Source organism: Osmerus mordax, chromosome 13, assembly GCF_038355195.1.
Source record: "Osmerus mordax isolate fOsmMor3 chromosome 13, fOsmMor3.pri, whole genome shotgun sequence".
Classification (NCBI taxonomy): Eukaryota; Metazoa; Chordata; class Actinopteri; order Osmeriformes; family Osmeridae; genus Osmerus; species Osmerus mordax.
In genome coordinates this window covers 16,374,843-16,444,781 of record NC_090062.1, presented here as the reverse complement: position 1 = coordinate 16,444,781, position 69,939 = coordinate 16,374,843, and the positions used below count along the sequence as shown (strand labels likewise).

At 46.6% G+C, this 69,939-nt stretch overlaps 4 protein-coding genes and 1 non-coding gene across 7 annotated transcripts; 1 reads left to right on the top strand and 4 right to left on the bottom strand.

Moving 5' to 3' along the window:
• Positions 1–7,997: 7,997 nt before the first annotated feature.
• slc7a10a (solute carrier family 7 member 10a) lies at positions 7,998–23,359 on the top strand. Of its 2 annotated transcripts, none has more exons than XM_067248615.1 (11): positions 7,998–8,130; positions 10,807–11,011; positions 11,409–11,560; positions 15,980–16,105; positions 18,511–18,664; positions 19,120–19,243; positions 19,346–19,449; positions 19,587–19,683; positions 20,281–20,430; positions 20,952–21,129; positions 21,233–23,359. In XM_067248615.1, the coding sequence occupies exons 1-11, from the start codon at positions 7,998–8,000 to the stop codon at positions 21,328–21,330; spliced, it is 1,521 nt and encodes a 506-aa protein (XP_067104716.1). In that variant the 3' UTR covers positions 21,331–23,359. The 2 variants fall into 2 exon arrangements, with proteins under 2 accessions (XP_067104716.1, XP_067104717.1); XM_067248616.1 differs by having other exon boundaries at positions 8,010–8,130; positions 20,952–21,125.
• Positions 23,360–25,304: 1,945 nt separating this feature from the next.
• lrp3 (low density lipoprotein receptor-related protein 3) lies at positions 25,305–45,790 on the bottom strand. The gene is made up of 7 exons (XM_067248614.1): positions 45,676–45,790; positions 37,935–38,073; positions 35,197–35,402; positions 33,527–34,146; positions 32,748–33,220; positions 31,131–31,263; positions 25,305–28,641 (listed from the first exon to the last, which is right to left on the bottom strand). The coding sequence occupies exons 1-7, from the start codon at positions 45,749–45,751 to the stop codon at positions 27,832–27,834; spliced, it is 2,457 nt and encodes an 818-aa protein (XP_067104715.1). The 5' UTR covers positions 45,752–45,790; the 3' UTR covers positions 25,305–27,831.
• Positions 45,791–46,751: 961 nt separating this feature from the next.
• Positions 46,752–46,825, bottom strand: trnat-agu (transfer RNA threonine (anticodon AGU)). The gene has a single exon. It is a non-coding gene; the product is annotated as a tRNA-Thr (tRNA).
• Positions 46,826–46,854: 29 nt separating this feature from the next.
• Positions 46,855–52,384, bottom strand: LOC136955820 (WD repeat-containing protein 88-like). Its single transcript, XM_067249563.1, has 11 exons — positions 52,002–52,384; positions 51,483–51,593; positions 51,009–51,097; positions 50,284–50,347; positions 49,727–49,865; positions 49,477–49,606; positions 48,399–48,583; positions 47,981–48,063; positions 47,561–47,629; positions 47,197–47,295; positions 46,855–47,054 (listed from the first exon to the last, which is right to left on the bottom strand). Exons 1-11 carry the CDS (start codon positions 52,116–52,118, stop codon positions 46,920–46,922), a joined length of 1,221 nt encoding a protein of 406 aa, XP_067105664.1. The 5' UTR covers positions 52,119–52,384; the 3' UTR covers positions 46,855–46,919.
• A 61-nt stretch (positions 52,385–52,445) lies between these two features.
• Positions 52,446–60,253, bottom strand: gpatch1 (G patch domain containing 1). Of its 2 annotated transcripts, none has more exons than XM_067249561.1 (20): positions 60,184–60,253; positions 59,663–59,797; positions 59,490–59,575; positions 59,196–59,356; positions 58,961–59,058; positions 58,783–58,841; positions 58,388–58,633; positions 57,956–58,103; positions 57,726–57,805; positions 57,393–57,600; positions 56,882–57,247; positions 56,359–56,537; positions 55,829–55,956; positions 55,358–55,464; positions 55,021–55,217; positions 54,407–54,668; positions 53,840–53,974; positions 53,473–53,585; positions 52,809–52,957; positions 52,446–52,699 (listed from the first exon to the last, which is right to left on the bottom strand). In XM_067249561.1, the coding sequence occupies exons 1-20, from the start codon at positions 60,251–60,253 to the stop codon at positions 52,672–52,674; spliced, it is 2,955 nt and encodes a 984-aa protein (XP_067105662.1). In that variant the 3' UTR covers positions 52,446–52,671. The 2 variants fall into 2 exon arrangements, with proteins under 2 accessions (XP_067105662.1, XP_067105663.1); XM_067249562.1 differs by having other exon boundaries at positions 52,809–52,954.
• Between the last annotated feature and the right edge of the window lie 9,686 nt (positions 60,254–69,939).

The window sequence follows — 69,939 nt, the reverse complement described above, 5'->3', positions numbered from 1 at the left end:
TAGCAGACGCTCTTATCCAGAGCGACTTACAGTAAGTACAGGGACATTCCCCCGAGGCAAGTAGGGTGAAGTGCCTTGCCCAAGGACCCAACGTCATTTCGCGAGGCCGGGAATCGAACCGGCAACCTTCTGATTACTAGCCTGACTCCCTAACCACTCAGCCATCTGACTACCTAGAAGCAGAGGTCTTGCTCAGTGGCACGGCTGCTCTGTTGTCCCACTTCAAAGTTTCTGTAGGGGCTGTTTTGATTGCTAGGTGTGATTGGAGCTAGATAAGGGGGAGTGTTATGATCAGTGACCTATGCACTTTTGTAAAACTCTCTATTTGAAGTCGCTTTGGATAAAAGCGTCCGCTAAATGCATAAATGTAAATGTACCGTCTCTCAAGATTTACACCTGGTTAAGTGGTTTCAATTCCAGCAGGACTGGTGTTTTCTAGAATGTGTTTGTCTTTGCCTTCCATTCACTTGCATGTTTTTACTTTCGTCTCTAATCTTCTTACTGCATGATTGTATTCAGGTTATGGTCTGCACCTGTCTGCATCATCGACCGTCTCTGGATGAGGGGATCCCTCACTGAATCGCTCCTAACAAGGGTTTCTTACATTTTCTCTTTGTTTTTCTGGGAGTTTTTTCTTGTCTTCCTAGAGATGGTTTAAGTGCAGTTCTATTGGCATGTGTGACGGCCTCTGTGACATTGCTTGAAGAAAATCTTTGCAAATACAATTAGATTTGACTCTAATGCTCTCCTGTCTGGACTGGTGATTCAACATGTGTGTTTCTCCTACGCAGGTCTGCTCAGCTCTGAATGTAGGAATATACAGGCTATTTTGGGGCTTTGTTTGACCAACTGAAACCAGGATGATTTCCTGTCTCTGGAGGAGGTGGTTATTAATGTCACAAGAGGCTTACGGATTGGCCACAAATCAAGGCTCTACCACAGAGGACTCTGAGAAGTAAACAGTGCATTTGGTACTTTATGAAACAAAAATTCTTTGCCAGTTAGATTATTTTCATGCTGCCACGGCTTGGAAACTGGGTCAGGACTTTCATGTGTCTGGTTAATTACCAGACAGAATGGCCCTACACATATGGATTATGTGTAATCACTGCCCTGGTCAAGACACACAACAAATTATATAAAACGGTGACTAGGACATAGAACAACATCATTACCTAAAGGACTTGGTTCGATTTGACAGGATTGTATTCGAACTCAACCTATTTCTATCCTATAAATTTGTTGGTTTGTCTAATATTTATTTGTGGTCAAGTGTCACACGTCATACAAGGTCATGTCATGAATTCATTACAATGAAATTGAGGATCAGGGTAGGTCTGGCTGAGGATGGTTATGGTCACCTTCCATTCCTCTGAGTGTGGCTTCTTCTCAGTTGCCACTGAATGATATCTGAGTCAGGTTACTCAGGGTGGTTCAGACCTGAGCCTTCATAACCAGGGGGAAACAAAGCTCGATTTGAATTTATTTCAATGTAAAAAAAAATCGGATCCAGAAATTCAGGGTTCTGAAATTCAGAGGGGATATACATTATATCAGGCCGTTTTTTCACCTGATATAATGTGCACCCCCTCCCCTAACATGCAAAGGGTCTGTCCTGCCATCATGTGTGTTATTTTCTGTGTTGTTTTGGTCACAATGAACAACCTGAGATAATATGGAGATGTCTGCTCTTCTCTAGCAAAAGTTACAGAGGGGAAACACATTATATACGGGAGTCAGGTGGCTGAGCGGTGAGGGAATCGGGCTAGTAATCCGAAGGTTGCATGTTCGATTCCCGGTCATGCCAACTGACGCTGTGTCCTTGGGCAAGACACTTCACCCTACTTGCCTCGGGGGAATGTCCCTGTACTTACTGTAAGTCGCTCTGGATAAGAGCGTCTGCTAAATGACTAAATGTAAATGTATATCAGGCCGGTTTTTCACCGTCCGTTTGGGAAATTTCCCGACTCTCCCAACGGCCTGTCCAGAAGTTGAAGTTACAATAAATTACTTTCAAAAATACTTTTTGTTGTTGTTTCAAAGCATAATTTTTTTTTCTCATAATTATTGTGGTCTATACTAGAACACATGGAAGGCTTCAATAACAGTCCTTTTGAAGACTGTACAGGATTGTGGGCGTTTGGAAAGATTGCAAACAACGGCCCTCTTTCGCCCCCCTCTGTTCAACCTCTGCATTACAGTGTTCAGAGTAGTTTCCAGGCCACTCATTGTCAACTACACACGTCACCCCAAGAGGGCGCTAGAGGTTAGTTTTCAACTTTCACCCGCTTTCCCTCCCAACTGAATGTTAACGTTTTTTGTAAAAAAAACAAAAAAACAATAACATATATTTAAATGTACGGGTCTCTAATTTATTCATTCCATTTTAGTATCCAGATTTATCCACAATTATATTGTTGATTATTTTAAGATGAGTGGAACAGGTGTACCTCAGTGGTACAACATTTTCCTGCAGGCCAAGAAGTCCCAGGTTTCAATCTCCGCTCTGCCCTGCCCTTCCCTCCCCCCACTAACTCCCACACCTTGAAAAAAATTTCAGCTATTCAAATGCATTAAAAAATATGTGCAGACAAACCAGTTCAATGCTGCAGTCTATTGAGGTTAGGTCAGGTTAGGTTGGTCCAGTACATTTCGTCTCACAGAGCACTTATCCCCACCACCCCACCCCTCCACCACCCCACCCCACCTACCACCCCACCCCTCCACCCCTCCACCACCCCATCCCTCCACCCCCCCACCCCACCTACCACCCCATCCCTCCACCCCTCCACCACCCCACCCCTCCACCATCCCACCCCTCCACCACCCCACCCCTCCACCATCCCACCCCTCCACCCCTCCACCACCCCACCCCTCCACCATCCCACCCCTCCACCACCCCACCCCCCCACCCCACCTACCACCCCATCCCTCCACCCCTCCACCACCCCATCCCTCCACCCCCCCACCCCACCTACCACCCCATCCCTCCACCCCTCCACCACCCCACCCCTCCACCATCCCACCCCTCCACCACCCCACCCCTCCACCATCCCACCCCACCCCTCCACCACAAGACCTCTCCATTCATTTCTCCTTTCTTTCACAAAGCTGATTGTAACAGCCTGTTTCCCCCCCCTTCTTAGAAAAGAGTGAGTGAGACGGGTTGAGAAATGGCCCCGATGGGCGACCCCGAGCTGAAGAGGAAGTACATAAGCCTCATTGCCCCTCCAATGTTCAGTTGCTATGCAGCCATATCCCCTCGCCGAAAGAACTTAAGCTTTTCTGTTAACAAATTATTTTTCGTGTGCGGGAGCACGGCAATCTGTTACAGGAAGTGAAGGGGTCCGGACGGGAGACACTCGGGGAACCCTCCATTTGGGGGTGGAGGGGCATGGGCAGTAGGTGAGACACGAGTGAGTAATGGGGACAAATGTGAAGGGTTAAGAGGGAGAGAGAGAGAGAGAGAGTAAGAGAGAGGGAGAGGGAAACAGAGAGGCTAAGACAGAAAAGGAAAGAGGCAGAGAAGGATGAAAGCGAGAAGATAGAGAGAAGGGGGGGAAGAGAGAGAGGGAGAGACAGTGGCAGAGAAGGGGGAAAGAGAGAGAGAGAGATACAGGGTGGCTTCTGCATTCTCCGCCTTTAGACTGACAGGAGCAGTTTTCCGGTTGGCGACAAAGCCTCAGAGGAAGACCTGACTTTCAATGGGAGGTCTTTAGTGAAGATGCTTTTTAGAATTGGATTAGGCTTAATCTGGATACCAGGAACTGGCCCCCAGAGTAAACTCTTTCTTCGCTTCCTCCTCGTGACACGCAGTGATTAATTGGGTACTTTTGGCGGCAAATAATTTGTGTCTTTTGTTCAAGGATTGCCTTTTAAATTAGTGAGCACTGTGCCTTTCAGTGGCTTCCCACCTATGCACGCGCAAACGCACACACACACACACACACACACACATACTCACACAGACATACACACACACACACACACACACACAGATGCATACTAAAAACACATCTAAAGGAACACACAAACTTTTCATCTTGCATTTGCACATCAAACAGTAATCAATGCAAGTGGTACTTGCCGGAATTGAGGGAAATTTAATAATACAGTTCAAAACTAGAGGAAGCTGTCACCATGGTTCCCTTCTTAACAATCTCATAGATTACCATGAGATTTACAACAAAACTAAGTAACTCCATTCCACTAATGACCAAGTTAGTGGGGCATTTGAATAAAACTAACACATATCACACACACATCTATGACTTTGTACATGTGACAACATAAACATAGCGGGAACCCGCCAAGCCTCTGAAGAAAAATCTGGAAGGCCTTGTACTGCAATACCCACTCACAATCACATCGGTCAATTCCATGAACTATAAATCATTGATCCAAATCAATGATTGTCCTTCACTCACAGTGGAACACTGTTACCCAGCATGCAGTGCTTCTGCTCCTGCCCTGAAAAGGCTGTTAGAGAAGAGGAAATCCCGTGCTCACTCTCTCTCTCATATCTCTCTCTCATCTCTCACTGATCTCATCACTTCCTCTCTCTCTCATCTCCTCCATCTCTCACTCATCTCATCTCTCTCTCACTCTCTCCCCATCTCCTCCTCCATCTCTCACTCATTTCTTTCTCTCTCTCTCTCATCATATCTCCTCTCTCTTTCATGTCTCTCTCTCTCTCCCCCCCTCCCTCCAGTGGGACTCCTGTGATATATTTGTTTGCTGCTGCGCTCGTCCCTGCTCCTCCTCTACAGCCTCTGTACACTGTAGCTAGTGTGTTTGGCCTTCCTGTCCTGTCCCTGTAAACAAAGCCTCTCCTCTTTTTGTTGGCCCCTTCAGAGGGGATCAACTCCAAGTCCGGGGCCCTGTTTAATTGTGCATTCGGCTGCATTAGCGCGAGAGAGAAAAACTCTTGACAGCCCCTACTTGATGACTTGACTCGTTGAACTGCAGAAGCCCTGCTCAATCAGAAGGGGAAGTTAGGCATATGTGTGTGTGTGTGCGTGTATATGTGTGTGCGTGTGTGTGCGCAGAGATAGTAGTCACAGTATCTTTCTATATCCTCTAAAACCTGAAACAAACTCACCACTAGAATGTCCACTCTCATTAGGTGTGTTCTTTCTTTAGAAAACGAAATCATCTTCAAATGATCTGCAGGAGCTGAGGGTCAGGGAGGGGCTGGGTGTGAGTGTTGGTCTGTGTGCAATTGGCTTCCGGCTCTAGGCCCAACCCTGATCTGGTTACAGGCCCAGTGGAGTCAGGTCTTGCTTCACCTGAGGCGAGGTTGGTGTCAAATTACCCTCCTTAGCCCTGTGTGGTGTCTTGTTAGCCCCTCAGCCAGAGGAGAAGAGATTGTTCCCCAGTTAGCCCAAGGGAATTCAGCTTCGTATATATGTCAGAGGGGGATTAGTGTTTTTCTCCTGGAACAGGAGGAGAAGGAGGAGGGTGATTACTCAAATTAGGGGAAGATACAGAGATGTAAGAAGAGTGAGAAGGAGAAAACATATGAAATTTAACTTATAAAAAAGTGGGAGGTTGTCCGTTAGGGTGTGGTATGGAGTTGAGAGTGGTTCACCTTGTGCTGAACCAACCAGGGAAATACAGACCATGGTGAACTTAAAACCCACATTATTGGGTGTGCTTTGCCTTCAGCAAGGGCACAACCTTTGTTCTCTCTCATATATATTTAATAGGCCTATTTATTATGTATTTTCCCACCCCTAAGGATCTATTTGGATTACATAAACAACGTCGGTGTCAAAACGTTCGTCTTGGTCACGATTGCGTTGCTTGTATTGGGATATAAGTTCCGTAGCTACTATATCCCTGTGTTTACATTTACATTTAGCAGACACTCTTATCCAGAGCGACAATCCCCCGAGGCAAGTAGGGTGAAGTGCCTTGCCCAAGGGCACAACGTCATTTCATATCGCATGGCCAGGAATCAAACCGGCAACCTTCTGATTAATAGCCCATTTCCCTAACCGCTCAGCCATCTGACTCCCCTGTTTGAGCTATGGCTAGGCAAGTATCGTGCCATGGTGTAGGAGGACTGATCGACACATCATACATTTAAGCAAATAAAGACTTGCATGTACAGTAAGTAATGTGACATTAAATAATGTATTTAAACTCAATCTTGTGTGATGCGTCGCTGTATCGTTGCACGGTTTAGGATTATATTATAGTAAGTAAAATAATGCAAGTCTGGTTCAGTACATAAGTGAAGTGAACACCATTATGCTACCTGCATAAACCTACAGCTGACAAAAAAGAAACCCCAGGCTGGTGTTATCGCAGGAAACGTGGTTGAAATGCAAAACGAGTAAGCTGTGGTAGCTCTACTTAGCCTGACCTATTTTCCCACCCTTAAAACTCCCAATTTGCACTACATATACACATTGTTGGTGCCAAACATGTCAGATGGCTGAGCGGTTAGGGAATCGGGCTACCAATCAGAAGGTTGCCGGTTCGATTCCCCGCTGTGAAAAATAACGTTGTGTCCTTGGGCAAGGCACTTCACCCTTCTTGCCTTGGGGAGAATGTCCCTGTACTTACTGTACTTACAGTAAGTCGCTCTGGATAAGAGCGTCTGCTAAATGCCTAAATGTAAATGTAAACATGTAGTCAAGGAGTTCTGTGGGTTCAACTGCACAAAACAGTCCCAGTATCCTCACGCCACCTCCATTCCAGTGAACAGAAAATATTTAATTTCCCAAATTACTGTCTTCAGCTTCAACTGACAATCGAGGGACAATGTCGCCTTTTAAAGTGGCCTCACGCACGCAATTCGGAAAACCCGACAGTCCAACCAGGCTTACTGCCGAATGGCAGTGCCAAGGCGTAAACAAATGGTCTGCTCAAGTAGACTACAGTCTAATTTGGGACTGCCCTCTCCCTCTCCTGTCACTTGTAATAGGGGCTTCTGATTGACCCGAGCTCATTTAAATAATCACCTTATCGTATTCAACGGAAGCAAACGCGGGGAAATACAGCACCGGTTGCACGGGTTAGTCACGGAGAACGCCCGCGTGAATGTGAAACACAAACATTGTGACATTAAACTTCAGATGGCTGCGGGGTCTAATGATAGCTCGCCATGCATGAGGACAAAAACCAGGGATCGGGGTGTCAGCGTGGAATAGAAACACGCGACGGGAGCTGTTATTAGGAAATGCCTCCCTTTCTCCCCTTCACTCACTCTCTCTCACTCGCTCTCTCGGTCTCTCGCTCGCTCTCTCACTCACTCACTCACTCACTCACTCACTCACTCACTCACTCACTCACTCACTCACTCACTCACTCACTCACTCACTCACTCTATCACTCTCTCACTCACTCACTCACTCACTCACTCTCTTTTCCCTTCGCTTCTTCTAACCAGAACTGGCCACATTTGTAAGATTGAAGACAACAAGACTTGTCGAAAGAATTCAAATAATGGGGAATATTTGGGTGGAACAACCTTAGGACACAACCGTTGACAGAGGCCAGTAAAGGATGACAGGTGGGGCCACATCTGTTTCAGCAGAAGAGTAGGTGTCGAGGTTTGCAAAATGAAAGGCTACAGTCCATCGGTTGTTATGGGCCAAAGTCAGTGTCAGCCTACATTACCACTAGGCCTGTACGACACACTATTCAGTTGGAAAATAATTGTTTGTTATATTGGCCCACGGAAAGGTGTCCTATAACATTGTGTCTTAACACCTTCTAGAAAGTTGCTCATGTTACAAACCAAAACTAATGTTCGGAAAAAGCTCGGTTTAATGTTCTAACAAACCGTTATGTCCAACGCAAGGAAAGTGGCAAAATATTTGAAGCTTTCTGCTTGCCTGCAGATGGGCCGTGGGATTAGAATTGACATGCTAAATGCAAACCAAGGTTCGGATTGTGCTGCGCATGCGTGCGGTCTCCGTGCATCAATGTTGTATGTGAGCGTGAGGGGATAGGAGACCGAGGCTGTTTTTTCTACAGCCTCAGAAATGGATGGAACTGAGATGAATCGGAGGAACTGCGCAAAGCAGGAACCTAACGTTCAGAAGATGGATAAAAGTTCGGAAAGAGTCACACTCAAGAAGGAAATTGGACTTCTAAGTGCTTGCGCTATTATAATTGGTGAGATGATATCTTAGTCTTTTTTTATGTACAGTGAGAACTGAGCTGACCACCATTATTAAAAGGCATAGTTTTTGAAAAGTTGGACGATTAACATTGGATAGCCCAGGTAATGAAGCCGAGGGTGTGGTGAGGAAACAATAGGTGTTCGGCGATTGGAATGATATAGCCTAGGCAGTGTTTAAGTTAAATTCATAATTGTATAACCTAGCCAGTATGATTGTGAAGGAGAACCTTAACTGGATCAGGATGTCACATAACTACATTGTATTATTAATCGCAGTTGATGTAGTCTATGAATAGTAGCCTAAACTACAGCACTTATCGCGAGTTTCCTTCATGCCCACCTGTGCCTCCAGAACGCGCGTGATAGTGAAATATATTCCAGATGTTGCATAGTTCTTTGGAGCACGCGGTTCTGGCTACTGCATGCACATGTATACGTGGCTAGATATCTTGCCTTTTATTTGTGAGCGCACGGTAGGCTATCTCGTAGATTATTCAAATCAATAGTCTAGTTTTTCACTTAGGGGTACTCATAGCCCAATAGATAGGCTAATTACAGAATATTAATGCTAAGTGTAACATTTCGAGATGATGCAATGCACATCTTTTAAACTAAAACGCGATTCAGAATTTGTAAAAGGTTTTCACTTTCGGAGATTCTCATCCACTAATATCTAGAGTAGGCTTATTTTCTTGCGATTGCTGACCTATAACAGCACTTCAACCTACACAGGAAGAATGTACATGTTGGCATTTTGCCCAGTTCTGTGTAATTCATCTTGAAAGCTTCTAGATATGACTACTCAATGCTGCCACTAACTTTAAACGTCATGGCAAAAGACAACGAGGTAGCGTGAACTACTTACATTGTGGTCCAAGTGCTTTTACAATTTATATTACACAATGGGAGATTGATTATGTAATCGAAAACTCAGAAAGGTTTACAGCAGGACGGGTGCTTCCCGGCTTTATAATGAATTTCAGTGTGTAGGCGGATGCAAGACACGAATTGCAATACAAACTATATGAACATATTTAGTTTATCTCGTTGTGAATGACATGCCGTAGAACTACAGCGCAATAGTTCTATTCCTCTAAACGCAGTCAGTTACCCGCTTACAGGTTTCAACATGTGAAACTAGTGACCTATGAGGTTTTGATAACCATTTAATTGGTTTAGCCTGGTATTCTGCTGTTTTATGTCAGGAGTACATTGTTGGTGATTTTACTGACTTCTAAATGCTTATTCCTATGATGTTATACAGTTCTGTATATCAAATATCCTTAATGGAATGTTGAGGATTACAAAGTAGGCTAATAACAATCTAAGATACTGTACTGGACTAGACCGTACTCTTATTTTCAGTAATCCCTGTAAACTCGCGAGCCATTTTTGTGTTGCCTTTATTGTGTTGCTCTATCGCGTTATCTCAGTGTTGGCCAGCATTTATGTCAGACAAGGTCAAGTGAATACATTATTGTAGACCAATGATATTAATACACTCAGAGATAACACAGTGAACTTTTTGGGTGATGCAACACATTTGTTTTTCTGCTGACTTGTGCAGATGTGTCAACATGAGACTTGGAAGTATTATAGGTCAAGTCTGATTAAATCAAATCGGGTCCATTCTTTATAATTTCACGAAGAACATAGCTGAGTTAAATTGTGCTCAAGTCCAGATTCCCTCCTCTGTATTAGGGACATAAGATATAGTGTATATTCCCTTGCTACTGGGCTTATGGGCCAGTGTATGTCATACTCCACAATGCAGAAGCTGAGAGCTAGCTAGATACTGTATGACCACTGTACTCAGCAGCCTCTGACTAAATCATGTTTCGAGCTCATTTGCCATCTGTAACAAGTGCAAAGACTAATCTATTCTTTCTCTGCAGCAGGCATGGGAGACTTCCTACAGACGGCTGATACGAAATTACTTCTATGTGTATCTTTATTAACTTTTCCAGGAACAAATATTTAAAATAATATAATTTATTCAAGGTAAATCACGTTTGAATCAGGGACTTGATGAATGGAAGACATTGATTCAACCAGGGCCATGCCGAGATTCACAATAGCACAAACACAAAAACACACAACAGACATTATGCAATCAGCCCGCCTATCACCGCCGCCCGCGCGATCAGACCTGACAGCGTGAAATCTGCTGTCCGCGGCTGTCCATCCACTCGTTAGATCATTAGGATACATCTTTGCAGAGCTGCTCTCCAAAAGGCACTGTAATGACGTGCGTGGCCGGGTTCACATCAACCAAAATATTTACAGTAGACTAACCGTGAATAAGGCTCGCATGGGTCCATGTCTCCCTCACATGCTGGGGTTTCCATCCTTCTCTGCTCTCCCAAACTTGGAACGGGGAAGAAGGAGGGATGGCTCCCTCAGCGCGTCCTGCTTGGACAGGTGCTGTTCGGCAGAAATGTTGTGAAAAACACGACTTGAGGTCAAAGGTCATCGAGATGTAAACTCTCTCACACTCACACACACACACACACACACACACACACACACACACACACACACACACACACCTAGCTTCCGAAACCTTAAATCAGATGTCCCTCACAGTCCCATGACCGGATGGATGAACTCTAACGACGATCGGAATGTAGACGCTCCGCTACAAACGTTCTGCCTCTCCCGTTTCCCAGGCAACATCATCGGCTCCGGAATCTTCATCTCTCCCAAGGGGGTGCTGGAGCACGCTGGCTCCGTGGGCCTGTCCCTCGTGGTGTGGGTGTTGGGGGGCGGGATCTGCGCCCTGGGGTCCCTGTGCTACGCCGAACTGGGGGTCACGATCCCCAAGTCAGGGGGGGACTACTCCTACGTGACTGAGATCTTCGGAGGCCTGGTTGGGTAGGTGTCAGCAGGCAGTTCCCACTTAACATTGTTCGTCTGTTGAGATGCACTACTGTGTATTTATATACAGTATTGTGTAAAAGTCTTAGGCACCCGATATTTTTTGATGAATATTGTCATCAGTAGAACTTTTTTTTGTCTTCTGTATTTGTGCGGCAATTTAAGAACTGCATTTTCTTACTGTCTTTTCATTGAATGATTTCTATTAACTTTTTTTAGTTTTGAATTTGTGCCTAAGACTTTTGCACAATACTGTTTATATATTAATTTCGTAGATGCTTTTATCCAAAGTATACAGTAGGTATACAATATGCAGTAATATAAATATAGTACAGTATATGTGTGAAGTATATATATATATAGAAGATGTATAATCCTCTGATTCTCCCCCCAGCTTCCTACTGCTCTGGAGTGCGGTTCTCATCATGTACCCCACCACCCTGGCTGTCATCGCCCTCACGTTCTCCAACTACGTTCTCCAACCCGTCTTCCAGAATTGTATACCTCCCTTCCTTGCTACCAGGTTGTTATCGACCATATGCATATGTAAGTACTAGCCTGAGCTAGCTCGACAGACAAGTATTCTCTGTCTGTGTCCGGCAACTGTCACTTAAACAGATAATCTTTCTTGGCTACAGCAAACAAGTTTTCACTCATGTCTTGAGGCGTACTGGTCTTGTCTGACGTAGGGACAGCATACTCTTGTTACAGAAGAGTGAGTTCCCACCACGTCTTGAATTAGGTCTGGGATCAGCCTTTAAACACTGTGACCAATCCGTTTCCTTCATCAGATGATCAGCCCTTGAGGAAGTGTGCTGAAGAGAGTGCTGGCATATTTTTAGTGTGTCTGATTTTCATCTGGGGGGGCTTAGTCAATGTGTGTGTGTGCACCCTTATATAAAGAGTGTGTGTGTGTGTGCACCCTTATATAGAGTGTGTGTGTGTGTGCACCCTTATATAGAGTGTGTGTGTGTGTGCACCCTTATATAGTGAGTGTGTGTGCACCCTTATATAGAGTGTGTGTGTGCACCCTTATATAGAGTGTGTGTGTGTGTGCACCCTTATATAGAGTGTGTGTGTGCACCCTTATATAGTGAGTGTGTGTGCACCCTTATATAGAGTGTGTGTACACCCTTATATAGAGTGTGTGTGTGCGCACCCTTATATAGAAAGAGTGTGTGGGGGTGTGTGTGGGGATTGAAGCCCTCTCATACCTGGAGCCTCGTGATTGATGCAGTTCTGAGGGCTGGATGCTGAGGCATCTGGAAAGTGCCCCAGGGCAACCGGTTCAGGCTTGTCTAAACTGGACCAAGTGGGGTGGAGGAAGGTGTGTGTGTGCACGTGTGTGTGTGTGTGTGTGTGTGTGAGAGAGAGAGTGGTCCACTGGAGGAGGGGGTTGCCATGACACGACCATGGCCTTGGCACACAGAGCAGACACGCCAGCCCTATTTTCGGCAACAGAATGTCCAGATCCCAGCTTCCCACCAGCCGCCGGTAGCACACGTTGTATTCCACAGATGATTCGCTGAAAGAGGGGTGGGGGCTGGGGGGGTTGAGACGAGCCCCTGTATCAACTGGGGCATATCAACTGACCTGTCAAGGGGTGCGTGTGTGTGTGTGTGTGCGCGCGTGTCAGACTACATAATGGTACCAGCCTTTGACAACGCCGATAATGAGAGGGCGTGTCTGTGCCATTGTGCATTGTTATCACGGTTGCCGTGACTCCCTTGTCGGGGGGCGGGACAACCTACGACTGAATAGTGGAAGGAGGCCGTCCTATTGGCTGGTCGGCCATCCACCTGTCTCTGCATCATTCCAGAAACTGTTGGGGTCTCTTCACAATATGGTCACTCTTTACCTGTGTTCTCTAGAGGAAGGAAATAATCAATGTCTCGGATTAATTTATATTTCATTTCAGTTCAGAAGATCTATGTGTAACGATGGATACTATTTTATGCAGTTATCTCAGTATGGTGGACTTTGTTCTTCAGAGTTTTCGAATGCTCGGGCCATAAACAGAAGACCTGTTTGTTTGGATTCGTGGACTGGTGTTGTTTACATTTGCAGACAAATACAAACACAAACGCACACACACACACACATACAGGCACACAAATGCAAATACAGACATATATACAAACAGGTCTACCCCCCTTCCCCCCTCCCTGCCAAATGTACTTTTGAGAATGTACTCTATGAGAGTCACAAGCACAGATGACCCCAGTCAGATTTCAAGACACTGCGTGTTCCCCACAGCTATGAGATCACCACCCTCCTGTCCCTAAGTCATGCTACAGCTCCAAGCCAGTCAGAGGGGGAGCAGACCAGCGTAGACCAGTTTCAACCCCACAATACAAGAATTCATAAAGGGTGTTTATGGCAATATAAATACTCCCTTAGTTCAGTGACAGGAACCAGATCTATACAGCCTTTCTGCACACGTGCAGTTTGTAACTTGAGACTGTAACAGGCAGAAGGAATGTGTTCCAGATAAACCCATCTGATGTACTATTGTAGCTGTGGTGATGTCACTGTCTGACTGTTCCTAGAGGTTAACCATTGATATAGAGTCAGGCACTTCTGGTCCTAGATCTCCTACATTTTGCAAAACATCTGCTAAATGAATAACATGTAAATGTAAACTGCTCAATATATCGTTCAGCTGATCTTTGGCAACCTTGATTGGCTGGGATATGTCAGGCATGCATGATTAGAATCACGCGAGTGTGGTGCAGGAAAACGAATCCATGTTGACTTTCTCATGTTACGGATTACCTTACGTTACAGTAAAAGTACCCTGTAATGACAGGGTAAACCATCAGCTCAGCTTGTGGCTTACAGTTTATGTTTGATTGTTTATACCGAAGCAGAGTTTAAACTCCAGATCTTTTGATCACTTCCGTACCCTGCTACAGGACCTTCTGCATAGGCAGAGGAGAATCGGTATCCAGTTCACCTCAGCACCGTGCTGAAAATTAATCTGTATAACAGCCCGTTCTGATTTGGTTGTAAATACATCTGACTTTACCAGGCCTTTTCCTCACTTCCAATCCCCTTTGAAAACACACAAGTTGTTTTCAAAAAAGAAAACTGGTCTTAGAGGTAAACCTATGGGTGGTCTCCCAACTGGTTTGACTTCTATCTGCGGGAAATAATGCTAGTTGGGGCGAATCGTTTCTTTGCTGTTTTCGTGCTTTTCAGAATAAGGGTTTCTTCACCTTTAGCTACTGGTGAGTTGATTGGACTCTGACTGTTTTGACCCGACAGCACATTGTGGAGGTTAGGCACGGCCTAAAAGGTAGATTAAAGCAACTTCATTGACTTTAGGACTGGAGCCAGAGTTCACAGCCAGAAGGAAAGGTTTCACATTCAAACTGCTTAGATAAATCCCTTGTGAATCGGGACCAGAATCCATTAAAAGGCCAAGGGGAGCAATTTGCTTAGTATTCAAGTGCTTATTGCAGGGTCGGCCACACCGAGACACATTATTGGCCCAGGATGACGAACAGTAGATGTACCTGCTTCGCCTGCTTTGAGAACAGAGTGATACCTCCTTCCTGTCTGGACCAGGTCAGGACGGAAGAATGGTGGGGTGGTGGGAGGCTTGGCAATGGGGGGGGGGTCAGAAATCACAGAAGACCGAAATTAACACCAACCAGCCTCTTAGGGACACAGCGCTGCAGTATGGGGGTGGGGGGCGAGGTTGGGGGAGAGGGAGGGAGGGAGGGGGGGTCTCACTGCTTGGTACTACCACAGGCACTTGCCAAAAATCCGTTTGCTGTTTCCCGTCCTCTCCAAAGGGGCGTCCTGTCAGCCGAGAGGGTTTTGTTCCTCTCCATCGGAAGCAGTTTGTTTGGGGCGGTGTGACAGCTCTGTTTCTGTGGTAGGAGGCCACCTCTGCAGAGTGATGGATGAGGGTGTCGTCTCTGTCCCTCCCCGCCTCCACATACCCACCCACTACCCTCCCTCCCGCCCCTGCCCCTACAACCACCATGACCCCCCCACCCCCCCTGCTTTTAGTGCCTGCTCCCGGGTGTACGTGCGTGCGTTGCCTGGTGGCCCCAGGCCACCAAGTCCTGGAGACAGGCAGTCCCTGCCCCTGTGTGCTCTTGTTGTTTACACTGAACAGGAAGTAGGAGGTTAGGCACAGGAAGTAGAGAGAGAGAGAGAGAGCGAGCGAGCGAGAGACAAAGATAGACATTCTGCGAATGCCATAGATGAATAAAATCAAATCCAAATCAAATAGAAAAAGACAGAAAAACATAAACACAAACAAAGTCAGTCACAAAGTGGATGACTACATCAGCATTGGATATAAACCTGAAAACCCAGGGCACAATTACAGGGTGTCTTACCCTGACGTCATAATTACACATCTGACTTGGATTTCCAGGAAAAAATAGAGGCCATGTCACTCCAGTTGGCTACCCTTTCGGCCAGAACATGCAGCTCTGATTAGGAAATCAGGGTTGTGACGTGCTCCCATCCAGAAACATGTGATTCCACTCCTGGTGTTCCAGTCCAGTATGCCTGTCATAACAGTTGAGTAAGGAGAGCAATAAAAAAAGAGAAAAGTTGACTTTGGAACACTAATTATAATAATTTCTTGCTTTAAAAATAGTGGGGGGAGCGAGAGAAAGAGGGAGAGAGGCAGGAAGAGAGAGAGAGAGAGAGAAGAAAAGAAACAAAGGATATGGCTGCTTCTGTACTGAAAGATTCCTTTGAAAAACTCACTTATGAAATCATACGACAGTATGATATATTCTGTTTGCTATTGTGTGTTAAAACGATGACATTCTTGCTACGTTCAATCACAAACGACTAACACACAACATCGATCCCTTATGTCAACGTGCTAACTGATAAAAATGACTCCTGACCACAGCTGACTAACGTTGAGCAATTTTATTCCCTCCCCCCATCCATCACCCCCCCCCCCCCCCCCCCCCCCCCGCCCCACTGCAGTGTTCCTGACCTGGGTTAACTGTTCCAGCGTGCGCTGGGCCACCAGGATCCAGGATTTCTTCACCGTTGGCAAGCTGCTTGCCCTTGGCCTTATCATCGTGGTGGGCCTCGTCCAAATCTGCCGAGGTCAGCGCCCCAGACACCCTCCACCACGGCTCAGAGTCACTCACAGAGAGTCAGTGTAGAGGACGGGTCTCCAGCCTGCTCCTGGAGAGCTACTTGACTGTAGGTTCGAGCTCCAACACTAATCTAGAACAACTGATTATAACAATTAGCTGATTGATCAGGTCACTAGTATAGAATGAGTGCAGGGCTGCCAACTCTCACACATTGGCCGTGAGACACACGCTCTCACGCCACACCTTGTATTTCTCATGCTGAGAAGGCAATGCCAACCAATTAGTCCTGCTAACGTTGTAAAAAGTAATGGACGAGGCGCAGGCACACGGAGTGAAGCAACATAGACGTGCGAACACCCGTGAAAGCTCGTCGGGGGGTGGGGGGGTGGTTGGCCCCACCGAATCTCACTCCAAGGTGTTTTGAAAAGTTGGCAGCCATGTGAGTGTGTTTGGAGTCAGGTGGCTGAGTGGTTAGGGAATCAAAGGTTGCTGGTTCGATTCCCCGGCCGTGAAAAATGATGTTGTGTCCTTGGGCAAGGCACTTCAGCCTACTTGCCTCGGGGGAATGTCCCTGTACTTACTGTAAATCGCTCTGGATAAGAGCGTCTGCTAGATGACTAAATAATAATAATAAATAAATAAAATAAAAAACCAACAGGCAGGTAAGTTCTCCAGGAACAGGGCTGGAGACCTCTGGTGTAGAGGATGCAGGGCAGACAGAGTGATGTGGGACTTTTACACGCGTGTACGTGTGTTCAAAACATGTTTAGAATCTGAGAACGTTCACACAGACATGGGTAGATTATCGTCCAATTTAATGCCTCAGATTATCTCCATGGTGACTTATAACAGAAAAAAAAAAAATACAAACAAGTCTGCATCAGGCTGGCTTGCTTAACGACACATCAGTAAGCTTCTAAGAATACCATTTCAAAGTAGTTCAAAAAGTACGTAACACGCAAAGGCTTTTCAAGATCAAGCAGGAGCGACAAAGGTGAAAGTTTATGGTCCTCTCTACTCGAGAGATTCTAATCGAGCAGAAAGACGTGCAAGGTTGGAGTGCTCGGTGAAATGACCCAGAACTGACTTTCCTTCTTGCGGGGAAAACAAAGGGGATGGTAACATTTAGTCTTTTAGTCATTTAACAGACGCTCTTATCCAGAGCGACTTACAGTAAGTACAGGGACATTCTCCCCGAGGCAAGTAGGGTGAAGTGCCTTGCCCAAGGACACGACATCATTTTGCACAGCCAGGAATCAAACTGGCAACCTTCTGATTACTAGCCCGCTTCCCTCACCGCTCAGCCACCTGACTCCCTAACAACATCCCAGGGTGAAACGGAGTAAGGTAGTGTGAGAAAAACATCTTTCAACCTCATTTCCCACCCTCATCTCATGGAAACTCATTAGACCACGTGGTCTAGACTTTGTATGTGGATGTCTCTCTGGATGGTTAATGAGCCTGCAACCAGATGAGGAAACACATTGACTCACCTGCCCCCTGGTGGCCAGGTCTGCACATGACATGCCTGTGATGTCCATGAACAAGAACATACCATTGAACATGAAACATCACGTGCTAAACCACCAGAAATGGCAAAAGTACACACCACACATCCTTCACTCAAGTACAAGTACAGATGTTCATGTTTAAAAAGTACTGACTACACTTTTTCACTCAAGTTAAATTAAATAAGTATGGGCTGCCTTTGACATACACTTAAGTAAAAATTAGTCGTTACTAATGCTCAGAAGAATTGTGAAGTATTGATACCATAAAAATCTACTTAAGTACAGTAACTAAGTATTGGAAAAAATAGGAATAGTATATTTTGGGAAAAGTACACAATCTGGCCGTTTTCAGTTTAGATGTTTTTGGCAGTTGGATTTGCATGCCTGACTATCCTCCCCTGAAGGCATTTCCCCAAACTGACAACTGAAAAATTGTCTAGATGAGGGGGAGAGAGGGGAAGGGAATAGATGTGATGTGGGAGGTGTGCAAAATGAAGCGTTTGTTTTGAAGTGTCAGAAGAGAAAGAGAAGCGAGTGTTAGAAAGTGAACATCCCAAAGTCCATATCCTCAAAACGAAGGGAAACTTCTCCTTACCACGTTAGCTTGTTTCCACACATCTTTTATTCTTCTCCCCTCCAGTTTCAGTCAGCCAGGTTGATTAACAATTGAGTTTTTTTTGGTGTTGATGCATGCGAACAATCTCTTAAAACTATTGACAAGGCCAACATAATCAGGTTAAACATCTAGATTTGAATCAGCTTGCTTATATCAGCACCTCAAGCATATTTAGCTTTGTAAGCCTTTGGATAAAAACATCAGCTAAATGAATGAAAATGTACATTTGTTATTGGATGGGGGCACAACTTGACCTGCTGACCCTGCCCCCCCCCCTCCTACCAGGACACTACGACGCCCTGCGGCCCAGCGTGGCGTTTGAGTTCACACGGGAGCCGTCGGTGGGACAGATCGCCCTGGCCTTCCTCCAGGCCTCCTTCGCCTTCAGCGGCTGGAACTTCCTCAACTACGTCACCGAGGAGGTGGTGGAGCCGCGCAAGTGAGGAGGGCCGACGCACCAGTCACATAAAAAATAAAAAAAAGACTGAATCCTAGACTTACGGGGTTACCTAGCAACAGGCTAGCCGTTAGGCTAGGCTAGCTCAAATCTTACAATCATTTAGGGTGTTTTGGTAGATAGTTGTTCTCCGCCCTGCTCAAGACAGATCCGTGCCAACGTTACCATGGAGACTGATACTGTCTCAAAGCCCCACATAGTGATGAAAATCGGATTAATTTTTCCCACAAGCGCTCAGTCCCATCAGCTAGCATAGCATCAATATTTATTCAGGTATCATAACATCATTGCTATGGTATGAATCTCCCATTAGAGGGCCAAGTTTCCTGCCTCCCAACCACACACCACACACAGCCACTAGACTTGGTTTAGGAGGCTTGTGAAAGGAATTATACGTTAAGAATGACACGTAAAGTGACGCGATCCCTCCTCCACAGGAACCTTCCTCGCGCCATCTACATCTCCATCCCCCTGGTGACCCTGGTGTACACCCTCACCAACATCGCCTACTTCTCCTCCATGACCCCTGAGGAGCTCCTGGCCTCCAACGCTGTTGCCGTGGTGAGCACAAACACCCTCCGTTGGCCGGAAAGTCCCTGGGTTTGTTTTGTCTTGTTTCTCTGATTCTTCTTCTTTTCCATCGTCTCCGGTGGGAATCTTTAGACCTTCGGGGAGAAGCTTCTGGGCATGTTCTCATGGATCATGCCCATCTCTGTGGCTCTGTCCACGTTTGGAGGCATCAACGGCTACCTGTTCACCTCTTCCAGGTGAGGAAACACCTCAAATGACCACGCACCGAAACTCAACCAGATAAAATAATCGTGATCAGTTATTTTTTTTTGTAAAAGGATTAACGCGATCTTGATCTCAGCCAAACCATTCATCTCTTCTTCTCTGGTTTCAGGCTGTGTTTCTCAGGAGCCAGGGAGGGACACCTGCCCTACCTACTGGCTATGATTCACCTGAAGAACTGCACCCCTATCCCCGCCCTGCTGGTCTGTGTAAGTTACTGCACCCATATCCCCGCCCTGCTGGTCTGTGTAAGTTACTGCACCCCTATCCCCGCCCTGCTGGTCTGTGTAAGTTACTGCACCCATATCCCCCCTGCTGGTCTGTGTAATTTACTGCACCCATATCCCCCCTGCTGGTCTGTGTAAGTTACTGCACCCCTATCCCCCCCCTGCTGGTCTGTGTAAGTTACTGCACCCATATCCCCCCTGCTGGTCTGTGTAAGTTACTGCACCCATATCCCCCCCTGCTGGTCTGTGTAAGTTACTGCACCCATATCCCCCCTGCTGGTCTGTGTAAGTTACTGCACCCATATCCCCCCTGCTGGTCTGTGTAAGTTACTGCACCCATATCCCCCCTGCTGGTCTGTGTAAGTTACTGCACCCCAGCGCCTACACCGGTCCACATGTAGCAGCCTGCCAGCAGTTCAGATGGAGCCTGTGAGGTTGTCAACATGCTGGTGTGTAAGCGTGAACATGTGGTTGAGTTTCTGTACAGAGGAAATATCGGCGTCGGTGTGTGCGAGGTGTGTTTACGTTTGGTTGCGATACACCTGATGCCCCCCCCCCCCGTTGTTTTCCATCCCACAGTGCATTGCCACCATCTTGATCCTGTGCATTGGTGAGACTCACAACCTTATCAATTACGTGTCGTTTATCAACTACCTCTCCTACGGAGTCACCATCGCAGGACTCATGTACTATCGCTGGAAGAAACCCAACCTTTTCAGGCCCATCAAGGTACAACACCAACACACAACTCTCTGTCAATCATACAGAACCTCACCATAATGTTATCATTCTGTTCTTCCAGTAGATGTGAGGTTGGTTGAGATTAATTCTATTTGAACTCAATAAACCAGGTATACGAATTTGTGTATTAATTTGCTCTTTCAATCATTAATTCATAAATTAATTGGTTCATCATCCATTTACTCCCTAACTCATTTCATCAGTCATCCATCTAGTTATTACTTCAACCGTTCATCCAACAGATTCAAAACCATATTCTGCCTCTGGGCCGACCCAAGCCTTTATGGGGCCTTAAGATGAATTGATTTGGGGGCCCCTCCGAATTTGTATAATCACCATTAACATAATATATATAATTTTGAAAATTAAGCTGTAAATTCATGTGCTCTTGGGGGCCCTCTGGTGACCACGGGGGCCCTAAGCAGCCGCTTAGTTCGCTTATGCCTTGGGCGGCTCCGTTCTGCCTACCTTTCCCCACACTGTGTCTCTGTCCTCCTCCTCCTGGGCAGGTGAACATCCTGGTGCCTGTGAGCTACATGGTGTTCTGGGCCGTGCTGTTGTGTTTCAGCCTGTACTCCGAGCCGGTGGTATGCGGGCTGGGGATGGTCATCATGCTCACGGGGGTGCCCGTCTACTTCCTGGGTGTGCAGTGGCAGAACAAGCCCCAGTGGGTCTACAGAGTTGTGGGTGAGCGTCTCAATGATATGTATTACATACTCTTGTATTAATATAAACAGATGTATACGGTATGTGTGTGACCCCGTCACTTTTTACTGTTCTCCTGTTCCAGAGACTGTCACCTACGTTGGCCAGAAGTTGTGCTTTGTGGTGTTTCCTCAAGATGACCCGTCAGAGTTGGCGCCACTAACCGAACACATCGACAAATAGGACGTGTGCGTGCATCTTCTCCAGTCTACCCTCAACTAAATTTTTTGTTCGACTTTTGAATACTGAGGAGATGGATTTCCCTTGAAAACGGCTTCCAACGCTTTTGAAAGGCAGATAGGGTGGGGGAAGGAAATTGTACCCATCATGCTCTGCTCTGCTGAGGCCCCCCCATCCAAGGGACTGTGTGTGTGTGTGTGTGTCGGTGTATGTATGTTTGTGTGTGTATGGGGGAGGGGAGACATCAAGCTATTCAGGCATATTCCAGTTAGTTTTATTATTTTTGCACCCCCTCCCCCAACCCTCTCCTTTGCTCACTGGCCAACGCCTCCTTATCCTAATCTTCCGCATGAACTGATGAGCTCTGATATGCATTCACAGCTTCTCTTCTAATAGTTCTATGGTGCCTTATATAGGGGCTGAGAGTTGGGTGTTTTTTTTGTATTCCTTCGTCTTGTTTGCTAGGTCTTTAAATGGGCGTGACTTTTTCCTGTGCTCGAGTCGCCGACAACGATAGATTTCCTTATCTTAGATCTTATCTTCCTTAGATTCCAATTCCTAATACTCCAAGACTGTACTTCCACTAACATGCATGTCATGTGTAGACACGAATGAGTGTCAAACTCTCTCTCCCCCTCTCTCTCCCTCCCCCCTCTCTCTCTCTCTCCCTCTCTACCCCCTCTCTCTCTTGTTCTCTCTGGGGATAAACTTCCTCCTGAAGGAGACAGGTGCTTCGGTAAAACCGAAAAGCATTCAGTAGACAACCAAACCAAACGGACTCTTACTCACTTCTGTTAGTAGACAATATGAAACATTAACCTCACTTCTGTTCTGATAAACAATGCCAAGTACATCATATCATCAATGTCATTGACGCACAAGTGCAATGTCTACAACGACAGAAATCTGTTTGACGTCAGTCTATGCAAACAGTTGGGTTTGCCAGATTTGAGCCTTTTAACTTTTCTTTCCCTGCCAGATCATGAAGGGGAATGAATTGTTTGCACTACAGGCTTCTGCAGTTTGCTGAAGTTGAAGGCCCTGTCATAAAACAACCACAGTACTTGATATATATATATATATGAGGAATGCATAGGAGTACACTTTAAAGCAGTTTTTCCCATATAAAGAGAGTAAAGAAGAGGAACTAAAACGGTTGTTTCTAGATGTGCATATACTTACCTATGCAGTTAAAAAGAGTGGATTTCAGCCCAGCTAGCTAGTATTGCTAAACAGTAGTGTAAGACATTGTGGGACAGGGTCGCTCATGTGACTCGTCTTGAAATTGCCTCTCTTCCTTGTCTTTTCTTCTTTGAGGATTGATACAAATAAGAAATGGGTTGATTTAAATCTGATCTGTTTGACTGTGTAGTGAGCTAGTATAATTAGGATCAGATGTTATCAAGTACAAGAGACAAACGTATTTGAATCCCTATCAACACCTGTGTCAAAGGTGCTTGACCAATGAGGGACTGGTATTAGCATAGGCAATTTACTTTAACAATACTGGACTTCCACGTCACACACTTTACGAGGATATCACATTTTCACTTTATTGACCACTAAACTCATTGGAATAATAACAGTAGTAGTAGTAGTAATGTTTATGTATGCCAGTTTTATTTTTGTATTTTTTTTTAAAGGCTTGCTTGAAAAAAATGCTGGCCATTTTTTGGTCTCATAAGATTCACTCAACTCAGATGTTTACTTTGCATGTAGTGGAGATAGCCAGAGTTCTAAAGCTTTCCACTCCACACATACTAACACTGTTACAATGTCAATAACTTCTCATGTCCGTTTTCCTGCCTCTCCGCAGTGAGGTTCATTGTTAACTCAACAATGTAAATACGGCCTAAAGTTGTAAGGAAAAAAAAATGTCAGGGGTTTACCGTGAAATGGCATTGCTGAAGCATTGTAAAACGTAAACATGAAGTTCGCTGTACTCTTTTGGTGCACTTATGTTTTGTAAAATATTTTTGAAGATGTATAAGGTTAACAATAATAGCTTATTAAATATAATTCATAAAAACAAGGCTATTCTTCTTTTGGTTTGTTGGAGAGACTGTTTTGTGCGTGTTTGTTCCCATTAAGAAGTTATTTGGTATTTGGCCAATCAAGAGATCATTCGGTTGCATGAATGTAGTCTGAATCTGCAAAGTGTTTTCCGGTAGGCTAAACCACATCTGCTGTTAAGTATGGTGGTAGCAGCGTGTGTGAGTAGACAGTGGCGGTTTTATATGTAAAAAAATTGGTGGGGCACAAACCATTTCCAAATATAGGATATAGGCCTACCAGTAAAGCTACAAAACTCCCGCTTGATGTGTTTATTTAACACATCAACTAACAGCGTGGCGCCACAAAACACTTTTAACGACAGAGCGGCTTTTTTTTTTTTACCAGGTGTTGTAGTACACATACTGGAGAGAGAGCGAGACCTTCTTGTGTAATTTCTCTCCTCTCTAACACACACATGTTAAATTACCACTGTCACATTTACAAACCTAAATTAGGAAGGCAACCAAGCTCAGAACCAATTTGCCTTACAGGGCCATACGAGATCAGCAATGAGCTCAACACCACTGAAGGCCACAACGAAGCGGAAAGACAACTTTAGGGATACAGACAGATTAGAAATATATTTTGATTAAGTTATGACCATTCTAGTTATTAGTGGAAACGCGAAAAACCGGAATTCCCCTCCCCCAAAAGTAGCTCTAGCTAGCCCTATGGCTGGATACTGGTCTCCAAAGGAAAATAAAGTTCGACATTCTTCCACAATTGACCAAATTGGCCAAACAAGGTATGTAGATTTAGCTTAAAGTGTACATAATCTAGCTAGTTTGTTGTTTTTGCAAGTTTCAAAGAAATCTGCTAAAACCGAGGCTAAACAGTGCTAGCTACTACAGTACTATCATAGATGCCTGTCACGAACAGCCAAACCAGTCACGTAATTCTTCACTGAAATAACTCACGTTACAAATTCATCGTAAGTAAAAAGTTTAGACTTTTTATTGACAACATTAACAAACTTGTCTTCCCTTATAATGTCCTCTCCGATTTCAATTTGAAGCGGTAAATCTAACGGTGTAGGCAACCTCCCATGGAAGCCTCTCTGGCTAAGCCTCCGCAAATAATGGCTGTGGTTGCTGACGATACATTTATTTTTCACGACCAGTAACCCCTTAACCAATGATATGTGCTTTGAGCTTAAGTTGTCGTGAGTATCTGGCAGTTTTCAGAAATAAAATCAGTGATTGGACGGCGAAGATATTAAGGCGGAAACCATGGGAATTGTTGTTCCCATATTTTAATGGTCCGGCGGGAGATAAACACACTGACACTCGTCACCATCTATATCAATCGATCCAGCACAAACATGACCAATGCACGGACCAGTACCACAAAGGCAGGATGATAAAATATACTTTCACTCACCAAGGCTGAGGGCTCACGTGAAGAGAAAGTTGGCACGACGGTTTTTCCTCTGGGCAAACTTTTCGATGAATTCGGGAATGAAGTCACGTAGCTTGCTGAATCAGATGGCTTTCGATGGACAACATGGCCAATGCGTTGGTGCGTATGCTAACAGACAGACAATCAGGTCTGAAATACAAAATGACGCCGTGGCATCAAATTCGTGTGATCTACATTGATCACACTAACATTTTGAGCATGCGTATACATATTTTCACACGTACAATGTAGGCTACATTGCATTGTGAGAGAGGGGCTAGCTCCACATTCAAGCTTAGCCTATGTCCTACTACTGCGGACTCGAATCGGTAGAACGCAGTCTGAAGCAGCAAGGCAGGGACCAATGAACATGAAATAAAATCTTAACACAAATGATATGCAATTTAGGAAGATGCTATATTCATAGATAATAAATTATAGGAAATAATCTTCCCTAATTACCAGTCGTCACAGAAGAGAATACTAGAACACGGTGTCGCACACCAACCTTTATCAAACAACGGTTTATTAAATGCAGGCACGAGAAGACATTTTGAGACGATCAGTAGGCGGTACAGTGTTCTCGTGGCAACAAACTTGCCACTGACTGCAATCTCTGAAACTCATGGCAACTTTCAAGTTGTTTCTTTTTTTTAAGCTCAAATATACAAATAATTCTCAGAAACTGGAGAACCGTCATTTATACAAACACACGTTTTCTATGTACACTCATCACAAGGAAAGCATTGCTATGTTACAGCGGCAAAACGTATATCAATATCAAATGGCCACGTGTTTTCAGCTTATATGCACTGCTGAATTGATGATACCCGTTAAGGTGAGATAAAGCATCGGTAGTCCTGTAATGTCTACAACTATAATAAGACTGACCCTGTACAGAGAACTGAATGGACACTTACTGCATACTAACCTACAGTCAGCATAGCTAACGACTTACTGCTGTTGTGATTCTACAGTAAGGTTTCTGTGAAATGTTGCAGTAGATTACTGACAACTTGTTAAGCATTTTAAACATGATAACAGGTGTTATTTTTTGTTGGAGAAACAAAACTACGCATTTCACTTGTAGTAGTAGTGGTTCTCATTTGACAACTATCAGGAAAAACTCAACATGAATCATTTCACAGGCTTTTCCATTTAACATCCCCAGCACAGCATGACGGCAAACTGACCTGAAATCGAGCCTTTAAGACACTCAAACCATCTTAGCCCAGGGTCATCAAGATTCTTTACTCACTGCGAGGCTTTTGACACTTAACATATGGTACGGGTAATTCTTCTTGTTGTAATAAGGTCGTAAAACACTTCCATAGATGCAAACCATACTGTGAGACCCAGTGAGAGGGAAGTGTTTGCTACCAGGGTGGACGCTAATTTCCCCAGCGATTATGGAGAGGCCTGGGAGGGTCCTTATTGTGACAGATGGAAAGACAGAGAGGTGGGGATAGAGAGGGGTCTGGAGATTTCTCTAATGGCACATTATCACTTACAGGCCATTAATAACTCGACCTGTATAAAAACTATACTGGAGGATATCCTGGTGTGTTTCTCTCTCTCACAGACACACACACACACACACACACAGGGACAAACACACACACAGAGACACACACAGGATAGAATGGCACACTCACTTCGCCCCAGGGAAATATAAGGGGGATCTATTGCACTTGTATGTATGGGTTATTGGACTTCCCAAGTCTGGAGTAAAGTAAGGTGCTACTGGTGTAAGAGAGGGGAACTTTACAGAAAAAAAAATATGTGGAATACCAACATACAGTATTTGGGGCGGAAGTAGATATTTCTCTTTATGTAACTGGTAAAATAGGTTACAGACATCGACAGTAATGTGCAACTGAAGCCATACAGACAAGGAGCACATTGTTACCCTAAACGTTTTCAGAGTCCGCTTTATGGAGGTTTGGTCTTTTACCGAACAAAGAGCCGTCAAATAGGGTAGAAATATTAATGCCACGTATCACGGAACATTCTTCAAAGCGGTAATGCTCTTCTGCTAGACGTTCCCTTTACTGACAGGATATCAAATTAGAACTGGCACCTAGGACTATCCTGGTCAGCGTTTGTCAGTGTTCGATCTATGAAGCTCCCACTGAGAAGATCTTTTAACGAAATATACTTGGTCCAGGTTGAGTGTAAAGGAGTAACTGTAAAATGTCTGCATATTTTGAATACAAATGAGTGCATACGCATAGGCCTCCAGCCAAGCTGTCTTCCTACTGCGCTGTCAAACATACAAGGAACAAGAAGCTGGCTGCGGCAGAAAATATGATACCTAATTATCTTTTCCTACCGAGGCCAAGGATATGAACGATTACATCATCGTCAAGTGCTTTCCAGATTATTTCAATGACGCTGTCCAGCCTCTAGGGGGGGTATGTGGACCTGAACTAGATGTAAGGGGTCAATCTCTTTTTCCTTTCCTGAGTCTTCAGACCTCTCCACCTATAAAGGACTCTGTCGTATCAAAGCAGAGACAGACTTTGCCTCTTCCACCTGAGTAACCACAGCTACAGAAATCACTCTGTGTACATCCACAGTCCGACTGGCGAAACAATCGTTTTGAGAGGGTACAAACGTAAGCCACTGCATGAAAATAAAGTATAAAAATCAAACTGCATTCACAACTCCACATTTGTCAAAACATTTAGCATCTTCTTGAGTCCTCTCAGTTAAAACCGCGTTAGCCGCTTGGCTTTCATTAGATACGTTTATTAAAAAAGCAGCCGATAGTGAGTCAGTCGACTGACTCAGTGTCGGTCGGTAAGGAGGCTTAGCTGTAAATCTCTTGTAAGGCAGGGAGGGAGAGGGAGCGGTGATCTCTCAAGTCTCTTACAGCCTGATACCGTCTGCCTTCCTGCTGTTTGGTCGCTTCCACAGCTCGAGCCGCAAGTTCCCGTTCTCGGCAGGGTCGTGAGAAGGAGGGAAGGGTAGAGAGGCAGCTAGCTGTGCGACCCCAGTAAAGGTTTTGTTCAGAGTTTTGGCTCCGGGCCTGAGGAGGACAACGCTCCTTCAGCAAACTAACAAAGACTCGTCCCCGTCACCGAGTTCCTCCTCCTCGTTGCCACGGTGTCCCCTCCGTGCCCCCCTCCCCCCCTGGATCGGCACGCCCGGCGGAGACGCCGGTGACCCCCCGCTGCGGTCCGACATGCCCGAGGGCGAGGTGGTTCTCTGCGCCTCGAACTGAAGTGTCAGGGGGTCGGAGGGGCATGCCGCGGGCACCAGCGGTGCGGGGCCCCCCAGGGAGGAGTACCGCCGTAGCGCCACACCCCTCACGTTGGCCGCCAGATCGAGCACCAGCTTCCTGGATGCCCGGCGGTTGTAGGAGCCGCCTGCGCTGTCCTGGGAAGGGTACGGGGGCGCCGGGTCACCCTGCCCGGAGGGGCTGACGATTTCGTCCTCCTGGGCAGCGCTGCTCCGGCTCTCCGGGGACCCAGGAGACAGCTCCTCCACCTGGCTGCTGGAGGAGGAGTGCGGGGAGAGCGGGGAGGGTGGGGACTCGGAGGGTGGGTGGGATAGTGCCTCGGAGTGAGCCTGGAGGGCCAGGCCCAGGGCCGCCGTGGAGCAGGGGGAGGGGGTCTGGGGCGGGCCTCCACCGCTGCTCCTGTTGGCCCCCTCGGCAGTGTGGTAGCTGTAGAGCCCCAGGGTCACTTGGGCAGAGCCCGGGGGGGTGAGGAGGGGGATCTGGCCCCGGAGGCGAGACCCGCGGTGGAAGAGGCGGCTCCACAGGCGCCCCAGGCGGCGCCGAGACGTAGCCCGGCGGGAGGAGTGGCGCCGGATCTGCCGTCGCATGGCGGTGCGGAGGTTCTGAAGCACGGAGGCCTGAAGAGAAGGAGAAATAGGGAGAGATAGAGATATAGGGAGAAAGAGAGATGGGACAGGAGGGATGAGATTGTTCAACAATCAATGACATCACCATCAAAACCTGCCAATCTCCTCCCCCTCCCCCTGCTGGACGTGCAAAACAGTTGCCACGGCAACATTCCCATCCCATCACATTCCCATCAGAGGTGGCACTGGGCCAAGCAGGGGACCAGTCGGATTCTCTCAGACAGTTTACAGCTACAAGGGCCCTTCAAAATCACTTATGGACGACATCACAGACTGCTAGCCAGACAGCTAAAGCTTTCGTTTGGTTTGTGTCAGATTCTTATTAAAGCCAGTATGTGGTGTATGGCTGGGGGAAGGAGTGGGGAGGGAGGGAGGAGTCCGACCCTGATCTCTCATTTTACCCCCCTAAGCCTTGCCTCTCAAGGCCCCCCTACCCTGTACCCTTTCTGCTACGCAGCCTGAAGCACACTGCTGCATATCAAGTAGCCCTCTGCGCTAGCTTGCTAGGCTACTTCAGAGGAGGGGGAAGGGAGAGAGCACATTACATTAGGGTTGCGGGTGCCGCTACTACGGCTGTGTTTGTGGTTTTCGGGCATTGCCTCGAGATATGAATATGTGTGTGTGTGTCTGGTGTTTCGGCGTGCCTGTGTGTGTGTGTGTACGAGAGCTGCAATTCTCCACTCAACTTAATGAGAGGGATGCGGACTGCAGCAGGGAGCTTGCAAAGCGCGGAGCCCCAGCCTGATCATTAGCCAACAAGCTACGCTAAGAGCCGCTCCATCTGCGGAGCTATGTGATCATAGAATTAGCACCAATTAACCCACGCATCTGACAGGACCAAAACCTGACGGTAAACTTCACGGACAAGAACAGGGGTGCTTGGTGAAGATGAAATCTGAAAGCGCTAATCAAAGCTAGCGCTAACGTCCACCGTAGCTGTGTACAGTGTAATTACATTTAGTCATTTAGCAGACACTCTTATCCTGATTACTTTTAATTGGTAAAGTATTCACGCCATGCGGTGTGTTAATAGGTATTTGATAATAGCCTACATGTTTAACCTTAAAAAAAAACAACATTTGACAAGGTGGCCTGTGAGCATGGGAAGTCAAGAAATGTGCTAAACAGACTGGAACACGATGATAAAATCTTCCATGCATCCCGTCGACATTGAGATTAGGAGCTTTAACAAACTGAGTTTAAGGTTCGAAAGCTCCATATCTTAAGGCTTGGTTCTGGCCCACAAGGCAGATTTATCCTATTACTGAATCCTCACACCAACATCTAATGTAAGTCTACTCCATAATACTCTTCCATTCCTCTGAATCCACACATGATTGAAGACCAGTATTTATAAACTGTTACAAACCCTTCTCCATCCATCCTTCCTCCTCCCTCCATACTGACACAGTGATGCCTGAGGGAGTTAGCTCGGTAGCTTTCTCTCTCAGCGGGAGTCCAGACGAGAGAGGTAGACTACCTCTTTAACGCTGCCCATTTATCTCCCATAAAATGACATGGCCATTTTAGAGTTGGGGGTGGGAGGGAGTTTGGGCACTGGGAGATGGTGGGAAAGTAAGACAACATGAGAGAGAGAGAGAGAGAGAGAGAGAGAAGAAATTGAGTGAAAACAGAGATAAGATGGTGAGAACGTGTTAGGCTGGGGCAGAGACAGTGAAAATGTGTCAGAGAGAGAGCGAGCAAAAGAGAAATGAAAAGAAACAGCCGAGAGAGAGAAAAGGATTGAGAGATCAATAGTTGAGAGACACAGGATGTGAGTAGAGATACTAGAGAGAGAGATGAAGAGAAAACGGGAATAAAGAAAAGGGGGAGATAGAGGGAAAGAATAAGAAAAAATTGATATATGGAAAGGACAAACAGCGAGGGAGAGAGAGAGAGAAAAATATGAAGAGAGAGAATGGATGGATGGGAAGGAAATTGGGTCTGGAGAATGGAGGCCACTGCTGTGACTCTGTCTGGGCTATGATGATGGATGGAGGTGTTTCCAGAGTACTGGACTTCTCTGAAATGGCTGTGCTATATTTACTAGCCAGCAGCAGACAAGTAGAGACTGAGGGAGGAGGCTCTTCATTAACCCTGCATTGGGATTTATATAGGTCAGAAAAGTAGAATAAAATGTGGTACTGTAGACTTAGGGGACCTTAGGCGTGTAAATACTAATATCGACCCACAGTGCTGTGATGTACCTATACAGGGAAATTGTGTTTATACGAGTTGTGGTTGGTTCCGGAATTGTAGCTATAAACTTCAGCTAGTTAGCCGCGACATCAACAGCATGGTAGCACTGAAGCAGGTCACACTTCCCCAACAAACACCAAATATTCTACTGTTGGCTGTTGGTTCTAGAATGTTTGGAAAGATAACTGTCATTTTTACACTACAAACGTCACACCAAACCAACACAACCCAACAGCCCTTGTCTGTTGGTGTTTGTTTGGGCAGTCTGAACTGGCCTTTACCTGGGTTGGATTGTAGACGGGAAAGTCTTCCACTGGAGGGATGAGGCCCTGGGCGATCAGCTGACCATAAGAGGGCGGAGCCTCTCTCTGCACAAACTCCGCCTCCAGGCGGGTCATCTGAGTCTCGAACGCTCTGAAATGTTTTAAATGAAAAACAACAGAGAAAAAGAAATAGTATTGATGGATAATCTTTTTTTTTATTAGATTGACAACAGTGTGACAATCTTGTGAGCTATGACAATCAATCCAACAGTCAATCGATAGTTCCGTAATGAACACCCACGGGACTGTAAACATTTGTCCACTTTCCAATATTTTCCTTTTCAGGAACTCTTGAAATGGTCTCCCAAGGTGTTGTTGAAAACCTCTACACCATAGTCACACATATTACGCAACTTCAGTGGTTTTGACAGTCCTCAATAGGAAGAATAACTGGGAAAGATGTTGCAACCATGTAGAACAATGAGCTGACATTCTGTTTCTATGAGAGCACGGCTGCAAATGTGTCTAAATATAGCAGAGATCTTACCAGTCACATCACTTGGGAACTAAACTAAATTGTCTTTCCGTTTCTCACACACACACGCACACGCACACACACACACACACCTCGGCAGTTAAGATCACTTGACAGTCATGACAGTTCCACACAGCCTGAGCCAACTTTAACTGTAATTAACATGGGAGTCAGGTGGCTGAGCGTTGAGGGAGTCGGGCTAGTAATCTGAAGGTTGCCAATTCGATTCCTGGCCGTGCCAAATTACGTTGTGTCCTTGGGCAAGGCACTTCACCCTACTTGCTTCGGGGGGGAATGTCCCTGTACTTACTGTAAGTCGCTCTGGATAAGAGCGTCTGCTAAATGACTAAATGTAACTACAGCAGCTGCTAATAATACTGCTGCTGTATCCATCTTCCTCACTCTCTCACTTTATCTCTCGTCACTTTCCCGCTCTCTCGCTCTCATTTTCCATAGAGCCTTTTTACAGCAGGGTCTCAAGGCCAAGCCTACCAGCTTACACAGAGAGAGAGGGGAGTTACACTGTATGGATTAGCGGGGCATCAGCAGCGTAGCATAGCGCTAGCTGAGCGGGATGCTAACGGCGGCAGCGTGAGCCTATTAGCGGGCCCACCCTTGGGGAATGGGGGCTGAGCATAGCGTGCTAACCCGGGGCAGACAACGGCTAGCGGCAGCGCTCGTTCATCATTGGTGGGAGTCAGATTAAAGCTCTTTGTCATAGACTCTCAGTGGTGTGATCAATTAGGGCCTGGAAAGGGAATGGCGGTGCTTTGGAGTAGAAGAGAAGGTGGAGGGAGGAAAGAGCGAGGGCAAACTGGAGGTCGTATAAACACCAAATCCAGTCAGGGAATGAGACAAAAGAGCAACAAAAGAGGGGAAAAAGGAATAGAGGAGCAAAAGAAGCGTTGATTAACGAGGGGGAGGATGAGGGAGGAGAAAGACACACTAATGAGTACGGAATAGAAAGGGATGGCTAGCAGGGTCGCAGAAAATGAAGAAGGAAAGGGCAGAAAAACGGCTAAAAATAGAGTGAAAGGAGTTGAAAAGGAAGGGGTGAGGAAAGGAAAAAGACTGTTAGAAACAGCGTCTTGCTCCAGTACCTGTACTCGCGGGTCCTGAGGGAGTAGAGCTTGAAGGCGCAGCCCAGAGCGATGACCAACAGTAGGCCGCACACCAAGCTGCCAATCAGCGCCGCCGTGATCACCTTCCGGGGAACGGCCGCCAGACAGTCTCTCTCGTCGCTTCCGTCCAGACAGTCCTCCTGGCCGTCGCAGCGCCACGTCTCGAAGATGCACAGATTTGTGCCGCAGTGGAAGTTTCCGGGCTGGCAGTCGTAGCAGTTCTTCTCGTCCGAGCCGTCGGGGCATCTCTTTTGGTTGTTGCAGCGCTCCGAGGAGGGGTAGCAGGCACCGCTGCCTCCCTCGCACGGGTACTCGCCCTCCTGGCACACGGGGCACTGCTCTTCGTCGCGGCCCGTGGGGCAGTGCCAGTAGCCGTCGCAGCGCTGCCTCTCCGAGTAGCATCCCTGGTCGCCGCCGCATGGGTGCTCGCCCGGGAAACAGTAACCTTTGACCTTTTGAGGAAACGAGAGCGGATCGGAGTTCAGGAGCGCAAGACAGAGATGAATGCATTTGAATTAACTGATTTTGAAGACAGTCTCCATCCAATCTCTTATACGATAATTAATTATAATATTTGATCTTTTAGCGACCTAGTCAGAATCTGCAAGGAGGGAAAGGGACCAGACTTTGAGGAACGTGACCACTGTGTAGCAGAAGCCTTAAAAAGCTGTCCACAAACACAGGGCCCTCAACCCCCGTCAACCACATCAACACCGAACGCTTCAGACAGGCAGTCAAGAAGCCACTCAGAGACCCACCTGGTATGTGGCGTTGAACCCGTGTCCGGGGCTCCGCGGCTGAGCCAGGTACAGCACGCTCATCTGCCCCCTGCTGGACTCCAACAGGGCCGGCCTGCGGTTGTTGTGGTGCGACAGGGCCTGTAGGAGGCGCTCCGCCCTCTGCACCAGACCGTCGTACACGTGGAGGGAGTCCCCCGGGCCTAGCTGGAGGTCCAGCTGCAGCATGATGGGCTTGGGGTCCTGGGTGTCGAGCAGCCAGGAGCAGCGCAGCTCCGCTCCCTGGGCGCTCCGGTTCGGCCTGAAGAAGTCCGGCGAGGCGAAAGAGCCGTAGAAGTTCCCCAGGCGCTTGCCGCAGGCCGTGTCGGGGCAGCCCGCCTCATCGGAGCCGTCGGGGCAGTCGCGGGCGCCGTTGCAGCGCGTCGAGGGGGGCAGGCAGCGGGTGGACTGGGCATGCGTGCAGGAGAGGGAGCCAGCAGGGCACAGGCCGGGCCGGGACTCGGTGGGTGGAGGGGCGCAGTTACGTTCGTCGGTGGCGTCGCCGCACTCGTCTAGGCCGTTGCACTTCCAGGTGCGGGGGAGGCATTTGCCGTTCCCGCAGAGGTACTCGTCGCTCTGGCAACTGCTCTGACCCAGACGGCCTGCGAATGGAGAGACGGAAGGGGATTGGCGGGACTGACTAGACAGCGTCAGACAGACGTAGCAGCCAGTAGGGATGAACGGATAGTCGCTACATAGACAAGGCACATACCCACACTTGCCACAACACTATGCCTCACCATCTGTACCATGTTTGGGCGGACGAAAGTCAGAATCTCTGTTACGCTGCATGATACTGGTTATTCAGGGATGACATGATATAGCTACGTATACACTGTCCTAGTTTGTGGAATGACGGCAAACCACCAAATATTCAGCTTGGATACAGGGACATGGCAACCTAAACCAATTCTTTCCAACTGCCAACGAACATCAACTGTAAAAGATTTAATGACAGAAGCAGCTAATGGTCAGCCATTGATTTGAACACACCCTGATATAAATTGTTTTAACTGTAGTGCTTGCCTCTGTCTCCTCCCTTCTGCCGTTCATATTTAGAATGATGGTGCCTTATTTGTTCATTCATTAATTCAATCAACGATCAAATTTGTTTATTAAAATGAAACACTGGCATGCTGAGCTCCCCTCTGAGAAGTCATGTTTGATAACAACCAGTGTTTTGGCTCCATTAGCCGAAGGATGGATTTGACATGTTGACTATCAGCAGGAGAGCAGGTAGACATGTTTACAAGCTAACACACACACACACACACACAAGAACCCACAGTGCTGCATAGCTGAAATCTCAGTTTACTTCAGAATTATCAACACAGTGCATTCCATTGTGTCTGGCCTGGCCTGTGTCAACATGTCTTAGTACAGCTGTTGCTGATCCAGCAAAGTCAGTCCACACCACAACACAGTCTTGCAGCCCTGAACCCTCCCATGGCTCAACATGATAAGACTTTAGCTCGACGGGTTAATATAGTCTTGGGGTACGACAACTCATCATAAAAACCCAGTTCCCATCATAATCCTTCGCGCACTTTCCTTCAATCCGAACCATCTCCCTGTGGGGGGAGAACCTAGGCTTTAGCTCGTGGGGCTAAGGCTTCGTCCTAGCGCCCTCTCGAACTCTAAGCTCCACTCACCACGGATGTAGGAGAGACGAAAGCCCTGGGCTTGGCCGGAGCTGTTGGCCCGGGAGTGGAAGTGGAGCCACACGCGTCCTCGGGAGGAGATGAAGGGAGGGGGCAGGAGGGTGCCGCAGACCCGGTACTCCTCCCTCCAGGTGGGGCCGAGGAGCAGCCAGTCCCCCGCACACCGCCCCGAGTCCTCCAGGTCGAAGTTACGGAAACTAGAGGAGGAGGAGAAAGGAAGAAGGAGTAGGAACGTTAAGGGGGGAAAAGTTGCATTTCTTAATCTTGTGCGGATGCTGTGTGTGTCCCGGAGGGATTTCTTCCGTCGAAATGACACCATCGTTATTGTGGATGTTGCTACAACTCACACCTTCCTGAGGCTGCCCGCTCAGTCTCCCCTCCCTCCCAATACACCAGCTTTTGGATTCAGAGTAAGGATGGATAAAAGGTAATGTGCTGGGACTCGTCTAGGCGCCTGTAATTCGCTCAGGTTCCCTTGGAGACAGCCATCGGCAGCCCAAAGACCCAATTTAGCGCTCAGACGAGCAGCATCTTCACACCGGCTGTGAAGATGCTCTGACTCGGGGCTTGCGGTCACATCATGAAACGCGGCTTCCAAAAAAGCCGATTTTACTTTCTCGCATCTCAATATGATTCACACAGATGAATCGTAATCCCGTCTGGTTAGCGGTACGGGTGCATGTAAAAACGTTTCTGTGTGTGAACTGACTGTGCGAGTGCCCCCAAGTGCAACCAAGAACCGTCATATCAAGTTTTACTGTAGGCAGTGTGTATGTGAACAGCTGGTTCCAGATATGAGTGTGAGAGAGGAAGTACAGCCAAGAGAAGATGTCTAATCTCCTGACTCTTACTCTAAAGGGCAGCAATCTGGCTATTTATCCCCTGCCCCAAGCTAGCTAGCCTAGCCGACAGCTGCTTATCAAATCACTCGCTGCTGCCAATGTGCCAAAGAGGGTCTGAGAGCCCATTAATGCTACATATCAACACTGCAACACAGCAACTCTTTATGGCCAATAAAATGTCCCTTTTAAAGCTTTGCTGCGAGGGAGGCCGTCTAACTCTCTACAGCCCTGGGGCCAAATATACGAAAACAAAATAAGGTATTTAAAAGAAAAACGCCTACATTGTTTGACGTGGGAGGCCATGTTGGTTAATAACGTAATTATAAAAAGCTTACTTTGATAAGCTCTGGAGAGAAAGTATTTTTGTAAAATGTTGGCTGGTTTGTTTCAGGGAGAAAATAATTTGGTTATTCATTATTAAATAGCCAATATACTAGGGTATCTTGTCCCTTTGGTCAAACCCTGTTGAAGCAATCAACAGCTTCTTTGACTGTAATGTAATGATTCATAACTTCAAAAGGGGGTAATTTCTTACGTTTTAAACCGACACGGCTGTGTGGTCTTTTAGACACCCAATAACAGGCTGGGCTGCAGGAGGAGCTACACTAAATATGCCTTCACAAAACCTCCTTAGAAGAATTGATTACTTTCCCCCCTAACAAAGAACTCAATCAAGATGAACTGGACTAGCCCATTTGAGTTTCTGCACCAATAACACAAAAACTGAATCAGCAGTGCAGATATTGGTGTTCTATTTTTCCAAGGTCTGTCAAGTCAGGCTGCCTCAGAAAGAGTAGGCAGGCATGGCCGAGTACTATTGATTTGCTGAAATCTTTAGCACTTCTCCCCACCACTTAGTAATGATCTCTGAGCATATAGCTGGGATCATAACAGACACACACACACACACACACACACACACACACACACACACACACACAGCTAAGGCTTTAGGGATGATGTCATGGTTTGGGCACTGCAGTCGCTGTTGCCTGCTGTAAGTGAACCTTCCTGCCAAGTTAGAAAGCAACTACTCCCTCCAGTTTAAACAAGGTTGAACTGTTCTTCTGCAACGAGATTGAGAAAAACGGCAACAAGCACCGAGCGACAACAGACGTCGCCGTTCAACTAGCTGGCCTCGCAAACGGAGAGTAGACGACGCAGAGGGGATGCGATCTCCAGAGGGCAATTATCCCCGCCATCGCAACGCGGACCAGGAGAAGCGTGCCCCCCTCCGTCGCGTAAACAGAGGGGCGCTCGGAAACCAGCTGATCCAATCACTCGTCATCCCTTCACCTTCGCCTGCCCCCACCCCCCCTTTCGTTCTTCCTCTTTTCTTCCTCTCCCAGAATGCCCCATTATCTAAGCTATATGATGATCGATGAGGCTTGGCTGATGCTAATAGAAGAGACTGGATTGGACAGAGTTCAGGTACCAGGAGGGATTAGGAGTGAGAGCTGGGCCGTGGTGCTTATGAGTCCGGGGAAGGAGAGAGAGGTAGCGGGGCCGTCTCGCTAGGAAGGTACTAATAAGGATCCTGGGGAGAGATTAGAAGGAACATTCTCTGACATCAACCATCCATCTGGTGTTCTCTCTCTAGGGACGTGAGTCATCTTGTCATCTCGAGTTGACGAGTATATTTAAAGAGAGTGAGAGAGGCTGAGAAGGAGGATGAAGAGAGGGAGAGAGAGTGAAGAAGGAGGGGGAGAGAGAAGGAGAAAGAGGGGAGGAGAGAAGAGATGAGAGAGAAGGTCTTTGTGTGGCGTCTTTGAACAGTCATGTAGTTTACAGTGAAAGCTGTCACCAACCCCGCTTCATATTTCAAGAGAACTTCTCACTTCTTGTTCATCTGAGAATGTGTGTGTGTGTGTGTGTGTGTTTGATTACCTGATGGTGATGACCTCCCCCCGGTCTCCCTGGATGTTCCAGCTACAGTTCATTCCTGGGGGGTAGTTGAGGGGCCACGAGGGGCTGTAGATTACCCCCCTCCTCTCTGTGTGCAGCTCCACTTTCCCACTGCAGGCCGCTACACGCACACACACACACACACACACAATAACAAAGGGAGAAGCAAAACTCTGTTATTCCTTCATTAGGAGATTAGGTTACACCTACACCACTAATATTTCAAAAGAGATTCTCTGTGCACACTTGCACTGGCTACACACCTAACACCTCACCTGGACACACAATTTACACGTTTTTCATAGATTTACATTTACATTTAGTCATTTAGCAGACGCTCTTATCCACAGCGACTTACAGTAAGTACAGGGACATTCCCCAGAGGCAAGTAGGGTGAAGTGCCTTGCCCAAGGACACAACGTCATTTGGTTGGCATAGCCGGGAATCGAACTAGCAACCTTCTGATTACTAGCTCGATTCCCTCACCGCTCAACCACCGATAGATGTTGTTCAATCACGTGTTCCAACAAGACAACCCAGCAACATCTCTGAGCGGGGCTGGTTTCTTGTGTATGTGTTTGTGTGTGAGGGGGTGTGTATGTGTGTGTTCTCCTTATGCAGGACATGGGGGATTCAAGGGCTTGTATAGCCGTCACACATCCCTCCGACAGGCAAGGGGTCGGACTGCCTCAACAGGGATTTCACTTGCTCAGATGAACGGATGAAATATTCAACAGAGTTGCCTGACATCCCATGGAGAGTCTGTCCTCTGAGGCTGCCATGTTCAAACGTCTTCAGATTTTCCCACCAGCTTTGTTGTGCTCAACCTTACTGACCAAAAATCAGGAGCATAAGAATTCAAACTGAATAAACCAGAAAGTAAAGCCTGAAAAATATACACACTAAGTAAATCAAAAATGTGACAAAAAAAAAAAAACATCCACAAAAACAACTGAAAATGTAAATTCTCACCAGGGTAGAAAAGTCAAAGGAAGTGTTAGCACTGTGCTAACACGTTACAAACGTGTAAAAACGAGAGGGAAAACTAGACATCCTGCAATGTGTCTGTAAATGTGTTTTTAAGTAATGAATATCCCCGTCTCTTGATAATGCCACAGCCGCTACCAAACCGCAAATTGGAGGCGCTGTTTTTGTGTGTGTGTTTGTGTGTGTGTTTGTGTGCGTGTGACGTAGCAGTGGCTGATAGATGGAGTGAAAACTCAGAAGTGACGAGGATTTGACAGGCGTTGAGACTCCCTCAGGCTCCACCTGAATGACAGGTGTGAGTTGGCAGACGAGAGTTCTACATTTCTTTACCAGTCGAGGATTCAGTTACTTCAAACTGTAACTGAACTGTCGCTATGGCCATTCCTCAAGGACACTAAACCAGTTAACAGTGCTATTGCAAGCCTACAAGACTAGCTAACAGTGCTATATAGCCAGCCTACAAGACTAGCTAACCATGCTAAGCCAAGCCTACAAGACTAGCTAACCATGCTAAGCCAAGCCTACAAGACTAGCTAACAATGCTAAGCCATGCCTAGACCATCTAGACCAGCTTCAAACGTGGGCTAACATTTCAAGACAGATCAGAGGACCTCCAACTTTCATATCCTGTAATCAAGTATGAATGTGCATCATCCACGCTGTACTTAAGCTCCACAGAGGGCTCTCTCAAGCATACAAAAGAAGACATGGACGGCTGCAAGGCCCAACACTAGCCTAGCTTCTGAATCATTCTCCACCTTAATCTACTAACGCAGCCTCGCCACAAGAAAGATATATCACCCCTTTCCTTATTCATGACGAGGTGTGAATTATAGATACTCAGTACCATGTTGTAACAGCATATCGCAGAGCTAGTGCCAGGCAGAATGCTCCTCTCCCTGCCCAACTATCATAAACCTCGCATTAGCACAAGAGCCGTTGACAGGACCAAACCATATGCTGCCACAACGGGGCATTGTCTCTAGTCAGAGAGGTTCAGATCCCCCCTCTATTCTCAATGGTGGTAGCACCCACTTGTCCAGGTAAGGGAAACCTGAAGCATGGTTCAATACGGTAATGTAAGTGAGCAAAAACAAGGGTCACTTTGGAAATCATAGGTTTTGCATCAAATACATTGTTTTTCAGCCAGTACTACAAGTGTGAAGATATGCTTGTTGTGAACATAATATTTTACAAGGACACGGAACGAGAGACGACTATGTTGGCCCTTCCCGTATTGCAGTTATTTCCCGGTTTTGTTCAACTCAAGTCTACAGCTCCTAATCCTGTCCATAACAATGAGTAATCAACAACAATAGCTCCCTCACAGGGAAGGAAGGAAGCTGGTAGCTCTGCTGCTGTCTGAAGACCCGTGTGTGTGTGTGTGTGTGTGTGTGTGTGTGTGTGTGTGTATGTGCGTGTGGGTGTCTGTGCGTGCAGATGTCATTTCCGAAGTGTCTAATTAGGGGCCTGGACCACATTTCCCACAAGTCTCTGCATCAAAGCCACCATAGAGGAAGAGCATGGTGACCTCACACAACTCTGGCTTTAATGTTTTCTTCTGCTTGGTCTTCCTCTTTCTCTCTGGTTCTCCGGCACCTCTCTCTCTCGGCACCTCTCTCTTTGACTCCTCACCGTTCACCTCTTCAATCTGCAGTGCAGCAAGAGCGGAAAACATCCATCTCATTAAATGTCTTGCCATCACCCAGGGGGAGGTGATACGCACACACACACACACACACACACACAGGCGCGCACACATACACCAGGGGCAAGGGGACACAGCACTGTGTCAAGGTCCTTATGGATCACACTCAAAGAAAACACATTATTAGTGGAGCAGGCCTTTCACAGCGGCCACAGTAAAAGTGCACCAGGGAGCAAAGCTGCTCTCTGGGGGAAAACTGCTGTGACCAGCTCTAAGGTACGAAATTCCCTGAAGGTTGATTAAACATAGACCCTGCGCACCAATGCTAAACCCGAACATGGTGGTTAGGGAATAGGGGAGGAGGAGAAAGGATAGACAGCATGTGTGCTTCCTCGCTCATCCCTCAGTGAAACTACTGCACCACACAGCGAGGGAGCAGTGCGATAAAAATCGAAAGAAACTTCTCCAACAAGCAATCCCCCGGAAAACGTCTGTGGTGCAATATAAACAGCAGCCTCTCACTTCAAAGAAAGATCCATTACAGCTAAATCCAACATTGACTGCTCGCAAGCTTAACGTTAATTGGTTTGCTGCCGGTGGCGCTAAGGAAAACGTCCAAGACCAGGGGGGCGATTCCGACAAACAACTCGTCAAAGACGAACCGGTTCCTGTCGTTCTTCGTCGTCGTCCTCGAACAACCCGCCGCAGGGACGCGCCTGCACACAGACGTCACGCTCATTAGATAGTGATTGAACGATTGCTTTCTTCCAATCAGAAAATCGGATTCTGAAATCAGGTTACATTAACATTTGGTAATTTAGCAGACGCTCTTATCCAGAGCGACTTACAGTAAGTACAGGGACATTCCCCGGAGGCATGTAGGGTGAAGTGCCTTGCCCAAGGACACAACGTCATTTTTTCACAGCCAAAAATCGAACCGGCAACCTTCTGATTACTAGCCCGATTCCCAAACCGCTCAGCCACCTGACTCAGGTTGACAAGTGTTTCTCCCTCCCCCCTTCCCATCAGAGCTTCTGGATAATTCCACGGCGTGCCCTCGTCTGCCGCGCTGCTCACGACGGTAATTGATAATCATCACCGGGAGAGAAGTGACAGCGTACATAGATGCTGGAGTGGAGGAGAGCACTAGAACTAGATGATCGTTATTATCAGCCTGGCCCAAGTTAGTGAGGAGTGGGGGCTCTTGGCAACACTACAAAAGCATTTGGCCACCCTCATCTGTATTAATGCACTGCAGGCGGCTGCACAGGCCACGATAAACATGCCGTCCGTAAAACTGGACCATCTGGACCGGAGAGGGAGACGTGGAAGACCACGAGGAGAACGCAGAAGTAGATGGAACTTCACTCAGATCAGAAGTGACATGGATCCACAACGTTTGGCAGGACACCGAGCTTTCGCGGCAAAACTACACCGACAGGACCTGATGCGCTGTGTGTTTGTGTGTGTGAGCATGTCTGTGTGTGTGTGTGTGAGCATGTCTGTGTGTGTGTGTGTGTGTGTGTGTGTGTGTGAGCATGTCTGTGTGTGTGTGTGTGTGAGCATGTCTGTGTGTGTTCATCTGTTCAATTACTGCAATTAACCCAGACCCAAGGGAAAGCCAGTAGAAAAGTAAACATGCGGTAGGGTTCCTGGACCTGTGATGCATCATCTTCAGTATGAACATCTGCTGAGCCTGCCCAACGCACCAGGCCCTGGCACCAGACACAGCCTGTGCAGACCCTCCCCTTGCTTCCCTTCACAGGCACACATGCCGGCCACGGGCAGGGCTGCCTTTTTCCCTGGTTGTCCACGGTATGTTTGGGTTTCTGCTTGTGGTGTGTGTGGGTATATGTGTGGGTGTGGATGTATGGGGGGGTGGATGTGGATGTGTGTGTGGATGTGTGTGTTTTGCTTCTTCAAAAGAGTGTTTCTCTTTTCTCTCTCCTGTTCTGCTCTGGGAACCAAGCCCCCGAAGGACATGCTGCAGAACCGTGTTGGGACTTCTCGTGAGGGGACGGGAAGTGGAGAGGGAAGGGGAGGAAGATGGTGGTGGTGGTGGTGGTATTCACCACAGATCTACCGAGAAGACACAAAGAGCCTGAGTAATGCGTGACTGAGCTCACACTGGGCGCTGACGTTCTTTGTTTCCGAAAAACAAGTGGCGGCTGTGAGGTTGACTGTACAGGCCTCTGTTCCCCTCCTGTCTGTTCCCCTCCTGTCTGTTCCCCTCCTGTCTGTTCCCCTCCTGTCTGTTCCCCTCCTGTCTGTTCCCCTCCTGTCTGTTCCTCGGCAGACAGAACGACAGCAAGGCTGCCTTCAACCCTGACGGGTGAGAGGGTAAATTTACACAATCTAACTTTTCAAGGGAGGCGTTGCAGTCCGTCTCGTAAAAAAAATTGGGGGTTTGATGTTGCCAATGCTGAGAGAGGTGAAGTGTATGGCAAGACAAAGACAGGAAAAGCATCAGAATTTAACATATTAAGCTATTTTTTTACAGACCAAAACAGTGTAAAACAACCATTTAGCTGAAATGAGTCTAGTTCCAGTCAAGTCTCACACCAATTATTTGGACAAAGGACATAATGTGGAACCGCCTATGGAGTCTAAATCTTAGTTATGTCCACATTCCTCTGTGCAAACTCCCCACTTCTTACATCAGGCTGAGGCAGGCCACTGACTCATGGGAAGGTTATGAAAAGGTGCTCGTCCATTTTACACACTCATCAATACAACATGGTCAGAGTTATATTACACCCATGGAATAACATAGCCTATATACTAGTGAATAACATATTGATCTCCAGGGAAAGATTGGTAAACGAACTCTAAGAAAGGTTCACTATTTGTAATCTGTCTTTTGAAGCTATTGACGAGACACGAAACAACTTGATTTCACATCTCTAAACGACAAACTCGAACACGTCAAAAGCAGAAACGTACTTCACGGCATATCAAAGCCCTCAGAGTAAAGAGAGAAGGTTTGTTTGAACTGGAGTGTTCATCGGCGTGTCCTCTTTCTCGGTGTCTCCTTCATGACCTGACAAGCCTGTGCATGTGTTTAGCGGTGAGACTGTAAGGGTACTTTGTGTGAACATACAAGAAAAAGGAGGGGGGGACAGATCCACCCAGAGGTCTCAGGTTTCTAAGGACGCCTCCACCCTGCTCTCGGGCTCTGCAACACCACCTGTATCTCGGGTCCCTTTCCTCTGACCCTGCCTCCGCCAACCACAACACCACCTTCATCTCAGGTCCCTTTACTCTGACCCTGCCTCCACGAGGAACCACAACACCACCTGTATCTGAGGTCCCTTTACTCTGACCCTGCCTCCACGAGGAACCACAACACCACCTGTATCTGAGGTCCCTTTCCTCAGAGCCTCCCTCCACAAGGAACCACAACACCACCTGTATCTGAGGTCCCTTTACTCTGACCCTGCCTCCACGAGGAACCACAACACCACCTGTATCTGAGGTCCCTTCCCTCAGAGCCTCCCTCCACGAGGAACCACAACACCACCTGTATCTGATGTCCCTTTCCTCAGCCTCCACGAGGAACCACAACACCACCTCCATCTCAGGTCCCTTTCCTCAGCCTCCACGAGGAACCACAACACCACCTCCATCTCAGGTCCCTTTCCTCAGCCTCCACGGGGAACGACAACACCACCTCCATCTCAGGTCCCTTTCCTCAGAGCCTGCCTCCACGAGGAACCACAACACCACCTGTATCTCAGGTCCCTTTCCTCAGAGCCTGCCTCCACGAGGAACCACAACACCACCTGTATCTGAGGTCCCTTTCCTCAGCCTCCACGGGGAACCACAACACCACCTGTATCTGATGTCCCTTTACTCTGACCCTGCCTCCACGAGGAACCACAACACCACCTGTATCTGAGGTCCCTTTCCTCAGCCTCCACGAGGAACCACAACACCACCTGTATCTGAGGTCCCTTTCCTCAGCCTCCACGAGGAACCACAACACCACCTGTATCTCAGGTCCCTTTACTCAGAGCCTCCCTCCACAAGGAACCACAACACCACCTGTATCTCAGGTCCCTTCCCTCAGCCTCCACGGGGAACCACAACACCACCTGTATCTGAGGTCCCTTTCCTCAGAGCCTCCCTCCACAAGGAACCACAACACCACCTGTATCTGAGGTCCCTTTACTCTGACCCTGCCTCCACGAGGAACCACAACACCACCTGTATCTGAGGTCCCTTTCCTCAGCCTCCACGGGGAACCACAACACCACCTGTATCTGAGGTCCCTTTCCTCAGCCTCCACGAGGAACCTGTGAGGTCTGGGGAGAGGCCACTTTGAAATGTGTTCGTTCAGCAGATGCTTGTGTCTGAAGTGACGTACGGGGGAGTCAAAGTCAAATGCTGAGCTATGCTCATCCCTATCCCCTCGAGGTGGCAGGGATTCCTGATCCGTTGCAAAGGAGAACTCGGGTGTAGGCAGTTTGGAAACGCTCAACAACATCCTGAGTTTTTGTAGGGTAAACTATTGTCACTAGTGGAGGTAGATCACTTTCCATTTATGAGGTAAAGTGTTGTACATTCAAGTTGTCTCTCTGGGCACGAGTGGGTCCGTTTCTGCTTGCTGCACGAGACATTCAGGAATTGATGCTGTGAGGAAGCAATGATGTCATGCTGATAAAGCACTCACTTTATCAAATGCTGCGGAATGATGCAGACACGTTGGACAGTGCAGTCGTGTTTACAAACTAACGCTATCGTTCAGTAGGAGGAATCAATGAAAAGTCATGATGCATAATGCAAAAGGAAAACATATGAATGTCATATTAAACAGGTTATATTTATGGCAAAACGACGCATACTAACACTTGGATAGACATTTTCTTATCTTTCTAATGATTAGAATACACTGCAGTGACTGGCATCCAGGCGTTTTTGTTGAGTGGAATAATAAGTTCTTCACAACATGGCAAAATGCAGTGCATATTCTGTGTCCATCAAGTTTTACCAAAACAAAGAATGTTAATATTTATTACAAAGGACAAAGCCACAACAGCCAGATAAAGTAGAAATAACTAAAAAACAACAGAACCTCTTCATACTCACCAACACAAACCAAAGCGAACCGTATACATATCCATTTAATCAGCAGAAGCTCTGGCGCTCCTAACCGCTCCATCATACCAATGGCCCAGGTAATTCTTTTGTCATCTTGGCGATAATTTCAGAAACATCTGTGGTGGTTGCTCAGAAAATGTCCCGAAGCACTTGCAAATAATTGTGAGAAAGCATCCCTCGCTGTAAAAAATATTTCTCGGACGTACAAATTCGTGTTTACGTCGTCATTTTAGGCTGTTGAAATGAAATGCTCGCCAGGACAAAGTGATATAGCTAGCTATAGAGAAGGAGGGGGATTGGACGTATCCTCAACATGAATGGCTGGCTCCTTTCATGATTTCCGCTTTGATTGATATCCGACGGACCTAAAGAAAACTGTCTTCCCACATTAGTGGAAACCTTAGCTCAATAATGCACAATAATCGCAACTACTATCTCGGTTTTCAACGCTTTAAATGTGGCGTTCTACGCATTGTGTGCATAGCACGTACCAGATACGTTTACTTTTCATTCGCGTGCCTAGTAAAGTGTCACAACGAGGGTTCCCCCAAACGACACTTTTCTCTGCCGTGGAGAAGGCTTTTCAGCTGCAAACCTACAGTCGTGACTTCACACTTCGTGACAAAAGTGTTGTTGATCCGTATCTTGTGGTTCTTGAAGAAAGAATACCCGTCGAAAGATGACCGCTGAAAAATTAGCACTGTTAAACAACTTTAGATTTGTGAGTTTGCTACCTAACTACTACCAATGATTCGTCATACAAATGCATTGGTCTATGCACAAATGGTTGTCCACTTCAATTCAAAATAACATACGTATTTCTGTACCTATGTCTCCATCCCGTTTAGGGATTCTTGATCGAATACATTGTCTCAAAGATGCCCCCGCATGGAGAAATGGCATTATTGCAATTGAATTTTTCTTGTCGTTTCAAATGAAATTTGTTTTAAATGTATATAATTACGTGATTGTGTATTATTCGTGACCTGATAATTATTACTTACCGTAGTTTTATTCACTACACGCCAGTGAAATTCACTTCTTTATAAACTCTCATCACTAAAAGGCACCGCTGGGATTCGAACCCAGGATCTCCTGTTTACTAGACAGGCGCTTTAACCAACTAAGCCACGGCGCCGCCCGGAACTCTAATGACATAAAACGGTTCATATTCGTGACACATTAAAAGGTTTTATTATGTCATAGTCATAGTGTGTAGACGATTTTCTAATTTAATTAATAGACAAGAGAGGAGGCGGCTGTGGATGATATCTGGTTGGTGTCTTCAATCGGCAGAAAACACACTTCGTGATCAAGTCGGAAGTCTCCACTCTCGACAGGGAGAACGGTTTTCCACACTCCTCACACTGAAAGGAACAGTTAAAAGGGTGCTCTGCATGTATTTGTTAACAGTTATTTTAGGAACCAAAATAAATTAATAATTGACTTTACATAGTAAGGGTTATCAAACGTTTCATCAAGTGTTCTTAACTTAAGAAGTAAGCCAACCTTTAGTACGTGAAAGCCCATTCCTTGAGCTTTCCTTCTCTCAATAACTTCAGGTATCTGTTCAGAGTTCTCTATATTCCACAATCTTACAGTTGAATCCTACAGAGACAATAAAACAAACATCCAGTTGCATTACAATGGTAAAACATTTCAAATCACAGCCACGGTTTTGTGTCGTACTAAGCTGGAAATCCAGTAACACGACTGACAGTCGTGTGACAGTGTACAAAAGTGACTACGCACTTTAGGTTATTCTTGTCAATCATTTACTGAGCAGGGAGTTGGGTCATGGCTCATGACACTGAAGACACACATTTACTGAGCAGGGAGTTGGGTCATGGCTCATGACACTGAAGACACACACCTTTGAGGCAGAGGCTACCCACTTTCTGTCAGCGCTGATTGACACATCAGTCACCCAATCCAAATGTCCCTGGGAAATCAAAATTTGTAAGGAAAAGAGTCAGGTGGGAGTCAGGTGGCTGAGCAGTTAGGGAATCGAGCTAGTAATCTGAAGGTTGCCAGTTCGATTCCCGGCCGTGCAAAATGACGTTGTGTCCTTGGGCAAGGCACTTCACCCTACTTGCCTCGGGGGGAATGTCCCTGTACCTACTGTAAGTCGCTCTGAGCGATAAGAGCGTCTGCTAAATGACTAAATGTAAATGTAAAATGTAAATGTAAAAGAGAAAGCTAACACATAGCAAGCTACGCATTTCATTTGGACAAATGTGAAAAGTAGTATGTGCTTGTGGAGGAGAAACAGTACAATCGTCCTTCAGGTCACCTTCAAGACGAGCGTTCTGCAGAAGGCAGCCATGTCCCACACGGCAACCGTCCTGTCAAAGGCTCCCGACACCAGGAGAGAGGCTGGTAACATTTAATCAACAAAATAGAGCGAACACACTGTTCATCCCGTATAAAGAAGTTACATTATGGTGCGGGAGCCATAATTGGTTTTACAAAGCAAGTAGATCAACGTAAAAATTCTGGTAGTCGGTACTGACAAGAACGTAGGTTTCATTATACACTTTCTGAAAAACACCAAATATGTCCCCCCCACTCACCTTAACCAAAATACATCACTAATTCACAAGACATCAAAACAAACACTTTTATAAAATGTAACATTGTAGTACAAAAAAATTATGTGGGACTCCCAAGAAGGTCAAGACAAAGAGCTTCTCTACACAGTTCAAGCTTACAGTCGTTGGAGAAGACACATGAGCTGATGCTGCCTTCATGGCCCCTGCTCAGCATAGCCCCGCCACAGGAGCGAAATGTCCCCTGATGGACGTCCCACAACTGCAGGGTTTTGTCCCACGATGCACTGCAAAGCAAGTGGCCGTTGTGGTTGAAGCTGCAGCTGGAGATCACATTAGTGTGGTTGCTGGGGGGGGGAACAGGGAAACAGGATGGGACTAGTTATGGAGTGGCGTAGCCTGAGGGAAACCACACTTAGAGTGTTAAGATATACGCTAACTTGATTGTGAGAGTTCAGAGGACAAGCAGAAAAGCATTAATGCCATGTAATCAGATGATAATGAGTGAGAAGCAAGCAAGGCCGGCGTTTCTTAGGCCCACATCAAGGCAGACATGATGTAAGCCTGTCACATGACCCACTAACACAACCCACAACAACGTGAACACAAGGCTAATCCAACATCAAAACACGACATCCCTTCCCAACACCACAGACTCTATTCAGCAGGGATCGACACCCAGCAACAAAACACTATTATACTTCTTTTTTAAGGTAAAATCTCTCGGCTCATGGTCGGACAGCAGTGGGTCTTTCTGCTGTGAGGGGATTAGACCAGCTTCCTGTGGTGATGTCACAGATTGGGCGGCGGCGTTGCCCAGGCCCAGATCAAGGCCCAGGGGGGCCAGCAAGGAGACCGCTGCCCTCAACCACTAATAAATACGCTTCCTCTCTCTCCTCCTCCAGAGCCCAATGAAAGTGATGAATGGAATCAATGACCGCGAGAATCAATGATATGCAGATTTGTGGGAGGATAGGATAACTTAAGTGTATTGATGAAAGTATTGAGTTGCTTTGACAGTCGTGCATATAATGTGGGAGTCTTCCTTAAATAACTATTAGTAAAAAAATGATATCTTGGTTAGAAGAGGGTTTTTTTTCTTATTGGTTGAGAGTGTATTACACTGCCTGTAATGTTGTCGAAGTCCTAAATATAATTTGAGTCGTATCCACAATTGCATACGTAAACAAACATCCTCATCTGAAAAATGCTGAGTAGCTGTAACGCCAGTCTTCTGTACCTATTTATAGCCAGTGTGGTTTTGTTGGATACCAGGTCCCACAGTTTGATAGTCGTATCGTTAGAAACGCTGGCCACTCGCTGGCCCTGTGGATCAAACCTGCACCGAGTAATAGTCGACTTGTGGTGACCTGTAAGAAGAGAGACTCACAAATCACCCATCTTGTCTTAACTGGCCTGTAGCTATAGCCTACAGTATACAGTGTACAAAATCAACAAGGACGATTCTCACTACTGAATCACAGGTTTACCTTTAAGGTATAAGACCCGCTCTCCCGTGTCTGTGTTGGTGAGGTAGATGGCGTTCTCTTGGTCTGAGGCGGACGCCACCAGCTTCCCATCCCCCGTAGTGCTGCAGGAGGTCACAAAGCCTCCATGAGGTGCTGTCCACTGAAACACACACACACACAGCGGGACAAGACCCGAACAGGACCTTTACCGAAACGAAAAGTACCATGACCAATGCAAGAGATTTACAACCTTTAGTGTGAAAAACAAACCCATCGTGTTTAAGTACCGTTGGCCTGTGCAAGGAGTGGAAATGTGTTGACAGAAGGGTAACATTTACATTACATTTACATTTAGCAGACACTCTTATCCAGAGCGACTTACAGTAAGTACAGGGACATTCCCCCCGAGGCAAGTAGGTTGAAGTGCCTTGCCCAAGGACACAACGTCATTTTGCACGGCCGGGAATCGAACTCGCAACCTTCAGATTACTAGCCCGATTCCCTAACCGCTCAGCCACCTGACTCCCTAACGAGGAAACGAGTGTGGAAGTGTGAGAGGACTAACTGCATGGATTTACTATTATCTTTCCTGTCTCCAGGTCCCAGGCAACGAGGGTTTTGTCCAACGATGCTGTGATGAGCCTGTTGGGAAGAGAAAGACAGAGGAGTCGCTAATCACTTAATTAAACACAAAGCAGCTGTCCCAAGAAATAGGATTCAATGAGCAGCTATGTGGGAACATAAGGGGCACTGTAGCATTGCCAGTGAATTGTAATCAGTGAATTCTTTTGTGGTTATGGAGACTACATTTCTGGGCACCCATGGATACAGTTCACTGAGCGAGCTCGACTACCAGGGTTACCTGGCAACCGTGTCTGTGCCGGTGGAGAGCACAAACAAAGAGCCACAAGAAGAAAAAGAAGAGAAAAAAAAAGGGTCTGGAAAATGTGATTGGAGACCTATGTGTATGGCCATGGGGAGTCAAACACACAAAGCATTTGACTCCAGTTGCTAATAATGTTGTTGTGAATTGGTTCAATCTGCCAAAATGCTACAATTCAGATGGAAAACACGCTCTAGAAATAGGTAGAAAGGAGAATTATACTATTGTACTGCACTGAATTAGTCGATTTGTTGACAGGCATTCTGACAAGGAGATTAATCCAGCAGAATGTGATGTTCCAGGGAGCAAAGGATTTGCATCAGGAATATTGTTTATTCATGAGGCATACTGATTTTAAATTTACATACAAACAAGGGCCATGTTCATCGGCTTCAGACAGTATCATGCTAGGTAGCTCACCTGTTCTTCTTCGGAACCAAGGTACACTCAGTGATGGCAGATTTATGCACACCTTTGAAAACCTGGAGGGAGGCCCCAGTATCAGAATCCTGCAAGGGGTCAAAGAAGTTGGTTTTGCTTCGTGCTAGCTTCATGGCTAAGCCTGTATTCCAGATGGTGCGATAGATCAATAGCAATAAACTACATATATCATAGCCTCAAGTTACAGGAAAGGCCTACTGTGCAATGTGTGAGTTTTTATTCATTTAGCAGTTTTTATCCCAAAAACGACATGGAGTATCGGGGGATTTGAACCTGCAACCTCATAATCTGCAGTTAAGCACTCTAACCACTGAGATTTACCCATCCTCAAAGAGAATTAGTTTGTTCATCCTAATAAAATTCTTCCAATAACTGTGTCTGAGCTAATAGGATTATAATTTGTCTCAGTGCGATATTGCTTTGACGTGCTTGTAATTACCCCGCGAGGCATACCCAGAGTGTGGCAGTCTTGTCATGGGAGCTGGTCAGGACTCTTGTGTCATCAAAACAGAAGTGACAGTTGCTGACAGCATCTGTATGACCCCTGAACACCTTGATGGGAATCTGGAGAGAAATTAATCAAACATTCACATGGCTACCCATTACAACGGTTGACGATTTGCCAGTTAATCTCAAAACGTTGTAGGTGCAATAATGAGAATGTCCCATCAAGGAAAACAGTGCTTCCCTTTCCAATTACAACTTAATCAATAACCCATCTGTTAAGACTACGCCCCTGTCAGAAATGTGAAGTTAGGCTGAAGTTTGGCCACCTGCCAGAGCTGGTGCGCTGCTGCTATCCGTGCAGGTTGGACAGATGGTGAAGCTTTAAACGTTTGTGAAACTTCACACGGCAGAATGTACCTACGAAGCTCTTTCTGTTTTAATGTTTACCAGAAGGTTTTATCTGGAAAACGCTTTGCTAGCTATAGGGCTAGCTCGCAAATTTCCAGAATGATCGACTCGGGTTACCTGGGAAAGCGCTTCATGCTCCCAAAGCGAAACACTCTTTTCTTGGTCCTTACTGTCATCCTTGTTCTCGTCATTTGTATCATCGAGCGACAAAGGGTCGATATTTTTCAAATCCATTTATTTCTTATAGCGGAACAATCGGATATAGTATCGCTGTTTAGTTTCCATAAATAGTAGCTACTTGTATCAAGGTAGTCAAGTTCGCTCCAAAGTTTGCTACCCCAGGGGGCGGGTTACTATGGTAATATTGGAAGAACACACATCGAGGCAACCGTGTAAGCGGGTGGTCACAGTAAAATGCAATTTACTCTTCCATGTATCCTCATTAATTGAACAGACATTATTTGCTCTATCTGTAAAACAATGTAGTAGCTAGTATTGAGAGCAAGTCGTTAAAACAACACAGTTTCATAAAAACCAGCAACACAGAAAAAAAACACTTCGTAATGACAAAATCAGCTATTATTTATTATTAAGGCGACGACAAGAATGCTTGACAAAAAAATATCAGTCATAAAATATTTTTTTCTCATGTTCATCATTCTCATTACATTCATCGCATGGCAAATGTATGTCCTTATGCATTGAACAATACTGAACAATAAAGGATTCAAAGTACAAACATCAGTAGTCCTCACAGAGGACAGATTGTCCCTCCATAGATTCAGGTTCACTTTTGCCCACTAATGTTTTTCAACCTGGAACAGAAAGAAAACACAATATCTTTAAAGTAAAAGCAAAGTACAGTAGAAATAAAACTGCATTTCCCAGAACCCTTTCGGGCTACAGCTAGTGATGACCTATGACCTTTTGAGCAGCTCTTCTGTAGACGGTCCCCCAGAGTCTCCGTCTTCCTCGCTGTCCGTTTCGCTCCCGTCAGAGGAGCTGATGACGATCACCTCCTTCTTACTCTTCTTCTTCCCTTTGTGTTTTTGCTTCTTCTGTTTCTTCTTCTGCTGTAAAAGAGAACACATCTTTTAGATTTCCACGTAACAAAATGGCCTAAATGTAGCTATGGAGGGCTTTTTACATTTACATTTAGTCATTTAGCAGATGCTCTTATCCAGAGCGACTTACAGTAAGTACAGGGACATTCCCCCGAGGCAAGCAGGGTGAAGTGCCTTGCCCAAGGACACAAGGTCATTCGGCACGGCCGGGAATCGAACTGGCAACCTTCTGATTACTAGCCCGCCTGACTCCCTTTTTATTTTATGGAGGCTCAGTTCAGTTGGTTTGGGATTAATCTCTTTTATACAAAATATATGGGTCTTTTTTTAAAGATGTTATTTGGACAGGGACAGAGATTGACAGGAAATGTAAGGGAGAGAGAGAAAGAGAGAGCGGAAGACATGCAGAAATGGTCCGAGCCAGGATAAAACACGGGGAGAGGAGTGGTCCTCAGCTCGTACGCTAGGCGTCCTAACCAGTGAGCTGCCGAGGCGACCCAGGATGAATCTCTTTTCCGACGTACCTTTTTCTCCTTCTTGTGTTTGTGCACCTTCTTGGCCTTGTGTTTCTCCTTGCACTTCTTCTTGTGTTTCACCAGCTTCGCAGAGGGACTCAAGGATGGCCGGCTACCTTCAGCTAAACGTGAACACGTATGGTTATATAAATGTTGATCGAAAACGTTTAACATGTACGGACTCAAGTTCACTATAGCAGGGGAGTAGGTTTCATTATAAATGCCTTTTTTTTATACAGAAAGGAAAGAAAAGAATATTTCAACAGCCACGTACCCAGTTATAAATATTTTCTGGTTGCACCCACATTTGAAAACAAACCTATGACCCTGCACTGCAGAAACTATTTAATAATAAATAACAAATAATAAATCATACTTTTTATGGATGAAGGGGGTGGGAGTCGGGGGCCAAACTCCTCCTCTTCCTGTGACGGAGGGGCAGAGGCATCAGGGGCGGAGCCAGCAGGGGCGGGGGCAGCAGGGGCAGTCTGTGCTTTGGTTGAGGTCAGCTCTTGAATAAGGACAAGCAATACAGGGTTAAACACTGTCGTCATCTATTCACCAACTTTCCAATATTCTCTTAAAGCTTCATCTTGACTACTCTTTTGCTGGCTTCAAAAGAAGCACTTAGGATGGGTGACTCACAAAATTGTTTGATTTTGCTGCTTTGTACCATGCACAAATTTAATTGAGATGTTATTTTTGCACTGTGGTTAAGATACTATTATTGTTGTTCACTGAGTCTGGTAGCTGAGATGTGGTTACCTTGCGATGTGGTTAGCAAATACAGACCAATTCCTTGACCCTGACCAACGAAAGAACTACGGAAGTAGAACCATGGATTTCTGATACATGATCTTCTTTTCTACTTTCTATAGGAACTATTTGTACGTCGTTTTGGATAAAAGTGTTACGCAAAGCAGTGAGCTTTGTGTCACATCACCTGTGCGGTCGGGCTTGGCCTGCGTCAGGGATGAGGCAGCGGCTGGTTTGTTGTTGATGTTGAACAGGCTGGCCAGAACAGAGTCAGCCGTGCCTCGTCCGCCTTCTCCCTCCTCCTCCCCCTCCTCTTCCTCCTCCTCCTCAGACGAGGATGACTTCTCGTCTGAAGAACTGACGAAGATGGCTTTGAACAGGTCCATGGATGGCCTGCTCTCTTCCTCCTCCTCCTCCTCCTCCTTCCCTGCTTCCTGCTGTTCCTGTTCCTGTGGAACGACGGTGAGAATAGCACTTGGTTGCAGAACATCACTGCTCACACAGCAGCAGAACCATACAAAACATTAGCGCCGTAACACATGCGACCCGAAAACCAAGTTATCACACGGTTTCGTTGCAACATTGTCTTTAACTTTTGCACATCAACATAAACCCGCATAGAAGCCAAATTCGGCTAATCCTGCCATCCACCATCATGCATTCAATTAGCCAAAGCTGGTTCACTGTAGGCGCTCATGAATAATTCACAACCGCAAAAACACGCGAATCCTAACCGGGTAACCGATCGACTGTTCTCAACCCTCCTACAAGGACAGACACAACGCAGGACGTTAGCGGTACCTTGGTGGCGGGGTCTGGTGTTGAGGCTGAGGTGGCTGGATCGTCCTGGGCCCCGGAGGCCCCAGAGGCCCCGGAGACCCCAGAGGCCTCGCTACGAGCCGCGCTGAGGAACTGGCTGAGAGGATCCTTCTCTTCCTCCGCCTTGACAGACTGGTCCCACCTGGACCTCTTCCCAGGCTCCGAGGGCTTGGAAGAGGCTTAGAGGAGACAGAAACAGAGCTAGGATCACTACACGATGTACACGTTGGACATGCTAACACCACCACCAGCTTGCGTTCGGTAGGGAACGAAACGCGGTTAGCTTGAGCCGAGGCGCGGGCAAGGTTCTCTTCTGTACCTGGTGGAGGAGGCCCCGTGGCGGCCGTGGGACTATCCAACACCGTCAGGAAGTTGAAGACTGAGAACTTATCCCTCTTCACTTTGGGCATCCCCACAATTCCAGATCTGGGGAAACCAACGACAGAGCGGTTATGGCAAGTATTTGACACGGGTGTGTGGTTTTCCTGTGTGTGTGTGTTTTCCTGTGCGTGTTTTCCTCTGTGCGTGTGTTTTTTCCTCTGTGCGTGTGTTTTTTTCCTCTGTGCGTGTGTTTTCCTCTGTGCGTGTGTTTTCCTCTGTGCGTGTGTTTTCCTCTGTGCGTGTGTTTTCCTCTGTGCGTGTGTTTTCCTCTGTGCGTGTGTTTTCCTCTGTGTGTGTTTTTTTCCTCTGTGCGTGTGTTTTCCTCTGTGCGTGTGTTTTCCTCTGTGCGTGTGTGTGTTTTCCTCCGTGTGTTCCTGTGTGTGTGTTTTCCTGTGTGTGTGTGTCTTACCCAGGGTACGGGTCAGGGATGTTGAACCTCTTGCAGAGTAGTGTGTCAGGGTGCCACTCAAACGTGTCCCTGGTGAGCTTGCCAAACATCTTCATCTTCACGGCTGCCTGCTTGTCATCCACGTCGTTCTGAACACGGGGAAACAAAGATGTGAAGAAAGGAGGAATGCTACAAAATGTACTCAGAACTCAGAAAGACCAATGGTGGTTAATATTCATCTGTGCCCAAGTAAGATAAACAAACTCAGAAAGATATTGAAATCATAAAAGGTCTTTACTTCACAGACATGTACTTCCCATTAACAGACTTTACTGTCGTTGTTATACTACTTGAACAATTAAAATGTTGCTGTGTCATGCACAGCATGAATCACCTCTCTTTCCTGCAGAGAGAGCTTCGCTTTTGGTCACATTTACCAACTTTACAGTTGTTGCTAATAGCAACTTGCTACACCAATTGAACAGCTAAGATTCCGCTGTGTCATGCTTTGGTGCTCATCCCTTCCACTTCCTCCTGCAGAGGCAGCCTACCTCTTGGTCACGGGTCACCTCCACCTTGTCCCCGATCTCCTCGGTTTTCCCCCGGGTGAAGCGAGAGGACAGGGAGGAGCTGCTGGGCTTGTAGAGGAGAGCAGCGCGGACAAACTCATCCCTCTCCCGGCCCCTCTCCCACTCCGTCATGGCCGGGTCCAGACTCTGTTCAAGAGCATCTAAGGACGACAAAGGGAACAAGAAGAGCAGTCATTTACATTTACATTTAGTCATTTAGCAGACGCTCTTATCCAGAGCGACTTACAGTAAGTACAGGGACATCCCCCCGAGGCAAGTAGGGTGAAGTGCCTTGCCCAAGGACACAACGTCAGTTGGCATGACCGGGAATCGAACTGGCAACCTTCGGATTACTAGCCCGACTCCCTCACTGCTCAGCCAACTGACTCCATGCTCCAGTTCGACACTCCCGTCCTATCTAGTAGTAGTAGGCAGGAACATACACTGTAAATACGAGGTACTGTATTTGTTCTGACAGAGAAATACTATAAAGATTCTAGTCCACCTTTGTCTCCCTGTTTGATCTGGTTGATGTAGAGCTCGTAGCGCGCCTGCTTGCTGGGGTTCTTCTCAAAGGGCTTGAAGGCCAGTCCGGCCTGGGCCTGGGCGGTGGGGCCGCTCCAGGCTGCAGTCACCGCCCGGTGCTCCTGTTCCCCAGGGGGCTGGAACCTCCCGGCCATGGCCTTCTGGGCCGAGGCCCTGGCCGCCGCGGCTGCCACGCCGGCAGACACCATGGCGGAGTGTGACCCCCCCGAGGGGGCGGAGCTGGCAGGTCCTGGTCCGGTGGAGGGTGTGGTGGCGGTGGTGTTGCGTAGAGAGGCAAGTTTCTCTCTGTCCTCAGATTTTAGGAGGTCAAACACAGAGCTGGGTCCTGTGAAGAGCAAAGCTGATGGATGAGATAGAAATGATACGCGTGCACGCCTGTGCAGGTGCACGCTCTTGCGCATACACACACACTAACACCAGCTCACACACACACATATACCTGCTCACACACACACACACAGCTGATGTACCTTGCAGTGCTGACTCCCCCAGCATATCCCTCCGGTGGGCTGAGTATAGCTGGTGCCGGCCTATCGGCAGGCTCTGCTGCTGGGCCATGTGGCCCCTGGAGGTCTTCAAGGCCTGGGCCACGATGGGGCTGACGCTGGACATATCCACCACCGGCCGGAAGTAGTGCACAGGCCGGTAGTCCCTGGGCAGGATGGGAGGGGGGAAGATCTGGAGAGGGGGAGGGATGTAGGGAGGGATGTAGGGTGCAGACAGAACACCAAACAGACGAGGTGAGGGGAAAGGTTTGTCAAGATCAGACATTCTGTGAGAATGAAGGTGCAGGAAGAACATACTTTTCTTTCCTTTTCAACCTCTGAGGAGAGGGTGAATCCTTCCAGAATTTTACCAATGTAAGAGGCATCTATGCTGTAGTCTGAAAACAGATTTAGCACAGCATTCAATTAAGAGTTCATCCCCCCCCCCCCTACATATAAAGTTGAAACTCAAACATTGACACCCGTACACACCCATTCGTAACCATTTGAACCCCACTGACTTTCAACCCTAAAACGCCATCACACACCCTTCTTTTTCTTGTACTGTTGGGGGGCGGTCCAGCCATACAGGCCGTCCCCTGGCTCCTCCCCTCCCAGCACCTTGTCATAGTTGGACATGGTGTCGCGGTGGTAGATGTCATCATCGTCATCCTCCATGGCTCCCACTCCGAACGCCTGTTGGTGACACACAAGGTGTTGGGTCACACACCGGCTGACCAATCACAAGCAGACCCCAGAGCCTCATGGTCCAGCAAGAGGCCGGAAACCAAGACTTCCAATCCAACTATCAGAAACGAACTACATGTGGAAAGAAAGACACAGTACTGGAACACAGACTTCCTGTAGGGGATAAGTTCAGCTTAGAAGTAGAGCATAGCACCTGACCGTACTTCACGAGGCCCCAGGATCAAATCTCTGTACGTCTTTTATCCAACGAGTCCGGTAAAAACAGTGATCACCTGTCCAGCCACTCCGCCCCTGCGTTTGGGCCCCTTCCGGTTGTCGCCGAACAGGCTGCTGGCTCGGTCTGAGTCCATGGTGAACAGGTTGATGTTGCCCGACCCTCCCCCACCCATGAGGGCCTGCTGGGGGTTCAGACCTTGGTAGCCCAGCCCTTTCACATCCACCTTGGGGGTGAAGTCAATCGGAACTACGTCCTTGGGGGCAAAGGTCACGTCCGCTGGGGCAAACTCGCCATCGTCCTCCTGTAGGTTAGAAGATTTTATGAGGGAAGCGAGTTATTAGCGTCTTCTATTTTATGACACCAATTATTAATAGTAATATCAATGGTAATATTGATATGTTCAAGAGTAAACGGTCGATTGTGTTAGTGAGCTAAGTAAGTAACACTTACCTCAGATTCTTCCGAGCCGTTTGGTGGCAAAACACATCCATAGCCTTTTCTAGCTGGTTCTGTGAGCAGAAAGAGTTTTTAAGAGCGCTGCCTTCTTTAACCTGAGATTATAGATAATCATCGATCAAGCTGAATGTGTAGTGACATGGCTGGTATTAGCACCCGAGGTAAAACCTACCCTCCTTCTGCCGAAGGGCCTTCCTCTTCACCCGTGGCCCGACCCCCTGGCCGTCCTTCCAGCCCATCTTCCTCAGTAGCTCCACCCCCATGGACGACCTACCAATCACAGCAGCGACACCACTGACCGGTTAGGGAAGTCACTGCAGCGTCTTCACACTGATCACAACGAGCCTTTTATAACATGTGAAGTGATCATAACAGTAAGGCTTTTAAATATGAAGCTTGTTTATTACTTGGCTGGCGTGACCAGATCTTCCAGCAGCGTGTCGCCAGGTATGGGGGCAGACATGGAGGTGATGGCCCTGGCCTTGTCCCTGATCTGATCCCTCCTCCTGGACGCAAACTCATCAGTGGTCGTGATCTCACTGGGCGCGATACCGTGCTCCCCGAGGTCCTGGAATGATCAGTAACACGAGGAGAGTAAGTGATGCCATTCAGTAAATAGCATAACTGCCTCTGTTAAGAATCTAGGCTGACAAGGGCTAATGTCTGGCAGGGAAATGTCTTTTTTTGTAATACTTGCGTACCTCATCGTCCATGAAATCTTCCGGCCTGGCATTTTTTTTCTCTGCTTTTTGCTGTCTGGATGATAGAAAGGTCGAAGGTGTCCACCCTGCAGAAGGAAACGATTCGTTGCTATCATCCTATTCGGTATGCTTCGCTTCTAACTCGTGCCTCCCATGTAACGGGCTGAACAAACCTTCTTTGGTGCCGACAGTGTTGAAGTAGCCCGCGGAGAAGCCTCCGGTGAAGGCTCCGTGAAACCTCTGGTAGCGACCCTTCTCATCCTTCACCGTCTGGTCGTGCAATGGAACTGGCCTTTTCAAGGGCTCGTCTGCAAAACATGCATCACGATTACACTGCACAGTGTATTCATCAAAATGACATGCTCTGTGCTAAAAGATGATCATTTCAACTCCCTTTCTGTGACTATCTAGATCAACTAACTGGGCATCTCCACAAGATTTGGTTTGGGGCAGCTGGCTAGGTAACTTAAGGGACATTCCGACGAGAGTCAGTGTTCAGACTGTCCCACTGTCCTACAACGGTATGAACTGGGTCAGTATTAGTGGATGGTCTACGGGTTAGCTTGCTGGCTAAGTAGAGAGCTACTAGTCTAGGGTGGCGAGTAAGGCCAGTGATATTTATCCTGACCATTAATAACTATTAGAACAGGCATGGGAAAACACATAATCTGATGCACTATTAACACGTTCTTACCTTCCTCGAGAGGCTCTAAAGGTATGCCATAAGTCACAAAATCCTCATCGCTGTCGCTGTCGGACGCCATGTTTATTTCACTTGTTACGCTAACTACGGAAGCCCATTGAGTCATATACGTTTTTTCCGAACCTGTTAAATTGCTAAACGAGTTTTCGATAGAAATTGCGAATTGTTTCCCCCGTACGTTGTCTGCCTGAGCGTGGCATAGGTGGTCTCAGCCTCAGGCCTTGCATATCCTATAACGATTTTATGTATTATAATTTTTAAAGATATTATACAAATGTAAATACGATCAATTATTTGGCCCATATTGCCCGGAAATGTCTACTGCCGTACATCATGCATATACCTACAGCCTACAGTATTTCCAAATATACTTTCATATTTCACACCATATACATGATATCTGCTATCTGAGGAGGATCTGAAAACAATACAACCACAAATCACATCCATGTGAAAAAGAGTGTAAGAGAGGGGGCACTAATGCCTGTGTGTGTGTGTGTGTGTGTGTGTGTGTGTGTGTGTGTGTGTGTGTGTGTGTGTGTGCGTGCGGGGTTGTGTGTGTGTGTGTGTGTGTGTGTGTGTGTGTGTGCGTGCGGGGTTGTGTGTGTGTGTGTGTGTGTGTGTGTGTGTGTGTGTGCGTGCGGGGTTGTGTGTGTGTGTGTGTGTGTGTGTGTGTGTGTGTGTGTGTGTGTGTGTGTGTGCGTGCGGGGTTGTGTGTGTGTGAGACGTTGGTGGGAGAATACCATCCCAGAGCAGAACAGTGGTTTTCAAATGTTCAGCCAGAGCACACACACACACACACACACACACACACACACACACACACGCACACACACACACACACACACAGTACTCTATAGTTTGTTTGCTTTGAACCTGAAATCATTGACATTCCTGCTGTTGTAAAAAAATAATAATAGAAGACTGTAAGAAAACCAAACTCAGCAAAAATCACATCCAGATGACAGCGCCAAATAGGCCCCCAGACATAAAATAAAAAATCTTCCTCGCTCTTTGCTTCGCAATACAGCCTCCCCCTAAAAGTTTAAAACCTCTCTTTCCTAAGGGGTAACCGTGACCTTAATCACCTCTTTCTCTCTACTCACCACAGCCATGACAGTTTGCTTGAAACCCAAGCAGAGAAACAAGATATGAGGTGTAATATTGACCCCTTGAGGATATTCTAGACCTTCCTTGAGGTTAAAGTTTGGGTCTAAATTGATTATTATTCATAACTCAATTATAATTGAGTTATAAAGTCCCATTGACCACCATCGATCTGGGTTCAGGAGGTTACACTATTGGTGCTATATATTGTCCTAGTTACTTCTTTCTTTGGAAACCAAGTTACGATCAGGTTTTGTGAGTCCACAAGTCAAACTTGTTTACTTTGATGACTCCCCTAGTGAAGGTCACTTGGAATGAGACATTGTTCGCTTTCAATAAGTGCTGTCTAAATCAGTATGAGTCATGTGTCTCAGTGCAGCTATCTGTTATTTGAGGGTTGGGCCTATCGCTTCACAGTAAACACCACTTGGGTGTTGACCATAGTTTAACTTCCCACTCCAAAGACCCACTCGGGTCTGCCCGCCCGCCTGCTCTTGGTGCTCAACACGTGCCAGTTCCCATCCATGCAGTCCCTTAGGACAAATCCTTTTGCAAAAAATAGCCTGTTTCAAAACCAGAGGGGGGACTCTAACTGTGAAAGGCTGACCCCCAGTTCCCCGTGAAAACCCCCTGGAGATCTGGATAATTCAACAAATGCCTTGTAGTGATAGTTTAACCCTTTCTCACACATGAATGAAAACACACTCACACAATACAAACACACGCCCACACACTTCCTCTCAATACGATGCACTATACCACTCAGCATAAGGATATGGAACTCCAAATTCCGTTATGACATCTGGCTTTGAGCCAGCTGGCTTTGTCCTTGACTCTACAGAAATGTTTTCCCAAGGGCCCTACGCCAATACTAGGAACAGCCGTCTCACATCAAAGAGACACAATAAAAGCCCTATTGGCTGTGAGGATCAGACAAGGACAGTTGTAAAAGTGTCTGCATTGCATTTCACCTGGGATTCAGCATGATCTGACCTGGATATGAGGCTGGCATGCTCAACCTCAGCCTATCCAACAGGATCCCACCCTTCTAAATTAAAAAGGTTTATGTCAGTTTGGATGCGAGCATCTGCAAAAAAAAATTATACTCAGCATTGATTGATTTTGTGCCTAAATTATGTACTGAATATGAACTTAAATATGAACTATTCTGCAATGTGTTGAAAGTCATTTTCATCAGTTATAATCAACAGATGTTGAAGTGTAACTGTTTATTCGACATGTTAATAATATTGAGAAAGGTAAGAATTTTATGAATCGCTTGTCAATACCTGTGACAAGGACTCACACTAAAGAAATAGCCACTATTCTGTCCACTAGGTGGCAGACTCTACCCGCGCTGGCAGAAGATTGGCGTGCGTGCTAACCCCGCAGCTCCTGATGTACCTCGCGTCTGTGCTCCCATTTGCCCCTTGAATTACACCACATCAGCATTCAGTGTCATCATATTCAGTCAATGTAGCCTGGGCAGGAAAGTGTAAAATATTAAATATGAGAATATGGGGTTGGTATTGGATCTTACCGTATGACTTAATCATTGACTAAGGCAGGTGCATGTGAGCCGGGGTCTTTAAATACTCTTTGCAGGTTTGGGAAAATGAGGCAATATCCTGTAATGTAGGTCTGTAAAAGTGTACGTTCGTCTCTCTGTCTGTATAGGCTTTCTCTCCCATATCGCACGAGCTGCGGTGCAAGGCTAGTTAGCGTTTTCTCACGCTCCCTACTCCCTGAGCTAGGGGCCTATGTAAGTTTATCTTTTAGGCCTATTTAAAAAAAAAGAAGTATATCTGCGAGTAAAGCTGCTTAGGAACTTACTCCTTGGTTTTCTCTCTTGTTTATTTTCGTAGATGTAGAAATATCTATGAATCATATTATATGGAGATGAAGCACAGGCCCAGGTTTGCGTTGATTTATTACTAAGAAGCAATGGATGAGAACCAATTAAGGCTCTCAAACACGCAATCTCTCAAACACAGGCGGACGCACACACACACAGACAGTACACGCAGACACACTACACCACACACAGTACACGTCCAAGCAATGACATGGGGGTTTATCTCTTTGGGAGGTACACACCAGCGCCTGGGAGATTGAACCCTAACGCTCCATCTGGTACCGTGCCCATCGCCTGTAAATGCAGCCCACCACCCATTAACTACCAAAGCTCCTCTCTCACCCTCTTTCCAAATCCTGGCCTGTCCCACTGGAGCCAAGAGTCCATTTTCATTTGTCTCACACTCTTATAAAGGGTTCCAAGCTTTTACGCCCCCACGGCTTTCTCGCACTGGAACGCTCTCCCGTAGCTGGCAGACTCACGCACCGTGGGGAATGTACGCCATTCTGCTTGATTTCTTTTTTCTTTTTTTTTTGTGCAATTTATTCCCCCGTTTAATGTTATTTATTCTCAGAGGTTTATATGATTCACAGCCATACCGATGCTATCTTCTGCAGGAGGGGAGACAGGAGAGCAGAACATTTAGGCATGCGACTTCTGAGACGATTAACCGTAAGTGAAGCAGTTAACACAAGGGAGGATCAAGCTGGGAATTCAATTCGTGGCACAAGTGAACACAGCTGGAATCTCCATAGTAACGAGAGGTGTGTGAGTGGCCTACCTCACAACAGGCCAAACAACAGTAATACTCTGTGTTTTATGAATTGGAAAAGACAATGACCCCCCCCAGTTCTCCCTGTTAAAAGCACTGCCATATGGCTCTCACTGCCCACACAAGTACAAAACCAGATCCCAAGTCTGTATAAGTGCCTATACCCAAAGCTGTAGAGGCTTATTGGAGTTATATGCTTCCAAAACAAACCCCTGGTAGCCTTACACCACAAATCTTAGGCTTGGACAACAATGTGCACAGTGTCTTCAACGGTCAAAACAGAAAGAGACAAGAGCAAATATTTGTCCCAGAGGTCACGACAACCCCTGGATGACGTCGTAATTAAAGAGACAACCCCAGACCCTGTGATGGACAAGGGACTGGCACAGTCCGTCACTTTAAAGTCAACTCATTCATTTGTCCCAGTGGCTTGTTGCTCAGCCGAATATGCTTAACATTTCTTTAAATCTCATTTGTCTAATGAGTGTTTTGTCACAACAACACCCTCCCCCCACACACACACACACACCCACACAGACACACACACACACACACACACAGACACACACACACACAGACACACACACATACAGACACACACACACACAGACACACACACACACAGACACACACACACACAGACACACACACACAGAGAGACACACACACACAGACACACACACAGTGGCTTGTTGCTTGGCTGAAGAGGCTTCTCATTACGTTTCTTTTCATTTTTTTTTTTCCTTCGGTCAGTTTTGTTCTGCTTTACCAGCAGAGGGTCATGTGACACAGTCCAGACAAGTGTCTGCTGACAGAAGAGAGGGAAGAGATAGAAGAGGCATTACTGTGGTGTGGACGAGGAGCATGGCTGCAGTGGAACCACCAACCAGACGAAGGGGAATTGCTCGTAATTCTTCCCATGATCCATGTGAATAAACTGAAGAACCTCAGAGGTTAGAGGAACACAGCCAAGAAGACAGGCAGATAGAAAGGTAGATAGACAATAAGACAGGCAGGCAGATAAACAAGAAGACATGCAGATAGACAAGCAGGCAGATAAACAAGAAGACATGCAGATAGACAGGTAGATAGACAATAAGACAGGCAGGCAGATAAACAAGAAGACATGCAGATAGACAGGCAGGCAGATAAACAAGAAGACAGGAAGTAGCCAGGTAGATAGACAAGAAGACAGGCAGGCAGATAGACAAGTAGACAGGCAGGCAGATAGACAAGTAGACAGGCAGACAGACAGGCAGGCAGGCAGACAAGCAGATGGGCAATAGGGAGGCAGGCAGGTAGACACTCTACAGCTGCAGTGGGGTCATTAATACTGGGTGCTTTCTGGACAAGTAAACACACAGACACACTCACAACAAGGCAAGTGCACACGCACACACACACACACTCTCACACGCACATATACACACACTATCACACGCACACGCAAACACACACACACATACACACACTGTCACACACACACACACACACACACAAATGATTTGAAACACACACACACACACACTCACATGCTTACAAACGCACCCCCATGTTAGACTTAGGAAAGTGTTGAGGATTTGAGTGTTACAGTAAGCATTGAAGATAAAGCAGCTATGTTCAAGGTCAAACTACTTTATGGCATACTCACTCTTGTTCAGACAGTTCTACTCCACTAGCACTTGACCACTAGTTAACCTCAACCTTAATTGTAATTCCTGTTTAGGCATTTTTCATGGAAATATGGCATTAAAATCAATGCCAGATTACTGCTCTATTCTAATCTGAACACCCGGGTTCAAATGTGACAACAGGATCACAGTCCAGTTCACAAACTAAGGTGGCCTGAATAGAAACGTGTGATTGAATTCTATAACAGATTATGACCTTTAATCTCCAGCAACTAGTCTAACATGAGCCATGTAGGAGATTATACTTCTACCGAGAGATTTTCCTCACAAATTTCCTATCACGAGTTAATATTCCTATCACGTTGATATTCTCTGAAGCTGACAGAGGGCTAATGCGAGAATGTGACATAAGATCTTGAGCTTTTTCTCTTGGTAGTTTTTGACGGGGATGTATGCTTGAGAAAGTACACAGAAAGTCTGCAAATGCTAAACGCTAGCTAATCTGTTGAGGAATGGCATTATCAACACCGAGGTAAGTATATAGTCTGAGTATCATGTCTGAACTCTGGGACTTTTGCTCCTGATCCATAGAATGATTGTGCTCAGATATTTCTCTCTCTGAGCGTCGACTGTAGGAAGGTCCATCATGGAGATCTCGGGGGGGGGGGGGGGGCGGGGGTGTATCAACAGGAGCAGGCCACAGGGCTGCTTTCCTTTGCAGTCCTATGTTTAGATCAAGTCCGTGTGTGACGTCACATTTTATACAGTGTATCATATATATGGAGATCTCTCTAAAAGCACTTTGTACAAGTATAAACACTGTAGAAGTCCGGGAGACGCTAGTCCTCCCCCCCCCCCCCCGCTCTCTCTCTCTCTCTCTCTCCATCATTCCCTCTCTCTCATTCATTGTCTCTCCGTCTCTATATCTTTGTTTGTCTCTCTCTGTATCTCTCTGTCTCTCGAAATCCATTATCTTAAAGTAGCCAAAAAGAGATTTCCATTCATGATGCAAACATTTACATTTAGTCATTTAGCAGACGCTCTTATCCAGAGCGACTTAAAGTAAGTACAGGGACATTCCCCCGAGGCAAGTAGGGTGAAGTGCCTTGCCCAAGGACACAACGTCATTTGACATTGCCGGGAATCGAACCAGCGACCTTCTGATTACTAGCCCGATTCTCTAAACGCTCAGCCACCTGACTCCCTACAAACAATGCATCATCCCCTTCGCAGTCCAAATAATATCTTCAGTAACTTTCCACCAGCCTTCCCTGGAGCGTGAACATCGTTGTACCCCATTGGCTAGTTCCTCAACGTCGCAATAACAGTTCATGTTATTGGCTGTGTCTTTCAAGAGAACAGTATACTGTTTCACCAGCCAGTAAAAATAGAGCGGTTCTCCAATTACATCTGATATTTTGACATGCTTCTTGATAGATCATCACGGTTCGGTACAGAGAACGATAGGCTTGGTGAGTATGAGGTATGTACCTGTGGTGGAATCCAGCCTTCACTTGAAATCATCGGCTTCTTGAAAGATCAGAGTAATCAGTCATCAATGCTGGTATGAGTCTGTTTTCAGGCTGTGACAGCTGTCAGAAGATGACTCGGACAGATTGTCTTATATAACAATTTAAGATCGACCCTCACCATCGAACACAAGTGACCTGTTGTGTTTCACCATGGTGTGGAGAAGGCCTTCCCCTATGATAAGCAACGGGCTGGGTGTATTTGATAAACATAGAGGAAACTGTAGCTTGTATTATTCTCACAAATAACAATAACACAAAACAGAGAGAGATTCTACAATTTGGCTGACTGCAAACGTGGATGGTCTGCGTGATCATAAAAGCTTTTATCTGTGGCAACAAGAACTGCAGGTGCCACCCTCTGTCCCTGACTGTGGGATCATTCACAGGGGTTGTTTGATTTGGCAGGGCAAGCGACGCAGTGGACCACCCCTGGGAGGGTCATTGACATGGAGCAGGTGGGAGCATGAAGAAATGAGAGCTCCATGCACTCCGACCACACCCACACCCACCTACCCTCACACCCCACTCATACACGCCCCCGTCTGCATGTGTACACAAACACACCCTCCTCCACACAGCCCTTCCAGTACCGTTGGAGCCTGTCCCCTGGCTCAGGCTTCCTGGCTGATACAAGAGTTCAGGGTCTGGGTCAATGTGTTCTTTTTCTGTCCCTATGAGCCGGGCACCCCCACCCACGCCTCTGCCTCCGGGGAGAAGGACCAGGACGCGGGCACGCCTGTGTGTGGAGCAGTCTGGGAAGGTCTCCAGAGCCTGGCACCCGGAGCTGACATTCCCTGGCTCCTGATCAGCTGGAGTTTAGCCTTCATCCAGGGCAGAAAGAGCGCAAGAGAGAAAGAGAGAGAGAGAGAGAGAGAGAGAGAGAGAGAGAGAGAGAGAGAGAGAGAGAGGGAGGAAGAGAGAGTGACAGAGAGAGAGAGAGAGAGAGAGAGAGAGAAAGAGAGAGAGAGAGAGAGAGAGAGAGAGAGAGAGAGAGAGAGGGCCTTTGGACCTTGAGGTGAACAATCCCTCATAACCCACTCCACAGTACAGTATGATTGACATGACTTTCAGAACATGCTGACACCCATTGGACCGTGCACATGGACGTGTATGTGGCCCCCATGTGTCCAGTGACGGAAATGCCAGCCCCACATTGCCAGCCAATCAGAGCACAGTCCAGACAACTCTGCATGGCACTCTGCTGGTGTCTAAATAGACACACCTCCACTATCTACTACCAATGTCTGCATTCAATGCCAATGCAGTTTATGTACACTGACCCTACATGCATGGTATGATTACCCTTTTTTAACTACAGTAATGTATCAATTCCAATGCTTTTCAGTCAATGTATTGGTCTTTTTTTAAAGTCTGCTTTTTTGGCTCTACAGAGAGCATTATGACTTTGGTCAACATTGAGATTATGAAATAGGTTGTGGCTCAGGTCAGTCCTGTATGAGAGTGCATGACCTTTGAATGAATGAAACTGCAAAAGTTGCATGTTTTCAGTCAATAGCTCATGTAAACGAGAGTTTCTCAGTGGAGCCCAGAAGCCTTAAACAACTGTACAAGCCTTCGTCACTAATTTACTCAGAAACTTTGAAACCCTCTAGCAACTGTTAAAACATTACTGCTCAAACCAGTTGAAATATGGATCTTGTAAAAGTCGTAATACATACACATTATTATTTCTCAGATTTTTATTGGAAATTTTTCTATGTTCGTTTCATTCCCCAGATATCCCCCTCATTCCTTTACCTAAATAATGAGTCAAAAACTGACGTTTTTACAGGAGGACATTTTCCCTCGCTCACAGCAAAGTGGATTTGAGATTCAGAGAAAACATTCCAACACATGGTTTCTGAAGTTGACCTCGGCCTCACAAACATCCATTTTATCCCTGAGTGAAAACGAGGTCAGCACTTATGTCTGACTGATTCATTTCAAATACTTCTCACCTTCGGATACACCAACAAAGCGGGTAAACAACACATATTGTGGCCTGCTATTTCTTGGATGGACCCTTTTTCTAGGATAAATGTTGAACTCAGAGTTGCTGAACTTAAACTGTGTTGTTGGAAGACTACAAATGTCCTCCTCTGCCAAGGTTAGCACAGTTTCCCAGTACTTCTGTGAAAGCGAAATGTTGGGTCTATTATTGGTCAGTGAACTTTAAGATAAACTACAGAGAAAATCTGTTGTTCTTTTTCATTAATTACTTAGTTAATTAATTACTTTAAAACTAATGACTAATAAAAAAAAAGAAGAAAAGGCACTTATAACCACAACAAAAATAACCATCTTATCTGTGGTGGCCCCGACAGCAGCTTGGGGTTTGTGGTAGGAGACAGAGAGAGAGAGAGAGACAGAGAGAAAAAGGAGGTTAGACTGGAGATGATCAACAGCTGTTATTTGTGACTTTGTTTAGTGAAGTAGCTGGATCTCATCATCTTCGTTGAGGCAACGCAGCAGAAAACACAAAACAATCCCTGTAAGACCTTTCAGATAAGTCTAACTTTATTTATTTTGTTCAGCATCATACACGACTCAGAATGCTCGAAGCCCTAGCGCACCGTGATTTGTTTCTAGTCACAAATTTGTGTGTTAAAATACAGTAAAGTGCATTAGCTTGCTGTGCCCTCTGTTTGCATGGCTATTAAAGTGAATAATGGTCGCTACCCATGCTCTCCGCTCACAGCTCACACTGTCTCCATGCTCTCACATGCTCTGGTTCAAGAGGACAAGCTGTGCCTCCATAAAGCCTGCCATTGTAAGGAAGGGCCTGATCATCTCTGGGTTCCTATCAACAGCCTCCGGTCTCACTCAAACCCCCCTCCGACCCCCCCCCCA

Excerpts from the sequence above, each read along its gene's own strand:
- slc7a10a (XM_067248615.1), top strand. The coding sequence starts at position 7,998 with ATGGATGGAACTGAGATGAATCGGAGGAACTGCGCAAAGCAGGAACCT. Across the intron at positions 11,012-11,408 it reads ATCTTCGGAGGCCTGGTTGG|CTTCCTACTGCTCTGGAGTG; the intron begins GTAGGTGTCAGC and ends TTCTCCCCCCAG. Across the intron at positions 19,684-20,280 it reads TCCCCGCCCTGCTGGTCTGT|TGCATTGCCACCATCTTGAT; the intron begins GTAAGTTACTGC and ends TCCATCCCACAG.
- lrp3 (XM_067248614.1), bottom strand. The coding sequence starts at position 45,751 with ATGATGGAGCGGTTAGGAGCGCCAGAGCTTCTGCTGATTAAATGGATA. Across the intron at positions 38,074-45,675 it reads GTTCGCTTTGGTTTGTGTTG|CGGCCTGCAGTGGGAAAGTG; the intron begins GTGAGTATGAAG and ends GTGTGCGTGTAG. Across the intron at positions 31,264-32,747 it reads CTCAGGACCCGCGAGTACAG|AGCGTTCGAGACTCAGATGA; the intron begins GTACTGGAGCAA and ends AAAACATTTCAG.
- LOC136955820 (XM_067249563.1), bottom strand. The coding sequence starts at position 52,118 with ATGGATTTGAAAAATATCGACCCTTTGTCGCTCGATGATACAAATGAC. Across the intron at positions 51,098-51,482 it reads ACAAGACTGCCACACTCTGG|GATTCTGATACTGGGGCCTC; the intron begins GTATGCCTCGCG and ends GACCCCTTGCAG. Across the intron at positions 47,630-47,980 it reads GCAGAACGCTCGTCTTGAAG|GGACATTTGGATTGGGTGAC; the intron begins GTGACCTGAAGG and ends TTGATTTCCCAG.
- gpatch1 (XM_067249561.1), bottom strand. The coding sequence starts at position 60,253 with ATGGCGTCCGACAGCGACAGCGATGAGGATTTTGTGACTTATGGCATA. Across the intron at positions 57,601-57,725 it reads AGGTTGAAAAGGAAAGAAAA|ATCTTCCCCCCTCCCATCCT; the intron begins GTATGTTCTTCC and ends CCCCCTCTCCAG. Across the intron at positions 55,218-55,357 it reads CACGGGGCCTCCTCCACCAG|CCTCTTCCAAGCCCTCGGAG; the intron begins GTACAGAAGAGA and ends GTCTCCTCTAAG.